Consider the following 72,089-nt stretch of genomic DNA (forward strand, 5'->3'; position numbering starts at 1 on the left):
GGGTCATCTTCTAATATTGATAAAGCAGATAACTGCACTAGATTACTGTAACCAGTGGTGCATTTAGAGATATATGGCCCCTATTGGGACCTCTCTCAATTTCCCTTCCCTTGCCCCTTATGGGTAGAAGCATGCTATTCTGTGTTGTTATTTTCCTCAAAGTGTCCAATTATAATTATGGAAGTCCCATCAAGTAAAATTACCTCTCTCTCTCTCTCTCCTCTCTCCCTCTCTCTCTTTCTCTCTCTCTCTCTCTCTCTCTCTCTCTCTCTCTCTCTCTCTCTGTATGTATACATATATTTGTGTTTTTATCACAGTGAATGTCCCTGTATTTATTTTTAAGCCAACAAAGGAAAGATTTAGTTGGAGTATATGAACTTTGGATATATTTGGATTGATAATAATTCATACTTAAATTGTCTTATTCCATGGAAATCTTTTCTACCCAGAACCAACACTATATAGTAACTTTTCTCTTGGCCAGGTTTTCCTTACTGTCTTTGCTAAGTCAATCTCTCTGGTATCAGTTACCTCCATATAAAAATGAAGGGGAAATTCTAAATAATCTTATGCCATCATGTAAAACGTTTCCATGTTAATCACAATTGTGAAAGAATAAACAGATTTGTAAAACAGGGGAAAGCATAAGAAAGAATAAAATAAATGAGAAAAAATGCTTCCACCTGCATTCTAAGTCCATCAGTTATTCATCTGGTTTTGGATAGTGTTTTCCCTCATGACTCCTTTGCACTTGTCTTACATCATAATGTTATTGAGAAAAGCTGAATCAATCATCACAAAATATTCCAGACATTGTGTACAATGTTTTCCAGATCTTGTTCATTTCACTTAATTTCAGTCTTTCCATTTTTTTCTGAAATCTATCTATTCATCATTTCTTAGAGAACAATACTATTTGACTTCATTGTTACATCACATTTTGTATAGCCATTTCTCAGTTGATTGCATTCTCAATATTCTACCACCATAGAAAAAACTATCATTAATATTTTTTGCACAAGTAGAGCCTTTTCCTTTTTTAAGATATCTTTGGCATATAGATACAGTAGTGGGATTGCTAGATCAAAGAGCATGTTCAATACGTTCAGTTGCCATTTGGATGTAGTTCCAAGTTGTTCTTCTGAATGGTTGAATGAGTTCACAATCCATAAACAATTCATTAATGTCCCAATTTTCCCACATCCTCTCCAAGATCTATCCCTTTTTTGTCATATTGGCCAATCTAATGGGTGTGAGGTAGTGTCTCAGAGTTATTTTAATTTGCATTTCTGTAATCAAATGTGATTTAAAACACTTCTTTATATAATTATACATTGTTTTGATTTTTTCATCAGAAAGTGATTTACTTTTTTAAAATAGGTTAATTTAGGGGTTTTATTTCTTGAACTATTAATCAAGTTATGTTTTTTAAAGAAATTCATCAATTTTACTCAAGCTGTCTGATTTATTCAAATATAATTGCACAAAATAAGTCACAATATTTGCTTTATTTTTTTTCTTAGTGGGGATTTCACCTTTTTTATTTTTGATACTGGATATTTGGTTTTCTTGTTTTTAAATCAAATTAATGAATGCCTTCATTACCTTACTTTTACCATGAAATCAGCTCCTATATTTATTTAGCAGATAATTTTTAAAAAATTTTCCCAAAATTATTTTATTTGAAGAAACAGAATAAGAAGGAAAGAAAAGCAGAAAAACAATATAAACCACAATGAAACAAAAGAAAATAGAATATTATTATGTGGCTAGCATAATATTGGGGAGGATTCAAGATATATAACAACAAATGCCAATTTAAGAAAATGTGTGTGTGTATTGTGTGTGTATGTATATATATATATATATATATATATATATATATATATATATATAAACATACATATTCTACATATATACATATATATGTAGAAAAAAGTGTAGCTATGATGTCCATTTTTTCTTCCTTGTAAACTGTTCTTTGGTTCTCTGATGCAGACCTTTTTTACTTTATTTTTTGTTCCCCCTTTCATCCCTCCAACCAACCACAAGCAGGCCATAGAAAAACAACACACCCACTCTTTTCTGTCTTGATAAAAAAAAGGGGGGCACTATCTACCCCAACCCTATATTCCCCTGACTCTTCCTTATATTATAATCTTCTGCTTCTTCCATTTTATTATGAACATGATTTCCTTTATCTCAGACCTCTTCTCCCATTCTTTCTATCATTTGTACTCATGGTGACCTGACTTCTTCCAGAAGATATTGCCTTCTTGATTCCCTTCTTTAATGAACAATTTTTCTTTTACTACTGCACCACTCTCCCACCACCCAACCCTTATCTAATGCGCCATTACCACTTTTACTTCACTTCATTCTGACCCTTGTTATCATCTCCATTCTCAAAGTCATTCCTTGTTTATGAAGTTTAGTCCTGACTCATAGTCCTATTCAATGCCCATCTTTACATTGTGTCTATTGCTAATCCCATGAATATTCAGGCTTTCTGATTCTTCAAGATCTTCAACACTTATGGCCTACATTTTTACTTCAACTTACTTCAACTTAACTACATATCCAAGAAATGGTAAAATCTTCATGGAATAGCAATATATAAGAATTGAACAAGGAACTTCAATAGTTACCTAAGTCCAACTTATGCTCCAAAGAAACTCCCACCATACCATATCTCTGAACAAATAGCTATGTAGCCTCTTCTTGGAGAAATCCCATAACTGGAAAGAGGTAGTTGATTCTATTTTTAAGAGCTCTTATGAAAGGATTTCCCTCCAAAAAAATCAAGCCTATTTTAGGGGGTAACTTTTACCCATTTCCCTGAATCTACACTAACAGACCAAACAGAATAAGTCTAATTCCTAGAATCTAATTCCTAATATCCTAATTTATTCCTAAAAATAGGAATCATAATTCCTAATTTCAAATTTGTTTATGCAGTTATAACACCTTGAGCCCCAAATTCTTATAATCCATCCTCATATAACATGTAATCAAGGTCATCCCTATCATGGTTGAATTCCTTTGAATGTTCTCTAGCCTTATACTTATTCCTTGCTAATAGTATAGTGTGAGCATTATCTTGAGGCATTACCAGTGATAATTTAAGTGTATTATCCAATTATATATTTTTTTTCAGTTCCCTCCATATTTCTCTATATATAGTTGTTTTTTTTTTTACATTATCAAACAGCATCACCTGTTGACAAATAACTGCTTCTTACATAGGTCATATCACATCTATCTTTCCTGGTTTTGCTCCTTCCTGCTCAGTCTTCAGAATTCTTGGTTGGGTCATCATAAACATTTTATCCATTAAGTTTTAATCACTATATATTAAAATACAGTTTGGGATTAAAATTCCAAAAGAATAATCACTATTCATGCATTTCTTTGACCATCTTTATCAAAAAATAGTTAAGAGTCATTTCCTTATGTTCAATGCTGGAAATCCATTCTAAATGGAGAAGAGCAGGAAATAATGTGCTTGTTCCTTGGGATATGGAAAACAATATTTTTAATGAAATGAGATCTTCTGTATCCAAAACTTAGTTTCCACACATATTTTTGCATAAGTTAGAATTTTAAATTTTTATGAACTTTTTTTTTGGTTATACATGTATATTATTTTTAATACACATTTCTTTACAAATCAAATTGGGAGAGAAAAATCAGAACAAAAGGGAAAAACACAAGAGAGGAAAAATAAACAGAAAAAGAAGAGAATATAGCATGTTTTAATTTACATTCAGTGTTTATGGTTCTCTTTCTAGATGTAGATGGTGTTTTCTATCAAAAGTTTTTTGGTATTGCTTTGGATCACTGTCTTTCTGGTTCTTGTTTCACACAGCATCAGTTATGTAAATCTTTCCAGGCCTTTCTAAAATTAGATTGTTCATTTTTTAGTAGAATAATAACATTACATTGTCTTCCTCAATTGATGGGCATCTGCTCATTTTCCAATTCTTTGCCACTACAAAAAAAAAAAAGAAGGAAAAAAAAAGCTGCTACAAACATTTTTTGCACATGCAGATCTTTAATCTCCTTAAAGATTTCCCTGGGATACAGACCCTGAAGTAGCATTGTTGAGTCAAAGTTATTACCAGTTTGATAGTCTTTCAGCATTGGTTCCAAATTGCTTTGCATGATGGCTGAATCTTTGCATTAACTCCACCAACAATCCATTAATGTCCCATATCATCATTATCTTTTCCTGTCATCTTAACCAATCTGACAGGTGTGAAATAGTGCCTCAGAATTGTTTAAATTTGCATTTCAGTAATCAATACTGATTTTAGAGACTTTTTTTTCTTATTATTATACATGGCTTTAATGTTGTCATCTGAAAATTGTTCATATATCTTGAACATTTATCATTTGGGAAATGACTTGTATTCTTATAAATTTTACACTTTTCTTTATATATTTTAGAAAGGAGACTTTATCAGAAATACTGGTTATTTAAAAACTTCATTTTAATCTTTTTTTGTTGATTCTGTTTCTGCAAAACATTTTTATTTAATATAATAAAAGCTTTCAATTTTGCCTTTAATATTGTTCTACAATTCTCTTTCATCATGAATTCCTACCTTCTCCAAAGATCTGATAGGTAAATTATCCCTTGCTCTCTTAACTTGCTTATGGTAACACCCTTTACAACCAAATCATGTACCCATTTTGACCTTATTCTGGTATGTAGAATGACATATGAGTCCATGCCTAGTTTCTGACATATTTTCTAGTTTTCCCAGCAATATTGTGAAATAATTATTTCTTATCCCAGAAACTGGAGTTTAGGGGTTTATCAAATACTAGATTACTATAGTCATTGATTATTGTGTCATGTGTATCTAATCTATTCCACTTATCTACTACTCTACTTCTTAGCCAGTAGCAAATGGCTTTGATGACTGATGCTTTATAATAGGATTTTAGGACTAGTAGGTAGTGCTAAGCCACTATCCTTTGTATTTTTTAAATTAATTTCCTTGATATTAGCTCTTTTGTTCTTCCTGATGAATTTTGTTATTTTTTTCTGCCTCTAAAATAATTTTTGGCAGTTTGATAAGCATGACACTGAACAAATAGATCAATTTAGATAAAAGTGTCCTTTTTATTTTATTAGCTTATTAATAATTCTGGAGCATTGCAACAATGTTCCTTCGGTATTCCTTGTGGGATCTTTTCCCAGAGGGATCGATGGATTGTTTCAATGATTATTGCCCTCTCTGGTTCTAATTTATCAATGTAGTTTCCCTTGATGATCTCTTCAAGAATGCTATCCAGGCTCTTTATTTTTGGTCATGATCTTCAGGTAGATCAATAATTTTAAAATTGTTTCTCCTGGACCTATTTTCCAGGTGAGCGGTTTTTCCAATGAGATATTTTACATTGTCTTCCATTTTCTTTTTTATTCTTTTTAATTTGATTGATCCTTCATGTCTCAAAAAGCCATTAGCTTCCATTTGTCCCATTCTAGTTTTTAATATGATTTTCTCCAGTTGACTTTGGTAGCTCCCTTTCAATTTGATTAATGCTACTTTTCAAGACATTTTCTTCCGCAAATTATTTATTATTTATATTATGCATTTGGCCTATTGTGTTTTTAAGGAAGATTTCTTCAGGGGATTTTTTTTTTTTTTGCATTTGACCAAATCATATTTTTTAAGGGGTTGAATTTCTTTTCCAAACTCTTCTCTCTCACATACCTCTCATTTCTTTTCTCATTTTTTTCTTCGATTTCTCTTGTCTTTTAAAGTAATTTATAAGCACTTTGAAGAAACCTCTTTGGGCTTATGTCCAATTCATATCACTCTGAGAATTCCTCTGTGGACATTTTGTCCTCATCTGAGTGGGTGTCATCATAGTAGCTTTCTAATGTTAAAGTTCTTTTCTTTCCTTCTCTTTTTTTTTACTTCTGTGACTTTTATGGCTGAGCTCTGCTCCTGGGGTAAAGTGGGTGCTGTCCCAAGCTTTCTATAAAGCTCTGAGCCTTGGCTTTGAGCACATGGGTCTCTTATGTCTGGTGTCTTGCTCACAGTAGCAGGTAGCTTTACCAGCTCTTTTCAGAATTTGCCTTCTAAGCTGCTACTGGAGACTACCCTGCTTGTCTTTTCTGCTACAGAACCATGACCAACCCAAGGGTCTCAGGTGCTGATCTGCTGTGTTTAAGACCCTCTCATCAGCTTTCCCAGATTCCATCTGACCCCAACTGAACACTCCTTTCACCCTAATTAGACTGACCTTTCTTGAAGTTTTTCAGTCTCCCTTGAGCTGAAGAATGGTTTCATTCCATCAGACTCTGTTCAGAGGCTTGGTTTCATGTGTTCAAGGGAAACTGGGAAAACTTGAGCAGCTTCCTGACTTTACTCTGTTATTTTGCATCTGCCTAATAAAATGACAAATCTGCAAAGAGTCTCTAGACAAAAATATTCCTTCTTAATATTGCTAAAGAAATCAAAAGGACATTTTAAAAATGTTTCCATACATCATTAACTTGAGACCAGTGGGGAGCTATCAATTTATCCCTTATCTACTCTTGTATTTTGCCTTGGTCTCATCTTGGGAATGCTCATCTCTGCAATGAAAGAACTAGGCTCCCCAGTGTCTCAGATCTGCTTTCTTTTCAGATGTTGAGCAAACCTGCTATATTTGATTCAATTCTCACACATTCTCCCCCGAAGAGAGGAGAAATGTTAAATAGGCAGGAGAAGAGAATAAGACAGATGTAAAAATCTTATCTATCTATCTATCTATATTTATGTGTGTATATACATACATACACACACACACACACACACACACACATATATATATATATATATATATATATATATATATATGAATATACATTCAGATACAGAGAAGACAAACATTTATCAGGTATGAGATAGTTTTATTACCAAACAAAGAAAATGGATTCTAAATATTTTAAATGCTTATTACTCAATCATTTTTTTTAAATAGTGCTTTAAGTGCAAAACCAAATTCAATGAAGAGCAAAAATAAGATTCCTTATAAAAGAATCTAGCTAAAAATTTTATTAAAGCTTTAACTACAGAACTGTATCCAGGACTTATAAACTGCCAATGTTCTAGAAAGTGTTATTCACTCAGAGGAATGTATGCATGACTTAGTCATTCAGAGATGTTAGTTCCTTTTTTTTATTGTAATGTGAGCAAAGCTTCTAATTATAAAACTGAGGCATATAAAAGGGCCAATTCCTCTTTACTGTTTTAATACTCTTCAAAATCGAGGCTAATCTTGCTTAAAGGAACTTTTTCAGAGTGTTTGGAATGAAGCTATGAGAAGCTAACAGCCAATCAAATAAATTCAAGGTCTAAATTGGGAAATTATTACTGGATTTCTTGTATTTCTATCAGGCAAAAATGAGGCAAATATATGTAAAGCTATTATTTCTTCCATCATGAATGATGTTTAGAAGAAATGTTGGGATACAGAAAGAAAAATTCTGTAGGAATGGAAACACTGTCTAAAAGCCTCTACTATATTTATTTGAAGTCCTAAATAGTTCCTAGATCCTCTTTTGACTTCCGTACTCAAGCTATATCAAGCTGTTTCAGAATGGAAATTAAAAAAAAAAAGTTTTCATCTCTAAACAAAGCCCCTTAAAGCTTAAGTAAAATCTAAGAATCTGTTCAAATTATTCATCCTATATGGATCTCAAGTTTCATTTTCCATGAATCTCCCATACCACTACCCTTTTATTTACTTAAAAAAAAAAAAAAGTAGATAAGAAAAACAGAAAAGGAATACAAAACAAAATGAAACAAAAGAGAACATTTTCATGTATCAGTAGAACATCAGTGAGGATTGATATTATATAACAACAAATTCCAGATCAAGAAAGTGTATATGTTAGTAGAAGAAATTATGTGCAGGAGTGTCCATCTTTTCGTTATTTCCTTGTAAATTGTTCTTTTATTCTATGCTGTTCAACTTATTCACTTTATACTTCCCCCCTTTTATTACCCCCATTTTTCCCAAGCAGGTTATAGTTTAAAAGAATATATTTATGTATACATATGTAGATATATACATACACATACACATAAAAAAATCCACACACACTGAAATGATCAATTGAATTTCTATTTGTAATACATTTGGCAGAATAACACTGGCAAGCTAATGATTACAGTTAGATATCTATTGTACTCCCCTGGGGCTATTTTTTTGCACAAGTACACAGCTGATTAAGAAATGATATAAATATGGCCATTAATACTGAGAGCAAAATAAAATAAACAGTTGACTTATAAACCGTAGATTGAATCCTATCTTACATAATTAATTGCAAATTCTCAGAAGCTTAGTTTGTTCATCTATCAATTTGAACTAATATTATTTCCATTCTGATTCAAAGGGCTGTTTTTTTGAAAATGTTTTTCGAATGAGAAGGTGTTATGTAAATTAGAGCAATTATTATTCCATTATCTCTCCTCTAATCTGAAGGCATCACTCAATGGGACCATTAATAGTACAGAAAAAAGGGCAGCAGGAAATTTGGTGAAAGCTAACTAAATGGAGGTAAAATATTCAGTCAAACTGAGTCATTACAAATTAGGAAGAAAAAGAAGCAGCAAGAAAATTAACCATAGGAAAAGGGATAATGAAACCAAGAGGTTTGTATAACATTCTGATGCCCCTGCACTCCACAACTGAAAGTATTAAAACACCATTCAAGATTTCAGAGTTCCAAACGGGAGTCCAAAGAGTCATTAACAGGAAAAATTAAAATCATTTAGAATTTACAATCTTGCATGGATATAAGTCCTAATAGAGGAAATCTAAAATTGCTTCCAACTCTTAATCCTATGAAAGAATATAATGTAATAGATGGTCCCAGTGATTATTATTTAAACTGCTAACTCCTATCATAAACCAGGAATATTGTTCTTGTAGTTGCTATTTTTGCTTTTTTTTTTTTTTTTTTTAAATCAACAATCTGCAAAAGATCTATGGCAAATAACTCTTAGGGCTAATCCAGGTGTTATGATTTAAACCAAAGAGAGTCAGGAAATTGTTAGTTATGGGCGTCCAGACTACATCACAATAGACCTCATTACCTTCACAAAGACTAGGAGTATTTGTTTCTTGAATGGACTAATACTAGAAGCCAGAGGCATTAATGACTCTTTCTTTTTAAAGTGTCTCTTCTGCTACTTGTCTTACTTAGAAGTGTTGTCCTTGAGATAAGTGTCAGTTTTAGATCACTATTTTTTAAAAAGATGTGGAAGACAACAGAAAGGATCCATGAATATTATTGTTCTGTAAGAAATGACCAGCAGGATGAATACAGAGAGGCTTGGAGAGACTTACATGAACTGATGCTGAGTGAAATGAGCAGAACCAAGAGATCCTTATATAGGTCAACAAAGATACTGTATGAGGATGTATTCTGATGGAAGTGGATTTCTTTGACAAAGAGACCTAATTCAGTTTCAGTTGATCAATGATGGACAGAAGCAGCTACACCCAAAGAAAAAAAACACTGGGAAATGAATGTTAACTGTTTGCATTTTTTGTTTTTCTTCCCGGGTTATTTTTACCTTCTGAATCCAATTCTCCCTGAGCAACAAAAAAAACTGTTTAGTTCTGCGCACATATATTGTATCTAGGATATACTACAACATATGCAACAGATATAGGACTGCTTGCCATCTAGGGGATAGGATGGAGGGAGGGAGGGGAAAAATCAGAGCAGAAGTGAGTACAAGGGATAATGTTGTAAAACAATTACCCTGGCATGGATTCTGTCAATAAAAAGTTATTATAATAAAAAAAAAGAAAGGATCCATGCATATAGCTGTGTGTAATATATATATATATATATATATATATATCATATGTATGTGTGCTAAATGTTAAGAATAACTGATCTTTACTCTCATTTTATTTCTATTAAATTATTTTCTTAAATCTGTCTATGGGACAGAAAGTAATCTGGAAGAATAATATACTATTCCTGGCAAGGCCACTTACATTCTAGTAATGTTTACAAATCATGTTCCAACATTTTTGGTTTCTAGCAACTTTTTTCTTGATTCTCTGACAGATAAAACCATCAAATTAATCCCAGATCTATCTACATCATTTTCAAGTGAAGCATCTGTCTTTATGAGATCTTTTCCTAAAACTAAGCAGCGTCAAATGATTTTCAGAATTTCTCTTGGATTTGGTTCTCAAATTTTCATTTTATTCTTATTCATTTATTCCCTCTCATATTTTCTACTTTTTGCATTCTCTCACCCAAGTTCAATATTTGTGGCATTTTATTAATATAGAATTAAGCTTTTAATGATAATGTTAATAGAGCATGTTAAGGTTTACAAAGTGTATATATCTCATTTAATCTCATTTGTATTTCATTTAATCATCATACAATCTTAAGTGATATTTCATTCGGCTTTTACAAATGAGAAAACTTCAACTAAAAGTTTAAGTGAATTGGTAAGAGTCACATTGCTAGAAAATATGTAAGGCAAAATTCAAACTCACAGTTTTCTAATTCCACTTTAGACTTTATTTATTACATAAGTTTAAGTGAGTTATTTGTGATTTAGTTGAATTTATTCATTCAACTCATTCATTTTCACTCATTTCACAAACATCTATTTAGTACCTAATGCATTCAGTATATTGTTACAGGTATTAGAAAAATTATAAAAATAAATCAGGAAGTGTCTTTGCCCTAAAGGATCTTTTAATTCAGCAATACTTTCTTTTTTTTCATTATTACGTCTCTAAAGGAAGTCTAATTTTAGGCTATTAACAAAATAGCCACCTCTATTCTCTGGGTAGTAGCTACCCAAAATATAAGCCCATGTTTTCCAGTGCCATGAAATGCTTCATCCATTTTTGCAAGCCTATTCATTGCAACTCAACTCTTTGGAAATTCTAACAACTTTTATCCTAAAATTAGAAAGAAGAAGAAATAAGTAATGATAAGAATGGACTACATAGCCTTTTAAAGCTGCTTTTTGAATATATATTAACTTTACATACAGACAAAACCTGAAAATTAACAATTTATATAAACTTTTTAAGGATGTTCAGAAGGTTTGTCTTGATTTTATTCAAGAAATAGTCTAGCTTTGCTTTTCTTTCTTTATTTATTGTGGTAAAATTTTTAGCAAACTTTTTTTTAATGAAAGGCATAAATAATAATTAAACATTGTTACACCAAAGGGCTAAGAATTCTAGAAAAAATCAATTATCCTTCAATCTCCAAATGCCCATTATATATAATTTCTTGCTTGGGTCTTTTCACTTTAGTCTGTATACAATAGAATTTATTCTGGTAATGAGGCTTTCAAAGGACATTTTATTTGACAGAAGGGTTATACTTAAAAGCTTTTTATCAAAATAAGTAGAGATGTATTTTTAAATAGTTCTCATCAGTACAGCTGTCTTTAAAACCAAAGTATAAATACTGATAAATGAGGATTATTTTTCTATTTGCTTTGCTGTTGGTAAAACAAAGTAAGCATTTTAATGGACCTGCTAAGTGGTTGATAGACAAGCAATGGGTATTTTCAAATATGATAATGAGCTATCTATATGGATGCATGACTAGATTTTTCACCATGTGTATACACAAGAAAGCACTTGGAATTTATAAGAGAATCAGAATTCTATTTACATGGCCACTGGGATGAAATTTAAATTACCTTATGCATTTAAATATCCCTATTTTCGCCCCCATACAGCCATTATTTAGTTTGCAAACTCATTAAACTACATAACATGTTGTTATTAACTGCCAAAGAAATCATGTCAAATTAGGTGTGGATTTTTATTACTGAGAAAATCATAAGACAACATTCTTCAAATGTTTGAAATCCCAAAGTGAGTGAAGGAGAAAAAGTTTGGTTAAATGTCTTCATTTCATTCTTCAGATAAAGGTATTTAATTTTAATGGTTTCTACTTACAAATTATTATTCCCCATTTTTTTTTAGCACCAGCTTGATGTTTATCCCCTAGTTTCTGAAACCCCATGATTGTCTCCAACCAAAATTAATGAAGTAGATTACTTTGCATAGAAATTGGACATTTTCTTATAAAAAAGAGCACAAGATTCAGTCGCAAAGAAACAAAAAGAAATAAACCAAAACCAACAAGAACAACCCCAACTATCTCAAAATGTCACAGTCCTGATTTTCTTCATAACAATTACATGGCATTTTTAAAACATGCCTTTATTGAAAGAAAGAATAATGTCATAGATAGGACTATGGACTAGTAGTGATTTGGATTTCATACCCAGAGCAACTATGCATTACCCATTTGAATTTTATGACATATTACTCATCTTGAACTATTATCTTCATCAGAAAAAGTGATAATAATACCTACTTTATAAGCTTATTGTAAAGAAAGTAGTTCAGAATTCTAAAAGAGATTATTATTTAAGAATAAGATAATTCAAAAAAATTTCTAGTAAATGTGGTTTAAAAAATATTTCTAATATATAATCAAACTTGCCTTTCCTGTATGTACTGTAAGTAAATATTAATACATTTCTTTTCTTAAGAACATTAACATCATTGTTAGAGAAAGCTGAAATTAAAAAAAAAAAAGGTTGTTTTTCATTCATTATTTCAGTCATGTCAGACTCTTTGTGAAACCACTGTTTTTGTTGTTGTTGTTGTTGTTGTTGTTTTGCACAGATACTGGAATATATTAATACCTAAATCAGGAAGAGCAAAAAACAGAGAAAGAAAACTATTAAAAAAAAAAAAGGTTTTTTTTCATTCATTATTTCAGTCATGTCAGACTCTTTGTGAAACCACTGTTTTTGTTGTTGTTGTTGTTGTTTTGAACAGATAATGGAATATATTAATACCTAAACCAGGAAGAGCAAAAACAGAGAAAGAAAACTATCGATCTCCCTAACTGAATATTGATGGAAAAATTATACAGAAAATATTACCAAAGACATTACAACAAATCAGCAGGATAATATGAGATGACCAAGTAGAATTTATACCATGAATGCAGGACTGATTCAGTATTAGAAAATAGCCATTATTGACCATATCAATTAAAAAAACTAACTGAAATCTTATGTTAATCTTAATAGAGGCAGAAAAATAGAGCAATCATTCCTACTAAAAATAGAGAACATAGTAATAAATAGGAGTTTTATCTTTTTTTGTAGCAATCGTGTAATTTATTAAAATGATGTGACAGTTTTTCCTCATGTTTTTATTTATTTTCAAAATATTTGCATGGATAATTTTCAACATTCACCCTTTTAAAACCTTGTGTTCCAAATTTTTCTCTCCTTTTCCCTTATCCTCATTGTAGATGGCAAGTAATCTAATAATGGTAAATATGTATAATTCTTCTATACATATTTCCACAAATACTGTGCTGCCAAAGAGAAATCAGATCAAAAAGAAAAAAAATGATAGAGAAAACAAAATGCAAACAAAAAAACAACAAAAAGAGTGAAAATACTATGTTGTGATCCACACTCAGTTCCCAGAGTCTTCTCTCTGAATGCAAATGGCTTTCTTCATCACAAGATCATTGGAACTGGCCTGAATCATCTCACTATTGAAGAGAACAATGTCCAGCAGAATTTATCTTCTTATAATTGTGTTGCCATGTATAATGATCTCCTAGTTTTGTTCAATTTACTTAGCATCAATTCATATAAGTCTCTTCAAGATTCTCTGAAATCATCCTGCTGGTCATTTCCTACAGAACAATAAAATTCCATAGCATTCATATACCATAACCTATTCAGCCATTCCCCAATTGATGGTCATCCACACAGTTTCCAGTTTTTAGCCACTACAGAAAGGGCTGCCGCAAACATTTTTGCACATATGGGTCCCTTTCCCTCCTTTAGGATCTCTTTGTAACACAAGCCCAGTAAAAACACTGCTGAATCAACGGGTATGCACAGTTTGATAACTTTTTGAGCATAGTCCCAAATTGCTTTCCAGAATTGTTGAAATCAGTTCACAACTCCACCAATAATGTATTAGTGTCCTAGTTTTCCCAGATCCCCTCCAACATTGGTCATTATCTTTTCCTGCTATCTTAGCCAATATGAGAGCTGTGTAGTGGTACCTCAGAGTTTCTTAATTTGCATTTCTCTGATCAATAGTGAATTTGAGCACCTTCTCATATGACTAGAAATAGTTTTAATTTCTTCATCTGAAAATTGCCTGTTCATATCCTATGATCAATCATCCATTGAAGAATGGCTTAAATTCTTATAAATTTGAGTCAATTCTGTATATATTTTTAAAATGATGCCCTTATCAGAACCCTTGAATGTAAAACATTTTTTCCAGTTTATTGATTCACTTATAAACTTGTCTGCATTGGTTTTGTTTGTACAAAAAAAATTCAACTTAATGTAATCAAAAAAATTGTCCATTTTGTACTCAATAATGTACTCCAATTCTTTTTTCTCCACAAATCCCTTCCTTCTCCACAAATCTAAGAGATAAGCTATCCTTTATTGTTCTAATTTGCTTATAATATTACTCTTTATGTCTAAATCATGAACCTATTTTATCCTTATCTTGGTATGTGGTGTTAGATGCCTGTCAATGCCTAGTTTCAGCCACACTAATTTCCATTTATTTTCCAGCAATTTTTGTCGAATAGTGAGTTCTTATCCCAAAAGTTGGGTTGTTTGGGTTTGGCAAATATTAGATTACTATAATCATTTACTATTTTGCACTGTGAATCTAACCTATTCCACTGTTCAATTACTCATTTTTTAGCCAATACCAAATGGCTTTTGATGATTGCTGCTTTATAATATATTGTTTTATATCTGGTACAACTAGACCACCTTTGTTTGCATTTTGTTTCATTAATTCCCTTCAAATTCTTGACATTTTGTTCTTCAAAATGAACTTTGTTATTTTGTCTGGCTCTGTGTGGTGATTTCTTATGAGATTTATTGGTATGGCACTGAATAATTAGATTAATTTAAGCAGAATTGCCATTTTTATTATATTATTATTATATTGGCTCATTCTCCCCATGAACACTTGACATTTTTCTAATTGATTAGAACTGATTTTATTTGTGTGGAAAGTGTTTTGTAATTGTGTTCATATACTTTCTGACTTTGCTTTAGCAGGTAGACTCCCAAATATTTTAAAATATCTACAGTTATTTTACATAGAATCTCTCTTTGTATCTCTTACTGCTGGACTTTGTTGGTAATATATAAAAATGCTGATGATTTCTGTGGTCTTATTTTGTATCCTGCAATTTGTGAAAGTTGTGGTCTGCTTCTAGTAGTTGCTTAGTTGATTTTCTGGGATTCTCTAAGTGTATTATTATATCATCTGCAAAGAGTAATTATTTAGTTTCCTCATTACCTATTCTAGCTTCTTTAATGTCTTTTTCTTCTCTTTTTGCCAAAGCTAACATTTCTAATACAATATTGACTAGAAATGGTGGTAGTGGGAAACTTTATTTTACCTATTAGGAATGGTTCTAATCCCCATTAGATCTGATTCTTGCTGATGGCTTTACATAAATACTAGTGATCCACTTAATCCTATACTTTCTAGTGTTTTTAATAGGAATGGCTCTTGAACTTTGTCAAATGATTTTTCTGTAATATGATTTTTGCTAGTTTGGTTATTCAGATAGTCAATTATTCTAATGCTGTTTCTAGTATTGAATCAGCTTGGCATTCCTGTTATAAATTCTATGTAATCATGGTGTATTATCCTGTAAACAACGTGCTGTTACCTCTTTATTAAAATTTATTTAAGATTTTTGCCTTAATATTCATTAGAGAATTTGGTATATATATATATATAGTTTTGGCTCTACCTGGGTTAGGTATCAGTATCTAATGGCATAAATGACATAAAAGAAATTTGGTAGGAGTACTCCTTTTCCTATTTTTTCCAATAGTTTGTATAATATTGGAATTAATTGTTCTTTAAATATTTGGTAGAATTCACATGTAAATCCATTTGGACCTGCAAATTTTTTCTCAGGAAGTTAATAGCTTGTTCAATTTCTTTTTTCTAAAATGGAGTATTAAAGTAACTTATTTCCTCTTCTGTTAATCTGGGCAATATATATTTTTATGAGTACTCTTCCATTTCATTTAGATTATTAGACTTATTGCCATATAGTTGGGCAAAATAATTCCTAATTATTAGTCCAATTTCCTCTTCATTGGTGGAAAGTTCTCTTGTTTTATTTTGATACTAACAATTTGATTTTCTTCTTTACTTTTTCAAGTTAACTAAAGGTTTATGTATTTATTTTCCCATAAAATTGTTACTATTACTCATTAATTAAATAGTTTGACCAAAATTGAACTTTTAAATAAGGTGTTTTTTTTATTCAATTTTTTTCCATTTCACAAACTCTGTTTCACAAAGACTTGTTTTATTTTTCGTTTGTCAAATCTATTATGAAAGAAAAGAGAAAAGTATAACTTGTGGTAAATGAGATGGCAGGAAATACAGAATTAGTCATTTTAACTGTGAATATGAATAAGATGAATTCTCCCATAAAACACATACAATTAGCAGATTGGATTAAAAGCCAGAATTCTACAATATGTTGCTTACAACAATTGTTGTAAGCAGAGTGATACACACACAGTAAAGGAAAAAAGGCTGTAGCAGAATCTATTATGTGTCAGGTAAAGGAAAAAAATCATGGATAGTGATCCTGATCTCAGATCAAGTAAAAGCAAAAAATAGATCTAATTAAAAGAGATAAGGAAGAAAAATGTATTTTGCTAAAGGGTACCATAGATAATGGAGTAATATCAATACTAAATATATATACATTAAGTAGTGTAGCACCTAAATGCTTAGAAAAGTTAAGTGAGCTGCAAGAAGAAATACACACCAAAACTATACTAATGGTGGATCTCAACCTTGCTCCCTCTGAACTAGATAAATTGAACCACAAAATGAATAAGAAATAAAATAAGGAAGTAAATAGAATTTTAGAAAAGTTAGCTATAATAGATCTTTGGAGCAAATTAAATGGAGACAGAAAAGAGTATACTTTTTTCCCCCTTGGGCCTTTTATGGCACAGCTGTAGTGGTGATACCTAAACCAGGTAGTGTGAAGACAGAAAGAAAATTATGGAACAATTTCTCTAATTAATATTGATGCAAAAATCTTAGGTAAAATATTAGCAAAGAGATTAGAAAAAGTCATCTCCAGGATAAAACACTATGACCAAGTAGAATTTATAACAGGAATGCAGGGCTGGTTCAATATAAGGAAAACTATTAGCACAATTGACTATATCAATAACCAAAGTAACAAAAATCATATGATTATCTCAACAGCTGCACAAAAGGCATTTGCCAAAATCCAACATCCATTCCTATTAACGTTCCTACAAGAATAAATTGAGCTTTCCTTAAAATTATCAGTAGCATTTATCTAAAACCATCAGCAAGCCTAATATGTAATGGAACAAACTAGAACCCTTTACAATAAGATGAGGGGTGAAATTATATTAGAAATGTTAGCTTTCCCAATAAAAGAAGAAAAAAAAAAACTTTAAAGAAATTAGAGTAGGAAATGAATTTATCATTCTATACAGATGATATAATGGTATAGAAAACCCTAGAAAATCAACTAAAAAAAACTACTAGAAGTAATTCACAAGTTTAATAAAGTTGCAGGATAGAAAATAAATCCATAAAAATCATCAGGATTTTTACATATTATCTACAAAGTCCAACACCAAAGGTTACAAAGAAAAACCCATTTAAAATGATTGTTGATAATATAAAATATATCAGAGACTACCTGCCAAGTCAAAGTCAGGAAGAATATGAACACAATTACAAAACATTTTTCACACAAATAAAGTCAGATCTAATCAATTGGAAAAAAACATCAAGTGCTGATATGACTATAATAAAAATGACAATACTACCTAAAGGAGATGAATTTAGTGCCATACTAATAAAATTCTTAAGAAATTATTTTAAAGGTCTAGAAAAAATAATAACAAAGTTCATCTGGAAGAACAAAAGGGAATTAATGAATTAATGAAAAAAAATGCTAATAAAGATGGCCTAGCTTATTCAGACTTAAAACTATATTATAAAGGAGCCATAATCAGAATCCCTTGACAAATGATCAAAGGACATGAAAAGACAATTTTTAGATGGAGAAACTGAAACCATCTCTAGCCATATGAAAAAGTGTTCTAAATCACTATTGACCCAAGAAATGAAAATGAAGATATCTCTGAGGTCCCACTATATACTAATCATATTGGCTAAGATGACAGGATAAGATAATGATGAATGCTGGAGGAGATGTGAGAAAACTGGCATTTCTCTAATACATTGTTGGTGGAAGTGTGAATGGATCCAACCATTCTGGAAAGCAATTTGGAACAATGCTCCAAAAGTTATCAAACTGTGCATATCTTTTGACACAGCAGTGTTTCTATCTTGTATCCCAAAGATATCTTAAAGAAGGGAAAGGGACCTGTATGTGCAAAAATGTTTGTAGCAGCCCTGTTTGTAGTGGCCAGAAATTGGAAACTGAGTGGATGCCCATCAGTTGGAGAATGGCTGAATAAGTTGTGGTATATGAATATTATGGAATAATATCGTTCTGTAAGAAATGACCAGCAGGATGATTTCAGAGAGGTCTGGGGAGACTTACATGAACTAATGCTAAGTGAAATGAGCAGAACCAGGATATCATTATACATGGCAACAAGATTATATGATGATCAGTTCTGATGGACTTGGCCATCTTCAACAATGAAATGTTTCAAACCAGTTCCAATTGTGCAGTGAAGAAAAGAGCCATCTACACCCAGAGAGAGGCCTGTGGCAACTGAATGTGGTTCACAGCATAGCATTTTCACTCCTTTTGTTGTTGCTTGCTTGCATTTTGTTTTCTTTCTCATTTTTCTTCCTTTTTGATCAGATTTTTCTCGTGCAGCATGATGATTGTATAAATATGTATGACTATATTCAATTTATATGTATATGTATGTATATATATATATATATATATATATATACATTACCATTTTAAATACATATTGGATTACTTGCCATCTAGGGGAGAGGAGGGTGAAGGAAAGGGGGGGATTGGAACATAAGATTTTGCAAGGGATAATGTTGAAAAATTATTATTGCACATTTTGAAAATTAAAAAAAAATCTATTATGGTGGTGGAGGTAAGGTGGCAGACAGGACAGATGTTTCTTACTGATCTTCTGCTAAGACCCTCAACTAAATAGCAAATTCAGACTCAGAATTAGTGCTGGATTGGCAGAATTCCTAAATATTGGAAGTGCAAGAAAATTACCAGCAGAAGATAATTTCAAAGATCCTCAGAAAAGGTCTGTTTTGTTCAGGCACAGAGGGAGGCTAGGCACAGGCAATAAGGCAGAGCACAGAGCCCTGTGAACACTGAGCAGACCCAGGGCAGGTTGGCGACTCTGTGGGGTGGTGCAGACTCAGCACAGGAGAGAATCTTCAGGGAGGAATCTACATCAGTGTTGGCTATGCTGCCCTGGTTTCAAGGCAGTGGATCAGCAGGGAAGTTGTAAAACATCAAACACAATCACAAAAGGTAAATAGTGTGTCCCAAAGCATTGGAGACTCATGGGATCTGCCACGCCCACCCAGCACCAGGAGTGAGTCAGCAAGCAGTACAGAGGCTTCTAATTCACAGCTGCTTGTAGAAGAATCTTGGAAAACCTCCCGCACCCTAAAGGTGGACATGAAAATTTGAAAAATTAATAAAAAAGTAAAAAGAACTCTGATGATACACAACTTTTATCATGAAAGAGAACAGATTTCAAACACTGAGGAGACTAAAAGTGAATTGTCTCCAGATGAAACCTGGATATAATTTGGTCCCCATCACACAAGGCTCTCCTAGAAGAAATTAAAAAGGATCTCAAAAGAGAGCTAGAAGAAAAATGGGGAAAGGAAAGGAAAACTTTGAAAGAGGGTTTGGAAAAGGCATATAACTCATTAAAAGATAGATTTGACAAAATGGAAAAAGAAAGCAATTGCAAGAAAATCAGAATTTCTGAAATAGAAAACGTAAATAACTCCCAAGAAAATAGAATTTGTTAAATGGAAAAAGAAAATAAATCCTTAAAAAACAGAATTTGTGAAATGGAAAAAAAAAATCCATACACCAAAACAACTCATTTAAAATTCAGTTAGACAAATACAAAAAGTAAAAAAAAAAAAAGTAAAAGAAGAAAATAATTCACTAAAAATCAGAACTGAACAAATGGAAATGAATGACTCGATGAGACATCAACGATGAGTCAAGCAAAACCAAAAAAAATGAAAAAATAGGAAAAAAAAATGTAAAATACCTACTGGGGAAAACAACTGACCTGGAAAATAGATCTCCAGGAGACAATCTAAAGATTTTGGAACTCCCTGAAAACTATCATTAAAAAAAAGAGCTTAAACACTATTTTTCAGGAAATCATCAAAGAGAACTGCCCTAATGTCATAGAATCAGAAGGTAAATAGCCATTGAAAGAATTAATCGAACAACTCCTAAAAGAGACCCCAAAATTAAAACTCCAAGGAATATCATGGCTAAATTTTAGAACAATTAGACCAAGGAAAAAAATATTGCAAGCAGCCAGGAAAAAAAAAAAAAAAAACAATTCAACTAGCAAGGAGTTACAATAAGGATTACCCAGCATCTAGCAGCTTTCACCTCAAAGGATCAAAGGGCCTGGAATCTGATATTTCAAAAGGCAAAGGAACTTGGAATGCAGCCAAGAATAAATTACCCAACTAAATTGAGCATTTTCTTCCAGGAAGAAGATGGGCATTCAATGAAACAGGTGAATTCCATTTATATCTGATGAGAAGACCAAAACTAAAAAAAAAAATTAACTTCCAAATATATGACTCAAGAGTAGAATAAAATGGTAAAAAGAAAAGAATACTTGAAAACGGTAATTCTGTTATGGGTATAGATAGACAGTGCATGTATAATTTGATTTTACTGTTATAAAAAAAGGAACTTGAGGTGGAAAGGAAATGGATCCAGAAAAAAGGGAAAAGTGGAGGTAAAATGAGGGAAATTACATCTCATGAAGAGGCAAAGGAAGCTTATTATATTTGAAGGAAAAAAGGGAGGGGGATGAATATTGTGTGAATCTTACTCTCATCAGATTTGACTACAAGAGAAAATATTAGACATATTTGGCTTACAGAGAAACTTCCCCTCACCTATTGAAAAGTGGAGAGGAAAGGTGAAAAGGGAATGGATAGGCTAAACAGAAAACAGAAATAGTAAGGGGAAGATATAAAAAGGGGGGAGGGACTCTAAAGGGGAAGGGCAGCTTGAGGTAAGTGGTGCTCATAAGGAAAATGCTGGGGAGGAGGAAAAGGGGGAAAAAAGGGAGAAAGGTATAATCTGGGGATAATAAGATAGCAGTAAATATAGAATTAGTCATTTTAACCATAAATGTGAATGAGGTAGACTCTCCCACAGAGCAGAATCAGGATTAAAAGTGATAATCCTACAATTTGTTGTTTACAAGAAACACATTTAAAGCAGAATGATACATACAGAGTAAAGGTAAAAGGCTGGAGCAGAATCTATTATGCTTCAGGTGAAAGCAAAAAAGCAGGGGGATAGCCATCCTGATCTCAAATCAAGCAAAAGCAAAAATTGATCTAATTAAAAGAGATAAGGAAGGAAACTATATTTTGCTAAAAGGTACCATAGATAATGAGGCAATATCAATACTAAATATATATGCACCAAGTGGTATAGCATGAAAATTCCTAAAGGAGAAGTTAAGAGAACTGCAAGAAAAAAATAGACAGAAAAACTCTAATAGTGGAAGATCTCAACCTTGCTCTCTCAGAACTAGATAATTCAAATCACAAAATACATAAGAAAGACATTAAAGAGATAAGTATAATACTAGAAAAGTTATGTTTGATAGATCTTTGGAGAAAATTGAATGGAGACAGAAAGCAGTACATAAGATAAGGTAGTGGGTGGAGTGGCTTAAAAAACATTACTAAGAGAAAGGGATGGGGTGATAGGAAATAAGGTAGTAGAAGGGGTGGGTAAAAAACAAAACAAAACAAGATTAAGGATAGGGTAGAAAGAGAGAATATAGGTATATATAGGGAGCAAATTGGATGGAGGAAAATACAGAGATGGTAAACATAACTGTTAATTTGAATGGGATGAACTCTTCTGTAAAATGGAAGCAAATAGCAGAGTAGCTTGAAAAACAGAATCCTACAATATGTTGTTTACAAGACAGACACTTAACAAAGAGAGTCATGTACAGAGTAAAGGCAAAAGGCTGGAACAGAATTTATTATGCTTCAGCTAAAGTATATATAAAAAAAAAGGCAGGGGTAGCAATTCTGATCCCAAGATAAAGCAAAAGTAAACATAGATCTTATTAAAAGACATAAGGAGTGAAAATACATCCTGATAAAGGGTACCATAAAAAATAAAGTAGTGAAGACTCTAAATGTGTATGCACCAAGTGATAGAGCATCCAAATTCCTAGAGAAGATTTTAAGCCAGTTACAGAAAAAAACAGACAATAAAACTACTCTAGTGGGGGACCTCAAATTTCTTCTCTCAGAATCAAATAAATCTAATCCCCAAATAAATAAGAAAGAAATTAGGGAGGCTAGTAGGTTCCTAGAAATCCTAGATATGATAGACCTTTGGAGAAAATTCAAGAGCAACAGAAATGAATACATCTTTTTATTATTTCAGAAATATTGCTAAGGAAACTGGAAAATAATATCAGAAACTTGACATACATGTACATCTCTCAACTCATGCCAAAACAAAGGTCAAAATAAGTATATGATTTAGGCATAAAGGGTGATCCTATAAGTAAATTAGGAGAATATAGGACAATTTATCTATCATCTTTGGAGAAGGGAGCAATTCAGGGTCAAAGAAAAACTAGAGAACATTATAAAAATGCAAAATGTACAGTTTTGATTACATTAAATTAAAAATGTTCTGCTCATACACACACACACAAACACACAATACAGCCAATATTATAAGGGAAGCAGGCTGAGAAAAAAATTTTACAATCAGTTTTTCAGATAAATGTTTCATTTTTAAAATATATAAAAAATTGTGTCAAAGTCACTCCTCAATTAACAACTGATCAAAGGATATGAACAGATACTTTTTTATAAAAGAAATCAATATTACCTATCACATCATATGAAAAAAAGTTCTAATTACTATTCATTAGAGGAATTAAAACAACTCTGAGGTACTACTTCAAATTTCTCAGATTAGCTTAGATGAAAGGAAAAGATAATGATAAATGCTGGAGGGAAAGTGGGAAACCGGGATGTTAATGCATTGTTGTTGGAGTTGTGAACTTATCCAACCATTCTGGAGAGCAATTTGGAACTATGCCCAAAGAGTTATAAAAGTGTGTATACCCTTTGATCCAGCAGTGACACTAACTGGACCTGTATACCAAAGAAATCATAAAAGAGGTAAAAGGGCCCACATGTTCAAAAATGTTTGAATCAACTCTTTCTGTGGTGGCAAAGAATTAGAAAATGAGAAATGCTCATCTACCGGGGAACAGCAGAATAAGATATGGTATATGGAATTAGTGGAATATTACTGTTCTATAAAAATGAAGAACAAGATGATTTTATAAAGGCCTGGAAAAATTTACCCAAACTGATGATGAGTAAACTAAGCAGAATCAAAAATACATTATTTACAGTAACAGCAAGATTGTGGGATGATTAACTATGAAAGAATATATTCTTCTTAATAGTTTAGTAATCCAAGGCAATCCCAACAAACTTTGGATAGAAAACGCCATTCACATCCAGTCAGAGAGATATAGGGCATGACTATAAATCAGCATATACTGTGTTCACTTTTTTTTCCCCTTTTTCTTCTGTATTTTTTTTCTCTTGTAGATTTTCCCTTTTGTTCTGATTTTTCTCTACCAACATGCTTTGTAAGGAAATATGTAAAAAAAATGAATTTACATATGTAACCAAAAAATATTGCTTTTACATGTAACTGGGCAAAATTAAAAATAAAAAATATACTGGAGTAATTCATCATTTCCTGCTCCAATTCATTTTATAGATGAGAAAACTAATGCAAACCAAATTAATGATGTTCACAGAGTTGCACTGTTAATAAGTGTCTAAGGTCAGATTTGAATTCAGGAAGCTGAGTCTTTCTGATTCCAGGCTGTCATTCTTATCCACTGAGCCATCCAGTTTTCCCCAATTTAGCTGTAGATAATTGAGTAGAAACTGTATGCACATGGAAAATGAAGAGGTGGATGACGGAATACTGGACTACATTAAATATAGTCACATTATTAATTCTGAAAACACAAATATTTGATGGGAGGAAAGAAGAAAGCAAAAACAAACAAAACCTTATAGATAGATTGTTGTTGTTTTTCTTATATGAAATTGAAGTACATGAAATTGTGAATTGGCAAAGCAAATAAATTAAGGGGTAGTTTTTTTATCCAAAATCTCATAATGGGACAAAGCTTCAATGATAATTTAGACTGTTTCCTTTCTGACTACGAATATCATTTGCAATATTCCTGAAAAATTGTTAACTTTGTAAATATGTTAATGTGAATTTCAGTGCAAGAGAGATTTCCAGAGAAGTTCCTTACTCTCAGACAGTTTTAATTTAGGGGAAATTTATTCCTTAAATAAGCTATTGGTGTCCTTGTTTGTTTTTTAACCTCTCCAACTTCCACATGCTTCTCCTTATTCTGTCCTGTAAGTCCAGGAAAAACAAGTTTATTTCACCTTTCACATACATCCTTTCAAATACATGAAAATAATGAGCATAATTCAAAATGTATCTTTTCTTCTTTTGGTCTATACCCTCCCAAGTTGCTTTAACTGATCTTCATATATTGCATTAGTCTCATCTTCTCACTATCGTGGAGATTTTCCTATTCAGAGTATTCCTTACTAAAATGTGATTCTGTGAAATGAACATGAATTTCAAATATGGTTTGAACAGACCATGATATTCTAGATATAGTCTGTTTTTCCTTGGAAAGGAACATGTCAAAATATTTATTTATATAACTATTTATACTCGTACATTTATTGTGGTTGAATAGAACAACTTTGCATAAAAAAGATCTATTACATAAAATGGACCCCACCTGTTTTCCAACAGCATCTACGTATTTTTCAAATGACTTTAAAAATAGATGTAACAACAAAAGAAATAGCTTAGCAACTAGGGATTTAAACTAAAATTTATATTAGTATTTAAATAGAAATTACAATATACTATCACACTAAGTATGGAACAGACAGAATTACGTTAATAGCTCATTCACATAAAGTATAACAAAACTTTCAATTTGTTTTAAGATCAAAATTTTTCATACCTTAATTATACTATGCAAATACCTATCAAATTTTATGTTCAGGGAGGGAAGCTATTGGGTTTGTAAATTACTTTTTGCCAGTAGATGCTACTTGTCATAAAATGCATCTAAATTAAAGTTATATTTCATATGTTTGCTGACTGGAGGAAAGATTCTTTTCAACATATAAATTATTTCCTCTGGCTCTTGGTGAATCCTGCTAGAAATTGCCCTCACAAATTCAGAGGAATTCCTTTGTATAGATAGATTATACTACTAAGGCCATATTAAATGTGTTCTATGAAAGGATTTTATAACTGGTATCATATGGCTTAAAATTTTTAACACTAAAATATTTTTTACCTCACAGTATATGGCAAATTCTTGGCATCTCAATTAATTTGTAATGTTAGAAAAGGAAAACCTCAAATTTATTTCCCAATTAATCCACAAACATTTTTTTCAATTTATCTTCTTTTCTCCATTTCCACATTCTCTTTTCAGTCCTCTTTTCTCTATCTCTCCTTTGTGCTTGTCTCATTGTCTCTGTCTCTTTCTTTGTGTTCTGTTTCTGTCTCTCTATGTCTCTGTGGCTCCATCTTTCTATGTTTCTCTGTCACTCTGCCTCTGTCTCTCTGTTTCTGTCTATTGTCTATGTCCCTGTATCTCTTAATCTGTTTTTGGCTCTCTCTCTCTCTCTCTCTCTCTCTCTCTCTCTTTCTCTTTCTCTCTCTCTTTTTCTTTCTCTCTCTTTCTCTCTCTTTTTCTCTCTCTTTCTCTTTCTCTCTCTTTTTCTTTCTCTCTTTCTCTCTCTCTCTTTTTCTTTCTCTCTCTCTCTCTCTCTTTTTACATATTCAATATGATTCATCAAGCAAAAAGCTTAAGCACTAACTATGTTAAAAAGCCTATGTTAGGAGATGGTGAAAAAAAGCACCCTAACCTCAAGTAGTTAATTTTCTTTTCTTTCTTTCTCTTTTTATTACAGCTTTTTGTTTTTCAGAACACGAGTGGACAATTCTTCAGCATTAGCCCTTCCAAAACCGTGTGTTCCAATTTTCTCAGACCCTCTCCTAGATGACAAGAAGTTTAATACATGTTAAACATGATTAAAACAGGTAAAAAAAAAAAAGGAGAGAGAGAAGCAAAACAAAATGTAAGCAAACAATAGCAAAAAGAAGTGAAAATACTGCATTGTGATCCACCCTCAGTTCCCGTTGTCCTCTCTCTGGGTATAGATGGCTCCCTTCATCACAAGATCATTGGAATTGGCCTCAATCAGCTCATTGTTGAAGAGAGCCACGTTCATCAGAATTGACTATATGACAATATGTTGTTGCCACATATAATGATCTCCTGGTTCTGCTCATTTCACTCAGCATCAGTTCATGTAAATCTTTCCAGGCCTTTCTGAAAACATCCTGCTAGTCATTTTTTACAGAACAATAATATGAGCAGCAGCAACATACATTTGACACGTAGTAGGGCTATTTTTCATTCCCTGTGGCAAAACTGTCAATTCATATCTTTTATAAAGCTCAGCTAAATTGACGCTGGTCCCTTTTCCCTTCTTTAGTATCTCTTTGGGATATAAATGCAGTAGAAACACTGCTGGATCAAAGGATATGCACAATTTAATAACTTTTTGAGCATAGTTCCAAATTGCTCTCCACAATGTTTGAATCCATTCACAGTTCCACCAACAACATATCAGTGTTTCCGTTTTCCCACATCCCCTCCAACATTCGTCATTATATTTTCCTGTCATCTTAGCCAATTTGACAGGTGTATATTGATATCTCAGAGCTGTCTTAATTTGTATTTCTCTGATCAATAGTGATTTGGAGCAACTTTTCATATCACTAGAAATAGTTTTAATTTCTTCACCTGAAAATTGTCTGTTCGTATCTTTTGACTATCAGTTGGAGAATGGCTTGAATTCTTATAAATTTGAGTCAATTCTTTGTATATTTTAGAAATGAGGCCTTTATCAGAACCATTAAATGTTAAAATATTTTCCCAGTTTTTTGCTTACTTTTTAATCTTGTCTATATTAGTTGCTGTTTTTTTCTTTTGTTTTGTTTTGTTTTTTATTACAAAAAAATTTTTTAACTTAATCAAAATTATCTATTTTGTGATCAGTAATGATTTTCAGTTCTTCTTTGGTCTCAAATTCCTTCCTCTTTCACAGATCTGAGACGTAAACTATCATATTTTTCTAATTTGTTTATATCATTCTTTATGTCTAGATCATGAACCAATTTTGACCTTATCTTAGTATTCAGTATCAGTTGTGGTTCAATGCCTAGTTTCTGTCATGCTAGTTTCTAATTTTCCAAGCAATTTTTGTCAAATAGTGAATTCTTGTCCCAAAAGCTGGGATCTTTGGGTTTGTCAAACACTAGATTGCTATAGTCGTTGACTATATTGTTCTGTGAATCTAATCTATTCCACTGATCAACAAATCTATTTCTTAGACAGTACCAAACGGTTTTAATGATTGCTGCTTTATAATACAGTTTTCTACCTGGTACAGCTAGGTCCCCTACATTTCCTTTTTTTTTTTTTTTTTCCATTAATTCCCTTGCAATTCTTGACCTTTTGTTCTTCCATATGAAATTTGTTATTTTTTTCTAGATTAGTAAAATAGTTTCTTGGAAGTTTGATTGATATAGCACTAAATAAATAGAATAGTTTAGGTAGTATAGTCATCTTTATTATGTTTGCTCAACCTATCCAAGAGCTCTTGATATTTTTCCGACTGTTTTCATCTGATTCATTTGTGTGGAAAGTGTTTTGTAGTTTTGCTCATGTAGTTCCTGACTTTCCCTTGGCAAATATATTCCTAAATATTGTATATTATCATTGTTATTTTAAATGGAATTTCTCTTTATAACTCTTGCTGTTGGATTTTGTTAGTGATATATAAGAATATTTATAATTTATGTGGATTTATTTTGTATCCTGCAATCTTGCTAAAGTGGTGGATTATTTCTTAACAGTTTTTTAGTGGATTATCTAGGGTTCTCTAACTATACCATCATATCATCTGCTGAGTGATAATTTGGTTTCCTTGTTACCTACTTTATTTACTTTAATCTCTTTTTCTTTTCTTTTTGCCATTTAATACAATATTGAATAGTAATGGTGATAGTGGGCAATCTTGTTCACCCCTGATCTTCTTGGGAATGGTTCCAGTTTATCCCCATTACACATGATGCTTGCTGATAGTTTTAAATAGATGCTACTATTTTAAGAGAAAGTCCATTTATTCCTTTATTCTCTAGTGTTTTTAATAGGAATGGATGCTGGGTTTTATCAAATAAGATATCAAATTGAGATAATCATGTGGTTTTTGTTAGTTTCATTATTTATATAGTCAATTATGCAAATAGTATTCCTAATATTGAACCAGCCCTGCATTCCTAGTATAAATCCTACTTGATTATGGTGTATTATCCTAGGGATGACTTTGAGTTTATTTTCTTTTGCAGGAAATGATATATAAACACAAATTTGAGGATATATGTGTGTGTGTGTGTGTGTGTGTGTGTGTGTGTGTGTGTGTATACATACACATAAATAAATAAATATTTTAGGTAATAGCGAAAAGAAAAACTCATCAAATTATGGAAGTGGTATGGGAATTGTATAAATATTTTTTTATCAGAAATGATAATTGGACTCGGACTTGAAAGGAAACTGAAATATTTGAATTCCAAAAATTGCAAGAAAAATATTTTTTTCAAAATGGGATGGAGTTTGGGCAAATTTACAGACAGAAGTATTGAGTTTGGCAAATAGGCACACATACTAAGAAGGATATAAAATATAAGGCAGTTGAATGTACACAAAATAACTTTTATCTGAGTTTAGAGAGTCAAGAAATTCTTATACCTATCCTTTGTAAGCATTTGTATCACTCATTTTCCCCACCCAGAAGTGAAAAAATTCCTCTGATTTGCAATGCTTTCCTACATGGAATCCCAGTTACTTACTCTTCATGTTTTGTTTTTTTCCAACTGTATCTCATTGAATTAGCTTTCACCTCTCTGCTCTTAGAATGTGTTTTGAACCCTTCTCTTCGCTGATGGATTTTCTCCTTTGATCCTGGCACGTATTCAATGTTGTTCTTGCCATTCATTTTGTCCTCAGTTCTGTTTTGCTTCTGCCTTACATAGGAGTATCCTTCAAACAGTCAGCAGCATTGCTTCCTATGAGTCTGACTTTGTGGTAGGCCCTGATAATATTAAGAAAAATAATCAAACATTCCTTATTTACAAAAAGAAATAGAATAAAACATATATTAAATAATAAAATATTATATCATATATGATATTTAATATAGAATAAATATATGCATATATGACCATGCATATATATAAGAACACTCACAAATACATGGCTATATATGTATGTATATATATATATATATATATATATATATGTGTGTGTGTGTGTGTGTGTGTGTGTGTATATATATTTATGTGTACAATATATAATATAAATGTGTTGCAGTATCTATACAGCTAATATATTGTGGTGTGTGTGTGTATATGTATGTATGTATAGATAGATAGATAGAAAGATACATTACACACAAATATACATACAAAGAATATATTGTATGTATGTACATATACACACATATGTGTGTGTCTATTTAGGCTTTTCTTTGTTGTTTCCTTCTGTTTGACTCTCTTCCAGAAGGTGACTTAGTTAATTGCATATATTATCTCTTCATGAGACAAAAGTGAAAGTCTTTCTTTCCTCTAAAGTACACATTTATCTACTTTAATATTATATCTGCTCTTTCACTCCTGGTCCTATAGTCCTACCTGCCACAAAAAGTGGATCATGCAAGATGAGTTGATTGATTCTGACTTTTGGGAGCAAGGATGTTGTAGATTAATGATCACTCTGAGTATGCCTATAAAATGGAACTGAAAGATAAGTTCTGTCTTTTTTAGCTTTGCCTTTTGATTTCCGTCCTTTTTCCAAAAAGGTCCTGAAAGTATAGCAAATAGAAGGACCCCCCCACTCCCACCCCAGACAATGCTGCCTAATTTAAATAAAAATATGGTCAGTGGGAGTTGGCACCAAGAAGACTGATGAAGGCAGAACTCGCCCAACTTTTCCCCCAAAATTGTTCCGAATCCCTTTAAATAAAGATTCTAAATAAATTTTAGAGCATCATAACACTCCAAAAGAAGCAAGAAACATTTTTCTACTAAAGGCAACTTGGAAGATCAACAGGAAAGCCTGTGAAAACAGAGTGGGAATACAGCATGTAGTCCCAATGCAGACCAGCCTCAGCCCCAGCATCAGCATGCTAAGCAGGACTTCATTGCTTTAGCACACCAGATCTTACAGCTAAGATGATGCAAGCACACTCCTAACAATTCCAAGACAAAAATGAGTGCTTGTGGTTCAGGTTCCAAGGAGAATTTCTTAAAACAACTGCACAGATCCCTGAAGCTTGGGACAGTGGACGCTTCCCCATAGAAATAGAGCCCTACTTTAACCAAGAGTTAAAAGCTAAGTGATAGAGTAGGAAAATGAGCAGACAAGGAAAAAAAAAGTTCTAACCATTAAAAGTTATTATGGGAAAAAGGAAAATCAAAATGTACACTCAGAAGATGAAAATAAAATAAAAGCTCCTACATCCAAAGTCTCCAAGAATAAGAATTGGTTTCAGGCCATGAAAGAACTCAGAAAGGATTTTATAAATCAAATAAGAGAGATAGAGGAAAAACTGGGGAAAGAATCAAGAGTGGTACAAAAGAAAATGCAAAAAGTTAATGAGGAGAATGCATTACAGAAGCAAAGAAGGTCAACTGGGAAAAGAGGTACAAAAGTTTATTGAGAAAAATAATCCCTTAAAATAGAACTGAGTAAAGAGAAGCTAATAACTCTGTGAGAAATTAAAAAAAACACACAATAAAACAAAATCAAAAAATGGGAAAAAAGTGAATTATCTCATTGGAAAAACAACTGACCTGGAAAATAGATTCAGGAGAGATAGTTTAAAATGATTGGTATATTTGAAAGTTGTAATCAAAAAAAGAGCCTGGATATCATATTTTAAGAAATTATCAAGGAAAACTGTCCTGATATTTTAGATCCAGAGGGTAAAACAGAACTTGAAAAAAATCATTGATGAATTCCTGAGAGAGATCCCAAAATTAAAACTCCTGGGAATGTTATAGCCAAACTTCAGAGGTCAAGGAGAAAATGTTTCAAGCATTCAGAAAGAAATAATTCAAGTATAATGGAGTCACAATCAGAATAACAAAGATTTAACAGCTTCTACATTAAAGGACTAGAGAGTTTGGAATGAGATATTCCAGAAAGCAGTGGAGCCAGGATTATAACCAAGAATTACGTAGCTAACAAAACCGAGTATAATTCTTCAGAGGAAAAGATGTACTATCAGTGTCATATATGATTTTCAAACATTCATGATGAAAAAGCCAGAGCTGATTGGAAAACTTGATTTTCAAATACAGGACTATGGAGAAGCATTACTTCCTGATAAGTAATCAGGAAAGTGATACCATTAGAGACTTAATAAGATTTATCTGTTTGCATTCCTACACAGGAGGATGATACTAGGAACTCATTAAAACTTTTTCATTATTATGGCAGTTTGAAGGAGTACATATGGACAGAAGGCACAAGTGTGAGTTGAATAGAAGAGATAAAATGTTTTTAAAAAATAAATGATGGGGTCAGGTAGGTGGTGCAGTGGATAAAACACCAGCCCTGAAGTCAAGAGGACCTGAGTTCAAATTTGGACTTAGACACTTAACACACTTCCTTAGCTGTGTGAACCTGGGCAAGTCACTTAATCCCAATTGCCTCAGCAAAAAATAATGATGAAATTAAGGCTTAAGAGAGAATAATATTGAAAGGAAAAGGGAGAAGTGGAATGATACAAATTATCTATCATAAAAAGAAGCAAGAAAAAGCTTTTTACAGTTGAGGGGAAGAGAGAGAAGAGAGGGCAAGTGAGTGAACCTCCTGTTGATCTGAACTGGCACAAATAAGAAATGACATACATACTGTATGTCAGTATGGGTATAGAAATCTATCTTATCCTGCAGGAAAATAGAATAGGAATGGGATATGGGAAGAGAGAAGGTGATGAAAGAGATTTCATATTTGGGGAGGGAGTGTTTAGTACCAAAACACTTTTGAGGAAGGACAGGATGAAAGGAGAGAGAATAAATGAAGGGAAATATAATTAGCAATAGTAAGTTCAAAAAGAATTTTGAAGCAAATTTCTATGATAAGGCCTGATTTCTCAAATATAGAGGGAATTGAGTCAAGTTTATAAAAAATAAAAGCCATGCTCCAATTGATAAATGATCAAAAGTTATGATCTGTGCCCATAGAACTACAAATTCATGCATATCTTTTGACCTAATATTGTCAGACATGAATACCAAAAGAGATTCAGAAGAAAATAACACACACACATATACATACATAGAAATGTATGTGTTTATATATATATATATATATATATATATATATATATTCAGAGCATTTTTCTTCTCAGGTGAAAAATGGGAATTTAGGGAATTTATATCATTTGGGAATGATTCAATAAATGTGTTATGTGTTTGCGATGAAATATTGTTGCTCTATGAGAAATGAGCAATATGCTCTTAGAAAAAACATCCTGAATTCAAGAAAAGTGAAATTTATTGTAAACAATGTAATAGCTATGTTCTAGGATGACCAAATGTAAATGACTTGGGTATTCTCAGTAATGTTATCATTCACTATTACTCTGAAGGACTTATGATGAAAAATACTATCCATACCTAGAGAACAATCTGATTGTGTCTGAATACAGATTGAAGCATTCTTTTTTTTCTCTTTTAATTTCTTTTTTTCTAACTTAATTTTTCTTGAGGGTTTTGCTTTTCATTAGGAAGGGAGATCTGTATTTCACAACTTGACATATATATATATATATATATATATATATATATATGTATATATATATATAGAGAGAGAGAGTTTATATATATTTGTTAGATATATATGTTTTGCATAACTTCATATGTGATTTCTCAATCATGAGTATAGGGGAGAGAACCTAGAACTCAAAAATTTAAAAATAAATGTAAAAAAGTTTATTTTGAAATGTAACTGGGAAAAATATTAAATAAAGAAATCAAACACAAAAAAAAAAATGTGATCGGTAATTGCCTATGAGAGCCTACCTATGGCATATTGACTTAGCAAAATGTCTTGCTTTATTTTAAATTATTTGTTCAAATATTTCCCAATTATATTTTTGACTGTTTCTTGTTTCTAATATATTTCCCAATTACATTTTAATCTATTCCAGAGTGTTGCTGGCATTTACCTGTGGCTACCCTGATTGACACCTCTGCTTTAAGAAACAGTTAAGGCTTTATAAGAGGAAAGAGACAAGCTTATTCACTCATGTGACCTGAGAAGTAAATTGATATACAATGTTGTTCACAAACCCTAGCATTCTTGTTAAAGGAAGAGGTTTTTCTAAGCAGTATGATTTCCCTATATCCCCATATTGGAAGACATTTGTCTGAATAATAGGAAAAAATAGAAGAACAGTTGTATGATTTCTAGGAATTGTAGTCAAGATAGAGATAGCTCTTCTATCCAGTAATTAAAAAAAAAAAACCCACAAAACAAAACAAAACTAATTAACCAAAAGAAAAAAAAACAGGAGAGAACTAGAGATGTTGGACTTTGTTTTCAGATAACATGCTGCTTACACAAAGCAATTTTTATTGGGTATGTTAAGGAACTGCAGCTCAAGGCAGCATGATGGGGATTAAAACAGTGATGGGGTTGCGATTGGCAGATGGTGAGATGGACCAAGTGTGGGTCATGTAGCCATTGGCCATAGCTTTCCTGCTGGGACCCTGATGAGTAAAGCTGCTAATAATAAATGGTTGGTTCCTCTATTGCTATTCCATCCCTACCCAGGAATCTGAAGAGGGAAGCTGCTGGCTTTTGTTCTTCTGTGATTGCTGTGAAAAGTTGAATTCCTATTCCCCTCTACTTCCTTTCCCAAAAGTTACCTACATTTCCCTTTTGTTCTGAGGTGTTTATGAGTTATATTTCTAATGATTCTTTTGGTGATTTAACATTTTAACATAAAATTATACCTGGTCTTAAAGCCCTTGTAATATGTGTCTATGATTAATTATGAACAGAGAAAGGGAAAGAGAAACAGAATTTATATTGGTATGTAGAAAGAAACCTTTGTCTGCAATACTAGGATTTTATATTATAAGAGGGCCTCCCAAACACAGAAGAAAATCATGTAAATTTTATTTTTAATTAAACTTTTGATAAAATTCTCAAAGGCACAATTAAACATAAATCCTTTTCCCTCAATCCCTTAGGCTGATAAAAACCTTAAATTAACTTTCAGAGTGATCTGGTTGGAAATCATGTTATCTTTGCCCCATTAGTTTCTTTTCAAGAAAAACCCATAGAAAAAAAATGGAGGCTGAGGAATAACTCTGCCCAGTGGGAAAAGAAAGATTTTATATCACAAATATGGTCAAAAGAAAGAATATCCCTTACTTTTTACTTCCTTACAAACCTTTAACCACTAAGCCAAGAGTTCTTAACCTGGAGTCAATGAAAGTTCTGTAATAGTTTGTTGTACCATGTTGATAAATATGTTTTAGTATTAGTTTACTTACTAATCATGTGTTTTTATTATGTACATTTTAAAACATTTTTTTTAGGAACAGGTCCATCCATGAAGCTTCCCCACACTGCCAAAGGACACACACACACACACACACACACACACACACACACATACACACACACACAGAGCTCTATACCTTAACAAATACTGATGGAAGTAGAATTTAATCTTTTAAACAAAGAAGGGATAATTGAGAAGCAACTCCAATTTGGATGATTACATAAAGAATAAGGCCTGAATTTAGAGTTCAAAGATCTGGCTTTTATTAAAAGAAGGGTAATTTTCTTAGCATCATCTCTTTTGGGGAGAGATGAGAAATATTCAACTAGTTTTCAATATTAGAAGGATTAAGACAGCACCTTAAATCATGGAGAACTAAAGGAACTGGATTTTATACTCTGCTGTTATACTAAGCTATTCCAGCACTATTCACACAAAGAGAAAGGGGTACCTTGTCTGTCACTCCCAAATGTATTTTTCCTTAGTACATCCTGAACCATTGGAATCCTTTTCTAAAAGTGAATATATAGCTCTGATGGGAATGAAGTGAAATGTGACTCTATCCTACCTAAATTTCATTTCTACTGGGAGGTGACAGGAAAGTCCATAATAAAAGGAGGCACTCCAAGTTGTTGGACAGGGAATGGAGTTGAATAAAACAATTCATGAAGGAGAGACTCAACAAGTTGATGACAAAATTTAACTCCACCAAAATTCAAAGTTCAGTTGACTTTCAAAGGCAGAACAAGATTTATTGTGGTATAGAGAACCCTGTGGGAAAATGAGACCTAATGTAAAGAAAGAGAATTGATTTTAGAGTACATATTTTCCTGTGATTTTTCTTACATATTTTCTGAATTGCTTATGACCTTTACTGAGCAACTTGATCTTATTATTTTCCTTTGGAATAATATTGATTCTTTTCTCAATTAACTCATTAAGATGAAAACCTATCTGACAACCCCTGTTTATATCATCTATGAGAAAAGGAATTATATTCTTAGTTTTTCAAAAGCAAATTCTGTAGAGAATCATTAATGAGTCAAAAATTAAATATTTGCAGAATGCCCTGAAACTAACGGTCTGAGCCCAAAACTTGGGTAGACCATGGAATCCAGTCTTAAATGTTTGTTTACACTCTATTTTAATTTATAAATATAGTAGTGCAGTGGTGGAAGAAAAATTTTACCTGGTAGCAAGAATTCAAAAATAAATTATCTGATACGACTGAACATTAAATCTATCTGAAGCTCATTTTCCTTATTTATAAAAACTGCCTAATAATATGTATACTAAGCACATTCAAAATTTGTTTTGAGGAAATTGCTACTAAAATGATAACATATTAAATAATATATGCACATTTAAGTCACTACAACTCCTTCTGCAGGAAGACATGATACAAATCCTGAAGATTCCTTCAGGACCTCCTGAATAAAATTTGAAAAAGGGTACTGTAAATAACTTTCAAAGAAAAAGTACAGTTAAAGTCTATCACATCAAGTCCCCAATTTGTTACTAACCTTCCAAATGGCATCACCAAACAATGAGCAAATGTGACCTAGAATGGCAGTTAAACCTGCTCTTTGTTTAAAAAAATTTTCTTTTGGAATATCAGTCAAAATTGGCCCACTTTAAAAAGTGCAGTGGCCATTTCAGATCCAAGGTGAGAAGAATTATTGAGCTCAGCAGACTTTGAGTAATGTTTTTCAGTTATGTAAAAGCCTAAATGTCCATTCTACTCTAAGACTTCATAACTATATTTATATGTTAAATGTGAAGACTAATATTCTATGTGGTTTGGTAACAGTGTCTTCAAAAAATTCTAATGTATAATGATTTTTATGAAAATTCACAAGACTAAATGAAGGAGGATTTATTTGCTTTTTCTCTTGGGGGAAAGGACAGAGAAGGAAGTCCAATATTATTCATACTTAGTGAGAGAATATTGTACATGTATGCAATCACAAAATCTAATAATCAAAGAATATGGAAACCAATCAAAAGCGTTCCAACTGATTTCAATGAACAACTTATTTGTTTGTTCTACCAGGATTCAACAAGATAATTGAGTAAGTACCTTTGATTTTCAGTCCATTAATCCCTTTGCAATCCAAGAGGCTTTGGAAAATGTTTTCTTTATTTCTATTTTTAAGCCATGAAAAAACCCTCACCAGAATGAAATTGGAAATTGATTTGATTTTGAGAAAATAATAGTGAGATGTATTCTTTTAATTCAATATCAAATAAGAACTTTCAGGAGCCTAGATGCTGTAGTAAGCAATAAATCACTGTAACCCTCTTGTTTATATGCAAGTAACCAATAGCATCCCAAGAAAAAACCTCAATCTTCAAAATGAGAAAGGAAGACAGAATGAAACAATCTTTTGCCATTTCAGGATTGGCAGGAGGGGCCCCTATCATTTGGGTAAAGGTTGGGGGAGTATGTTCCAAGACAGGAATTCTCCCCAGGTAATTGGCAGCAAACCCCACCTTAGCAAATCAGCAAGACACTGAGTTGTAGGCTGGTGGAGCACTCTAATAGCAGGACCCCTCACACATGCCTTAGCAAAATTAGGGAAGTCCATAGATGCCAGATCCAGGAATTATCTTGTGTTCTTGTAAAGCCCTGAACAAACAGGCATTCTCCAACTGGCAGACCTCCACCAGCCTCAGCACAGCAAGCAGGTATCCTCCAGCCCAGACCTCCATTTACTTTGTTGTAGCACGGGAAACACAGAAGCACCTTGCCTAACCTCAACACATACAGATACCATGACTAGGACCCCATCTCAGTATCAGATAACTTGCCAGAGCCCTACAACCTACAGCAGCACCAGCTACCCCTCACCTCACTCTTAAACCATCACAAGACACAAAGATCTCCCAGGAGTTCAGGGCAACATTGGCGCAACATCAGGTAAATAGAGTGTATAAAGCCACTGGCACAAGTACCCTGAGACAGAATTCCTTCTACCCAGAGAACAGAAATCAAATTTCAAAAAAGAAAAAAAAAGATGTAGGGAGATAGAGAGGGAGGGAGACATGACAGAGACAGAGAGAAAGAGAGAGAGAAAGAGAGAGGGAGAGAGGGAGGGAGGGAAGCAGGGAGGCAGAAATATGAGCAGACAATAGCAATAATATTAAAAGAATGTGACTATAAAAAGTTATGGGGGACGGGAAAGACCCAGACATTAACTAAGAAGAGATCAGCAAAGTCAAAACCCCCAAATGGATAAAATCCCCAGTAGAAACAGGAAGAAATTTCCAGCCCAGAAAGAATTCATAGAAGAATTCAAAAAAGAAACTTTAAAAGTATTTAAGGGAGATAGAAGAAAGATCAGCAAAATAAGTATGAGTGATACAAGAGAAATATGAAAAAATACTCAACAGCTTGGAAAACTGCCTAAAAAGTAGAATTGACCAAATGGAAAAAAAAAAGAAATATGAAAATTCTCTGAAGAAAACAGCTCATATTATTTGAAGTAGTTCATAAGGAAAATGGTATTGAAACACCTCTGATTTATAGGGTCACTCTCTGGAAGTTACTGAATGAGCTTATAGGATCATTAAAGGCTCTTCACTTTTTTATTGTTGACTATAATAACATTTCGAACTACATTTATCATAGAATTCAAGAAACTTGGCTTAACAAGTTTACAATATACATTTTAAGGCAAGAACTATACAATATAATAACTAAAAGCAGAAAAGTAGAAGAATATCTTAAATTCATTGATAGAGCTGAGGGTGTTTAGGTGTGTAAAATAATTAAATAGGATATAATTGCCTTCAGTTACATGAAAGACTATAATATGCAGGTGGAATTAATCTTGTTATATTTTTTCCTGAGAATAGAAGTAGTAATTATGAGTGAAAGTTGAGGAAAGGAATATTTTGACTCAAAAAATTAAAAATCCTAATGATTATAGAGCTGTCCTGAACATCTCAACATCATTCTTTCATCATTCACTTGTGCTGCATACTGATTTGTTCCTTGATGAAAAACAAAAATGTACCTCATTAGAATTTAGTCTGTTCTCCCTTACTAGAGACATTGAAGAGAAGATATGATGAAGTGATAGCATCTGTTGGAGAAGATATTGTAGTAAGTTAAACATGCAGTGATTGTGGTCTTACTGCATTGTGTGTGTGTATGATGATTGGAGTTAAGTAACTTGCCCAGGATCACACAGCTAGGAAATGTTAAGTGTCTGAAAACAGATTTGCCAGTGCTCTATCCACTGTGCCATCTAGTTGACCCAGTGTATGATTGTATGAAAATAGAAACAACATGCAAGTTAAAGATTATTTCAAGTGGAGGCTTTTGTAAAGTGAGGTTTCATAAAGCTTTGGTATATGTCTTACTAGAAATCATATAAAATATGCAATTAAATTAATTACCAAGGAAAATGGGCAATTAATACATTGTTGGTGGAGTTGTGAACTGATCCAAGCATTCGGGAGAACAATTTGGAAATATTCCCAAAGGACTATCAAACTTTACTTATCCCTTGATCCAAGGGATCCCAGATCCCTTGATCCCAAAGAGATCATGAAAATGAGAAAAGGACTCGTATATTTAAAAATGTCTGTAACCACCCTTTTTGGAGTGGTAAGGAACTGGAAACTGAATGAATGTGCATCAGTTAGGGAATGGTTGAATATGTTATGGTATGTGTATGTTATGGAATATTTTTTTCTCTAAGAAATGGTCAGCAGGATTTCAGAGACTTACATGAACTGATGCTGAGTGAAATGAGCAGAACCAGGAGATCACTGATACAGCAACAATAAGATTATGTGATGATCAAATGTGATAGACAGGACTCTTTTCAGCAATGAGATGATTTAGAGCAATTCCAATAGACTTGTGATGGAGAGACCCATCTTCATCTAGAGGGGAGTATGAGGACTGAATGTGGATCACAACCTTTTTTATTGTTTTTTACTTGATTTGTTTCTCTCTTTTTTTTCCTTTTTGATCTGATTTCTCTTGTGCAGTATGATGAATATGGAAATATATTTAGATTTGCATATTTTTAACCTATTGATAAAATCAGTATAAGCTACTTGCTGTCTAAGGAAAGGGGGAAGAAACGGAGGGAAGGAGAAAAATTTGCAACACAAGGTTTAGCAAGGGTGAATGTTGATATTTTGAAAAATAAAAGTTATTAAAAAAAAAAAAAGAAAGTACAATCAAGTCACTTCCATGCTTTATCCAATAAACTCCCAATTACCAAGAAGAAAAAAATTTCCAAGGAAGAAAGAAGTGTTTTGACATTTAAGGAACAAGACACTGTTCAAATTGTTTCTTAGAAATATGTCTTTTTTTCTATCCAATTATTTTCAGTATTTTTCCCTCTTCCTTCTTTCTCATTTACGATATATTAAAACACTTGTTTTTTCCTTTTGTTAATTCCTTTTGATGTTATCAATACAATATTTTTCATATTCACTTCTTTCCCAACAATCCTGTAGTCATTTTTAATTGGAGCCAGCCCTCATCTGGATTATTAATAATAACTTTTTAAACCATTACATTGAATTCCCAATCCCTAAATTTATTCCCACCTGCATTTTTGATTTCCTTCACAGGCTAATTGTACAATATTTCAGAGTCTGATTCTTTTTGTACAGCAAAATAACGGTTTGGTCATGTATACTTATTGTGTATCTAATTTATATTTTAATATATTTAACATCTACAGGTCATCCTGCCATCTGGGGGAGGGAGTGGGAGGTAAGAGGTGAAAAATTGGAACAAGAGGTTTGGCAATTGTTAATGCTGTTAAGTTACCCATACATATAACCTGTAAATAAAAGGCTATTAAATAAAAAAAAATAATAACTTTTTAGTTGTTTTCTCCCTTCCCCGTTCTATCATTCACATAGTCACAAAATATTTTAGCTAAGATATATGCCTGACAATATCCCTCAATTGTTCATAAAATCATCAGTAAAAGACAAATTACTCACTTTGCCATTTCAGATTGTCACACTGGCTCCAGCTCAACTTCTAGGCTTACTTCACTCTCCTCTTTTTCAGGCACTCTTCATTCATGCTAACCTGCAGCATTAATTGTCCACTGATTTAATATTGCATTCTAATTCTTTATTGTCTATATATGAAAAAGTATTCCCTCTTCATCTCTACATACTGAAATCCTCTGAGGTATTCTTGGAAATACAAATGCTGGCCTTACAACTGAATGTGATCTTCTTCCTTACTTTGGCCCTCTATATTCTGCTTCATAACATATTATGCTAATATTGATCTGGAGCCAGAAAGCTTTACTTACCCCTATCTGATCTTACTTCTAACATTAAGTAGATGACAATAAGTAAATAAATTCCCCTTGTAGAGAAAATGCAAATAATAATACCTATAATGCCTCGTATAATTCTTGTGAGACTCAAAAGCTAAGATGAATAAAGTTTGTACAATTCAAAAACAAAATTCATGTCAGTTATATCACATCAAGTATGTTAGAAACCTAAAAACCCTATATAAATCAAACTATTCTGGCGAACTATATATTTGGGTTTGTCTTGAAAGTTTGATTTTAACTTGCTTAAGTTTGAGAGTCCTTAGCAATATCTGTCTGGACATGATTTCAATGAACAGAGAGGTTTATTCAATCTGCATTTGGTTTATCTGCAAAATCTGTGACTACTTGCCAGGAATGGACTTGAGGCTATCCCTGTTAAGGTATGACCTGAAGTAGATGAATTCTGTAAGTCTTCCTAACTCTACAATTCTGTTAATCTGTGATTTATTGATTTACTTTTACTTTGTAGTTTGAGCAAACATTTGATTTCCATGTATCCACTTTACTTTCTTCAGGAAGCTCAAGTGACAATTCGGAATGCATATGCTATATAGATGGCCCTAAGGAAAACAATATAGTTTTGTTTTGGAAATATCTGTCAAATTATCTCAACTTTAAGACCCTCCAATTATTGGTCTCTGATGATTTTCATAGGGTTTTCTTATCCACATTATAACCAAATTGTCACATGAATGAGAGGGGTATGGTTGAAATGTATGCTTAGTAATAGCAAAAAAAAAAAAAAATATTCTATTAGAAACTAAGTTCAATTTTGTGGGGGGAAAAGGGAATTGAGACAATGATTTTATCATATCCCTCACGTAGTAATAAAATCTGAGGGAATAAAGGTGACCAGAATTTGAGTTTTCTTTTCAAAATAGATTTATTATCTCTACCCTGTGGTACAAACTACTGTACTCAAATACTTAGTATATTAAACAAATATTTTTTATATATATTATGATGCTTTCTAGGAAAATGCCCTAGGAGAAAACCAGACCATATCATTAATGGAATCACAAGAATGTTCCAGTTAGAAGAGACTTCAGAGGTCAATAGGCTCAACTATCTTATCTTATGAGGAAAAACAAAGCAAACTAAATGGCTAAAATAATTTGCCCAAGATCATATAAGTAATTAATATCAAAGTATGGATTATAATCTGGATATCAAGATTTATAATTCAAAAACTCTTCCATTTCATCTTATTTCTTATATTTTACAGAACTATGACTGACTTTGTTATGACTTGTTAAAAACTCTTTTTTCCTTCTTTCTTAAAGCTGGTCATTATGATGCAGTACACTAGCTTTAATGACTTCCCAAGGGACACTACTGTGAGAACTTTTCTCCATGAGCTGCTATATACTTGGCAGGGAATTCTTAAGTTCTGTTGCATGGGAAATGAAGCAATTTTCCATCTCATTTGTCAAGGGGCATTATACCCTTACTTTTCCCTATAGAAATCTTTCTTTAAGCCTATGTGTTCACTAGGAAAGTTCTCTGATAGGTAAAGAAATCAAACAGATGACAAATATAAAAAACAAATTATCTACTTGTACTATATTTAATTTTAGAAAGAAAAGTATGTGCTAATTTAGGGGACACTGCCAGTATCTATCTTTTTTTGAAAAATATATGACTTCCCCAAATTTAAACAGCACAGAATTTTCTAATAGTTTTTCTGTGAATATGGGTCAAACACTTACCCTGGAATCTCTAGCTTCTATGAAAAAGAAAGAAAAGTAAATTTTTAAAAATCCATTTACAATTCAATTTCACAAATATTTCTTCAAGAGACAACTATAGGAAGAGTACTGCTCTAGACATAGGAAGAAAATTACAGCCACCAAACACCAGAATTGGAATGAATGTGAAAGTTCATCTAGTTCAACCTACACAAGAACAAGAATCTTCTCTACATCATAATCAGCAAATGCTCATCCAGTGCATTTTAAATTATCCATTGAAAAATAACTTATTACTTCCTGAAGTAACCCATTCTATGAGATCCAATTAGTAAGGACCACCACCCCCCAATACAAGCCATCTTTTTGGAGTCTACTCATTGTTCCTGTTCATAATTATCTATAGCCAAGCAAAAAAAGACAATTCTTTTCACACATGAGAATGCATTTATGGGGAAAGCTATTAATTTCCTTCTGCTTCTTTTATCCTTGTTGAGATCTCAGAGTTGTATTATGCTCTTCAATTATTATAAAGTGATAGAAAAATTAATTCAAGTAGGGCTCTTACACCATGGGAAAAGTCTAGTAGGGAATATCAGTGCAGTAATAAAAGCCAAACATTGCTTTCTTCTTTAGAATGAAAAGAAAAGAAAAACTATTGGTCCATAAAGACAAGATTTAGAGATGCCTTTCCTTCTTTGATTCATTGAAATATATTGATTACAAATATGTTTAAAGTTATTAATAGCAAGTTTCCTCTATTATATAAGCTCATCATGTGTGGGAATGTTTCATTTAATTACTAGAACAATAGCTCCTAGAACAATATCTTTACATAGTAAATGCACAACAATACCTGTACATAGATGCACAATAAATATTTTCAAACTTATTAGCTATAATATGAATCTTTGTTTGACTAATTCTTGATATCTCATAGACTCACTATCTTCTATTTGCCCAGTTTTACTTTTTAATATATGATTTTATTCAGTAGCTTTTGTATTTCCTTTTCCATTTTCCTGGTTCTACTTTTAAAGAAGAAAAGAAGAATTATTAAAGTGGAATTGCTTTCTTCTGTTTTTCTTTTTTTCTTGTGGCCAAATGTATTTTTAAGGAAATGTTTCCTTCAATCATTTTTTTTTCCTTTTTTCAAGTTGCTCATCTCTTTTGCATCTCTCATTTCTTTTCTTAATTTTTCATCTACCTCTATTATTTGCCTTTTCAAATCCTTTATGAAGTTCTGGGGGTGGAGTCAAAATGACAGAATAAAGCCAGGAAGTTGCGTGAGCTCTCCCTGTTTCCCTTAAAATCCACATGAAATCAAGCCTCTAAAGAGAATCTGATGGAATGAAGCCCCCTCTCCAGCTCAAGACAGACTGAAAAAACTACAATAAAGGTCATTCTCACTGGGATGAAAGGTGTATTCAGCCTGGGTCAGACAGATTCTGGGTCTTAATCACAGCAAATCAGCATCTAAGACCCTAAGTCCTGATTCAGCAGAGGAGCAAATCAGGAGGGCAGCTTCCAGTCCTGGCTCAGAGGGCAAACTGTGGGAAAGCAGGATGTTTTGTGAAAAGAGCAGGCAGAGTTGCCCCCCTCCAAACACAAGGTGTGCTCAAAGCCAAGGCTCAGAGCTGCACAGGAAGCTTTGTGCTTCCTTTATAGCAGGAGCAGAGCTTGTTATAAAAGTTAAAAAAAAAAAGAGGAAATACAAAAAAAATGAATGGAAAGGAGCAAGAAAAAGAAAAGAATCTTGACTATAGAAAGCTTCTATGGTAACAGGGCAGATCAAAACACACACTCAGACAAGGGCAGAATGTCCACAGAAGAAATCTCAAAAAGTGAGATAAATTGGTCCCAATCCCAAAGACTCTTCTTGGAGATGCTATTAAAAGATTGTAAGAAGCAAAAGAGGTGGAGGAAAAAAATAAGAAAAGAAATGAGAGGTATTCACTAGAGAGTCAACAATTTGAAAAGGGAAAGAAAAATATTGTCTGAATAAAACCACTCCTTAAAAAGTAGAATTAACCAAATGGAAAAAGAGATACAAAGGATAACTGAAAAAATAACATTAAAAACTGAAATAGGGCAAATAGAAGCTAATGACTGTATGGGGCATCAAGAATCAGTTAAGCAAACTAAAGAATAAAAATATGAAAGAAAACGTGAAATATTTCATTGGAAATAGCCCACCTGCAAAATACATTCAGAAGAGACAATTTAAAAATTATTGGCTTACCTGAAGAAGATGGCAAAAAAAGCCTGGATAGCATTCTACAAGAGATCATTAAGGAAAACTACCCCACTATTCTAGAAACAAAAAGAGAAATATTCATTGAAAGAATCCATCATTCACCACTAGAAAGAGATCCCACAAGGAAAACCCCAAGGAACACTGTTGTAAAATCCCAAAATCTAAAAGGAAAAAATACTGCAAACTGTCAGATAAAAACAATTCAAATATCAAGCAGCAATAGTCAGGATTACCCAGGATCAAGCAGCTGTACCCGGGCAGCTGCTACAATAAATGATAGAGTGTCTGAAATACCATATTCTGGAAGCAAAGGACCTAGGGTTAAAACCAAGAGTTAATTACTCAAAAGACTCAGCTTATCTTTCAGGTAAATTGATGGAGCTTCACTGAAGTAAGAGACATTCAATCATTTCTACTGAAAAAAAAAAACAGAACTAAAACAAAATTTAATCTACAAACAGGATTCAAGAGAAGCATAAAAAAGGTAAACAGAGAAAACATATTTAAAGATTAAAATATTTACATTCATAGATGGGAAAATAATATCTATAATTCTTAAGAACTGTATCTGACACTGGGGTACAAAGAGGGGATCATCACTTTGACTGAGGATGTGGTTGTGAATGGTCCCTGATGTGATCACATCAAAGAAAAAGAGATTAAAGGATGATAAAGGGTCTGTACTGGAAAGGGAAGGTGTAATGGGATAACTAACTCACATTATGAGGTGCAAAAGATGTATTATAATGGAGGGAAAAGAAAGAGGATGATGAACATTGTCTGAAGTTGATCTCATAAATTTTGGCTCTAAGAAGGAATAATTTAATCATTCAGTTGGGTACAAAATTTATCTAACCCTATAAAGAACTAAGGAGTAAGATGAAAGAAAAGGAAAGGACAGGATAGAAGAGAGGGCAGAAATTGGAGGCAAAAAGGGAAGGGAAGGCTTGATAGAAGATAAGGTAGTGGGTGGGGTGTGTAGAAAAATCCTCATCACTAAGTACAAGATGAAAAGAGAGAAGAAAAGTATATACAGGGGAGAAAATAGAATGGGAGCAAATACAGAGTTAGTGATCATAACTGTTAATGTAAATGGGATGAATTTTCTCATTAAACTGAAGCAAATATTAGAATGGATTAAAAAACAGAATCAACAATATGTTGTTTAGAAGAAACACATTTGACACAGACATGTAGAAAGAAAAGGTAAAAGGCTGGAACAGAATTTATTTCGTTTCAGGTGAAGTATAAAAAGTAGGGGTAGCAATTCTAATTTCAGATAAAGCAAAAGTAAAAATAGATCTTATTAAAAGAGATAAAGAGGGAAAGTGCATAATGATAAAGATTACAGTAAATAATGAAGTAGTAACAATATTAAATGTTTATGCACCAAGTGGAAGAGAATCCAAATTCCTAGAGAAGATTTTAAAGCAATTACGGGAAGAAATAGACAGCAAAACTATTCTAGGTTGGACTTCAATCTTCCCCTCTCAGAATCAGAGAAATCAAACTACAAAATAAAGAAGAAATAAATTAGGGAAGTTATTAGGATCTTAGAAAACCAAGATATGATAAACCTCTGGAGAAAACTGAATAGGGACAGAAGGGAATACACCTTTTTCTCTGCAATGCATGGCACATACACAAAATTGACTGTGTATTAGGGCATAGAAACTTCACAATCAAATGAAAAAAAATATATATATGTGTGTGTATATATATATGTACATATATATATATATATATATATATGTAAAGAGAGAGAGAGAGAGAGAGAGAGAGAGAGAGAGAGAGAGATTCAACAAAGGGCCAGGGAAATGTAGATTAAAATCAATTTGAAACTAAATATACAATTCTAAAAATTTAGGGGGTCAAACAACAAATTACTGAAACAATCCATAATCTATAGAAATAATCCATCTAAGAATATGACAATAATGAGGCAACATACCAAAACATATGGGATGCAGATAAAACAGTTATTAGGGGAAATTTTATATCTCTAAATAACTATAAATAGATATATAAATAATTATAAATAGAAAATAGGTATTCTCTATCTATAAATAAATAAAATAGAGAAAGAGGACATGAATTGGGCATGCAAATAAATAGTTAGAAAAAGAACAAACCCCCAAGTAAATATCAAATTAGAAATTATGAAACTCAAAGGAAACATTAATAAAATCGAGACTAAGAAAACTATTTAATTAATAAACAAAACTAAGAGTTGGTTTTATAAAAAGAAAATAGATAAACCTTTGGTTAATTTGATCAGAAAAGGAAAGAATATAAACCAAATCACCAGCATAAAAAATGAAAGTTGTGAATTTACCACCATTGAAAAATAAAGCAAGAAATCACAGGAATGAATGATTCTTTATCACAAAATGACAATTAGTATTTATATCAAACCATCAATAAGCATTGTTTGATATCCAGTACTACATGTCTGAAAGGCAATTGGAGTTGTAAAATTCAAGGACAACAAAAGATGGAGCAGAAAATATAGATTTGGGAATTATCATAGAGATTCCTCAATCTTTTGCCCTCTTTCCCATACCCAAGCTATTGTAAAGGCCTGTCCATATTACTTTTGCAATATTTCTTGAACATTCCCTTCTCACTTGATTATTGCAATAGCTGGATGATGGGTTTGCTTGACTCAGTATTTCACTTCTCCATTTCATTAGTGTACTTGACTGTAGTATATAAATATTTCTTTAGAAAAATACATGGAGTTGAATATACTTTTCTTTTGAGACATTTATGATCATTAATTTCCAATAAAATTTAAATATACTTATGGCACTCCTTAATACAACATAGAGATAATAAACACTTTTTTTCTTTTACATTTGAGGATTTTCGTAAAATTCTGAAAATTCTAAAATAAGAGAATTTTTTTGCAATTCTTGAAAATTAAATCTGAGCACCTCATTCAGGTTTATAATCATAGTGGTGATTTCAGCTTCAACTTTGAAATTCCTGACAACAAATCCAATATTCTGTGCTTAAAAGTTTTTATCAAACTTTACAGATAGATTTATCTCAAAATTGAAATATTAGGAGATATGATCCATAGAAAGTCATTGCTCATATGAATGTAAGTCTTTATTAAAACTCTGCAAGACACCAGAATTTGATTCTTACATCAAAATAAAGTAGTAGATTTTTCTATAATTTGCCTCAATTAAGAGTTTCCAAGTAAGACACTTTAAACTTATTTCATAATGCAATTATTTGCATGGGCTAACATCCTTATTCATTATTGAAGTTAATGTTCTCATTTTTACAAAGTCATTTAAAGCTCTTTTCCTGATTAAAAATTTTACTTCTTTTCCCCCTAATGATTACGCAGTGTTGAGGAACTTGAGAGTAACTGTTGCATCATTCAATACAAAATCTGATTGATGCAGTAGATAAAAATGTAAAACTAATATCCTTGCAATATTTATTTGATGCTGAATTTCTTAATTTTTGAACACATTTAACAAAAACTATGAAAAAGCAGATAAATCGTTTCTAGGAATAGTAGTAAATAATTGTACACTACATAGAACCATGTTGAATATATCAGAGAGGACTGACATATAAAGAATTAGATTCTCTTTAAAAGTGGAATGGATACAAAGAATCATAGTCCGAGACTTTAGTAGGCAAATGTGTTATAATATTTTGCCTAAAATATTTTACACTTTGTCTTACATGGCTTCACTACTTCAGAGAAAGCATTAAGGAAATACAAGACTTGAAGTTGAACCATGGATAGCCAAACATCAGAATGTAAGGAATAATTGCTTAAAATTCAGCACATTTTTCTCCCTGTTTTATTAAATATCCATGATTTACCTAGTCTGTGTAGTTACAATAATCAAGGAGGTCACTAAAAGCTAGCATGTGCTCATTAAAAATAATTCATGAAAATTATTTCTTTTTATATACCTTACAAGTTGGTAGATGAGTTAAATTCCATTATGCATTAGTATATGCATATAGTATATCTGATCTTCAGAAGAAAACTTAGCAAAGTTTCTCATTGCTTTGAGAATAAGGAATAATGAGAAATACAGGAAAAAAAGATTCAGAACTGATTGACTGAGTATGCCTAAGAATAGTCCTTGATGGTTCAGTGCCAAATCGGAAGTATCTATTGAACTGCCCCAGATACTATCCTTTGGATCATTTTTGGCTTGATTCTTTTACCAGTGATATGGAAATACATAATATTTGATGGTACATAGATGGCATGTTTAATAATTCTGTGTATTATATAGAACTGAGCAGGATAAATAGCATATTGCATGATACAACTGGAATTGAAATATGTTCTCAAAAACCTATAATGATTGGAATCATTAGCCAAATAATGTATCTATATCTATATCTTTGTCTTTCTATCTAATTTTATAAGGATAAATTTGAAGTTCTGAGTATAATTTCAAAATATCAAATAATGATTTGAAAATAGAACCATTTAGCATGCATTGCTCCCCAATTTATAAATGATTAAGGATATGAATAGAAACTTCTCCAGTGATGAAATTAAAGTCATCTATAGGTATATGAGAAAATGCTCTAATTCACTTTGGATGAGAGAAATGTAAATTAAAACAGTTTCAAGGTAGCAGCACTTCACTTCTCTTAGATTGGCTAAGATGACAGGCAAAGACAAACATAAACTCTGAAGGGAATGTGGGAAAACTGGGACACTAATGCATTATTGAAGAAATTGTGAAATGACCCAACCATTCTGTAGAGAAATCCAGAACTATGCCCACAGGGTTATAAAACTTTGACCCAGCAGTGCCATTATTGGGTCTGTATCACAAGGAAATCATAAAAGAGGGAAAAAGATCCACATGTGCAAAAATGTTTGTAGCAGCTCTTTTTGTGGTAGCAAGGAATTGGAAAATGAGTAGATGTTCTTCAGTTGGGGAATGGCTAAACAATTTGTGGTACATGAAAGTAATGGAATATTATTTGTTCTAGCATGTATTATATTTCAGAACAGGAGACAATAAGATTATAAATGTATAAACACGAATGAGGTACTACATGTCCTCACTGAACTTACACTCTTGTAGAGGAAGACAATGCATATGGGGAGCGGTGACCATAGCAAAGAGTTTATCTGTGGTAGTTTGACAAGATGTTTACTGAAGCCATGAGTCAATTAATTATTGCTGTTAATAGAATTGATTTAATTACTATTCTTAATGTAAGAGATAGAGGATATTATATATGCATGTATACATGCGTGCATATATGTATGTATCTATACATTGTGCATATATATCCATTGGGTATGTGGAGGATGAACCTTATGGCAAGGAATTTGAATGGCTCAGATAAGATGTGAAGTACACTCTGGCACTGACTAGGTAGTGGATTAGGAAAACTTGCACTTATTCATTCACCAATGAAAATAGGTTTGCCTCTGCCAGACTTTCAAAGCTAAAAGGATTAACCCTCCCAGGAAGGGGTAACATGATCTCTACAGGTATAGATGGTGATATTCCAAGTAGGGCAGAAAACGAACTATAGTAGAGGAGATGGAAAATTGTCCTAGAAAAAATTTGAATGGAAGGTTCAGGAAAGGGCATATCAGAGGAAAAAATAATTGATGTGGAAAATCTAAGCTGGTTAGTGTAATGCTAGCTCAATCTGTAAATATTTTTTAATGTGGAAGCCAAAAAATTAATATGTTTTGGACTGTTTTCACAAAATTAAGAGTTGAGTGCAAGTGCTACATTTGGCATGATTTATTATGATGGGTATTTTGCTCACCTCTCACTGCTCCCTGGCAATCTTTTAACAGTATAAACAACAGAGTAGTTACAGACTTTCAATAGTAGAAATACTTTTAATATAAGAAGTTCTCATACTGAATAAATCACAGATTTAGATTTTGTCAAGAAACATTTATACACATACACAAATACATATGAAAAAACAACAAAAACCTGAACAGAACAAGTTATTACAATGACATGGAAAAGCAAGATTCAAACCAAAAACAATAAAACGAATTTTTAAAGGACAAATTTAAAATCCCTAATTAAACAAAATATTGGAATTGCTGAAATCAAAAGAGAGTTAATAAAACTGAAAATAAGAAAACCATTGAATTAATAAAATGAGGAGGGAATTTTATGAAGGTTTTATGGAGGGAATGAAAAAATTGGTTATGAAATGAAATATTAGGTAATTTAATTAAAACAGAAGAAAAATAAATTACTAGTATCAAAAATGAAAAGGATGAATTCATCACTAATGAAGATGAAATTAACTCATTATAAAAGCTATTTTGCTTTATTATATGCCAGTAAATCTGATGATTTAAGTGAAATGAATGAATATTTGCTAAAATAGAAATTGACAATATTAACAAAAAAGAAAATAAAATGTTTAAATCCTGTGTTAGAAAAAATAATTTGAACAGGCATCAATGAGTTCCATAATAGAAAAATCCCCAGGAACAAATGATTTCAGAAGTGAATTAAATCAAACATTTAAAGAAAAATTAATTCCAATACTATATAAATTATTTGGAAAATTAGAGAAAGAAGTTATATTAAACTTTTTACAATACAAATATGGTGCTGATAGCCAAAATAGGATGATCAAAAATGGAAAAAGAAAAAATAAAGACAAATTTCCTCAATTAATATTAATGAAAATAGACTACAACAATATAATGCACAGGCATACATACAAACATGTGTATTTATATGTATCTTTGTGTGTATACATATGTACATATTTCTATGTATGTATGTGTACATATCCATGTGTGAATACCTGAGCACACATATGTATATAATCATGATGTCACTATGATTACAAAGAGTACTATATCCAGAATATAGGGCTGGTTCAATATTGCAAAACTATCTGCATAACTGAACATATCCAAAACAAAATCAACCAAAACAATACAATTATATATGTACAAAAAGATTTTGATGAAATATCAAACTAATTCCCATTTAAAGCACTAGAAATCATAGGATTGAATGACTCTGTTTCTCAAAATGATAATTAGTATTTGTATCAAACCATCAACAAGCCTTGTTTATAATGAAAATAAGCTAGGAGTTTTTTTGGTAATGTCAGAAATGAAGCAAGGATATCCATTATCACCACTATTATTCAATATTGTTTTAGAAATACTACCTATAGTCATAAGAGAAGAAAAGGAAACTGAAAGAATTAAAATAGGCTTCAAGGAAACAAAACTGTTCATCAGTCTTTGCTTATGATAGTACATACAGATATTTGAGAATCCTAGTGAATAAACTTTTTTAAAAAGGTGAAATAATAAACTGCATCAGCAAAATTGCAGACTGTAAAATAGGACCACATACACTATCAGCATTTTTATATATTACCAACAAAATCCAGTGGAAGGAAATAGAAAAGTAAATTCAATTAAAATAACTGTAGAGAAGGTGGAGCCCAGATTACAATGCAAAGGCAAGGATTTGCATAAGGTCTCTGAAATTTGAAATAATGCTGCAAAATGAACTTTGGAGCAGTGGAAACATCACTAGAATGGGAAGAAGAAACTTTCCAGGCAAAGACTACTTCCAAATGTAGCAGGGAAAGGTGTGTCTCATTGGATTCAGAGTGGAGAACACAGTGATTTGCATTCCACCAGCAAAGACTATCTGTCAAGCCAGCAACAACCCTGGAAAATAACTGAATCAGCAGTGAAAGTGTTTTCCTGAGCTTTCAGTCCACAGAAGGTAAAAGGGTCAGAAAATTGATCAAACCTTTGCTAGCAATGGGCCCAAGACTGTTGAATTATTTTTCATGGTTTCAGGTAAAGAATGAGCATTAGCAGAAACAGGGACTATGATCTCAGTTCCAATGCAGAAAAAAGTACTCGATTCACAGCAGAGATGTAACCATACCTCATCTTGCATCATACCATCTTGGAAGAACTGAGTCTGCAGTTGCACAGAGCTACCTCCCAAAGTAGCTGCACAAAACGTGTAGAAACTTGAAACATTGCCCTTTCCACTCAGGGAGCAGAACTCAACTTTAACCTGCTTAAAGTTAGGAAATCAGATGAAAAAACAAACAAAAAAGAACTATAGAGTTTCTATCAAATTAAGGGAGTTAAATAAAACACAAACTGAGAAGACAACAGAATCAAAAGGCCTACATACAAAGTCTCCAAGACCCTTTGTACTCAGTACTTGGAAGAGCTTTTTAAAAAAATTTGAAACCATATAAGAAAGGTAGAAAAAAATTGGAAAAACAAACGAGAATTATGCAAGAAAACTATGAGGGAAAAAAAGTTAACAGTTTGGCAAAACAAACACAAAAGAACTAAAGAAAATTAGATCACCAAAAAAATGGGCCAAATGGCAAAAGAGACACAAAAATTCACTGATGAGAATAACTTCTTTAAAAGCAAAATTGACCCAATAGAAATTGTGTGTGTATTTTAAAAAGTTCATTGAAGAAAAGAACTCCTTAAAAATAGAAATGATGAAGTGAGGTGCAAAAGATCATTGACTAAAAGAATTTGTTAAAAATTTGAATTGGACAAGTGGAAGATAATGATTCCATGAAACAGAAAGAAACAATAAAACATAATCAAAAGAAAGAAAAATTAAAAGAAATTGTGAAATACCACATCAGAAATACAACTGATATGGAAAATAATTTAAAGAAAGATAATGAGATAATGAATAGACTCTTGAAAACCATGATAACAACAACAACAATAATAAAGGAGCATACACATCATATTTCTAGAAATTATCAAAGAAAATTAGAACAACTAGGTGACACAGTAGATAGATGGATGGGGCCTGTCATCAGGAGAACCTGGATTGAAATCTGGCCTCAAATATTTCCTAGCTGAGTGACCCTGAGTAAGTCATTTAACCCTCTTTGCCCCAGTGTCCTTAAGAGCAGGGACTGTCTTTTATTTATCTGACAGTAGTCAATTAATAAATGTTTATTGATTGAAAAAAATAAAATTTCCTTGATTTTCTAGAAGCAGAGAACAAAATATAAATTGAAAAAATCTACTAATCACTAAATAAAAATGATAACAAAATTGAAACTCCCAGGAATATGATAGTCAGATTCCAGAGCTTCCAAAAGAAAATATTGAAAACAGCATAAAGGAGCCATTCAAGTACCACAGAAATATAATCAGGATAAAATGTGATTTAGCAGTTCCTATGTTTAAGAATAGGAGGGCTTGGAACATAATATTCCATAAGGCAAAGGAAGTAGAATTACAAATAATAATCATCTACCCAGCAAAAGTGAATAGAATATTTCAGGGGAAAACATGGCTATTTAATGAATTTGAGGACTTTCAGGTATTCTTGATAAAAAAAGACCAGATCTAAACAGAAAAATTAGAATTTCAAATATGAGACTCAAGAGAAGGATAAAATATATATAGGAAAAAGAAATCATAAAAGATTCAATAAGGTTAAACTGCTTACATGGAAATTATGACACTTGTAACTTCTAAAACTTTACTCGTAAGGGAAGTTAAAAGGAGTATATATAGATTGAGGGTATAGGCATGTCAATTATTTTGGGATGATATCTAAAAATGAGATTAAGGTGTGAGAAAAAATGCATTGGGAGATTGGTAGAGGTAGAATGGGATGAATTGGTTCACCAAAAGAAGTGAGTAATAGTGTTTATAGTGAAGACATGAAATTGACTCTCATATGAAATGTCTGTAAGTGAATAATATATACACATTCAGATGGCACAAAAATCTATCTTAATTTACAGGATAGAGAGAGAATAAGTATAAGGAGATAGTATTTAGGCAGGAAGTACATTATTTTCAGATCATAATGCAAAAAAGTGCATTATATAAGGGCAGTGGAGACACTGATTAAAATTAAGTGGAAACTAAGTAATCTAATCCTAAAGGAAGTGTATGTCAAAGAACAAATCAGAGATTCTATCAATAACTTCATTAAAACAAATAATAACAATGAAACCATGCCAAAATTTGTGGGATACAACTAAAGAAGGGCTTTGGGAAAAATTATATCTCTAAATGCTTACTTAAATGAATATCCTACAGAAAGAATAGATGAAATGAGCATGAAATTAAAATTAATACAAAAAATTAACTCCCCAATTAAAAAAACAAATTGAAAATCCTAAAAATCAATTAAGACATTAATAAAACTGAAAATTAAGAAACCATTGAACTAATAAAACCAGGAGCTTTTTAAAAAGAAAAATAATATTTAAAATGCCTAATTAGATTTTTTAAAAGAGGAAAACCAAATTACAAAAATCACAAAATAAAAAAGATGAATTTACCATGAATGAAGAGAAAATTAATAAATTATTAGGAAATACTTAGTCCAATTAGATACCAAATAAATGTAAAAATCTAAGGGAAATTGATGGATATTTTCATACTTCATTTTGCACCACATATAATTATCTTCCCAATTTTTCCTCTATTTCTCTTACTTAATTTTCAAAATCCTTTTTGAACTCTTCCATGGCCTTAGCCCAATTCATATTTTCCTGGGAGGCATTGCAGGTAGGAGCTATTACTTTGCTATCTTCTTCTCAGTGAGCATTTTGATTGTCTTTGTTACCATAGTAACTTTCTATGGGCAGAATCTTTTTCTGTTGTTTGCTGTTTGCCCAGCCCATTACTCAAGTTTTAATTCTTTGTTAAAGTAGAACTTTGTTTCCAGGATGTCTCTGGGTTGAAATGGTATAGAAACGGTATAGTGCTGCCACTAATTTCAGAGGCCTCAAAGGTCTGGGCCTGCTTTGTTGGTACCTAAGATGGGTCAGCATTGGGCTTGTGTGGCCTGAGCCAGGACTACATGCTGGACTCCAATCCTGCTGCAACACACTTTTCCTAAGATTGTCTTCAGCTGGAAAATTGTTCCACTCTATTTTTGGTGTGTTCTGACTCTGTAAAATTTGTTTAGAGTAACTATTTAAAGGAATTTAGAAGTGTTTGGGGAAGAGCTCAGCAAGTCCCTAACTTTATTCCATCATCTTGGCTCTGCATCTGAAATTAATGTATATTTTCAAAAATAAATTGCCTTGATTAACAGAAAAAGAAGTAGAAATACCATAGGAAAAAAAAAAAAAAACTATTTGAACTTGCTATCAATGAACCTCTCAAGAAAATATCTTCAATACCAGATGGATTCACTAGTAATTTTTCCCAAAATATTTAAAGAACCATCAAGTTAATACTATATAAACTATTTGGAAAAATAAGTTAAAAAAAGAGTTCTACAAAAATTTAAACCGGGAAGAATAAAAACATAGAAGAAAATATAAACAAATTTCCATAGTGTGTTTTAATGCCAAAATTTAAGTAAAGTACCATCAAGAAAATTACAGCAATACACCACAAAAATGATAAACTATGAACAAGTAATACTTTGTTCCCAAAATGTAATGTAATACCTTGTTCTTAAAAGAGAGAAGCTGTAAATATTTGTGTATGTATACATAATGTCCAGGCTAGCTCTCTGAAGGGCCTCCGTCAGAGATCAGTCAGAGTTAGGATCAATCAAAGTCCTTGGTCTTTAGGAGGAGACATGAAGGAAACAGGCAAACTGCAGCTTGCCAAAGATGAATCCTGGTATTATGGGCCAGAAGGTGCTAAGTCACTGGAATTGATAGAGACAATGATTATGTACTTAGTACTTATTAGAGTTCACACCTTTAAGAGAGCATATATAAGCTAGGAGCATCAACCAGGATGCACTTTGGGAGATTCAGAGCCAGGATGCAGTCAAAGAGATTCACAAGTCACAGAAGCCCATAGGTCCACTCTTGGAGGCAGAGTCAGATTCATTCCAACTTCCACCTTTGTGCTGGCTGGAGATTCGGAGGGAGCTAGAGGCTGAAGCTGGAAGAGACAAAGGACTAGCAGCAAGAGCTCTCAGAACCAAGGAGAGAGATAGGCCTCTATTAAAGCTAACCATGCTCCAGGAAAAGAATCAAGACTTTGAAGGAAAAAATAAAGGATTTGGACTTTAACTCTTGGCTGCATTCAGGGTGATTACTTTCAGCTGAAACTAAGGCTGCTCCCAGAAGCCCCCAAGAAACATGCTCACAGAGAACATTATATTTAAGACAAGAACATTACATTCTGGACTCTGGAGTCTGGAGCATCAAGCCTCTCTCCTCCTTGTGCTGGGGCAGAATGACTCTGACCCTCTTCCTCAGCCCTCGAATCCTTGCCTACAATTACCTCACCACCACACATTCAGCAAGCACTAATGGTGAGGAGAGCCATCACATCACTATCTTATCTAAATATATGTAATCATTATCTCACATGGAATAGGTAATTAGCCTTAAGTGCACTGCTGTCTGATTCAAATGCAGCTTTTCAGAGTTTCAGTCTTCTACATCTCTGCTTTCTTTTGTTTTAGAACACAGGTAATCGCACACCCCCCTGACTTTTCAGGAAGGGAGGTGAAAACACCAAAAAGGAGGTGATCACCCCCCCCCCCGACTTCTCAGGTGAAAGCACTAAAAAGGAGATGATTTCCGCCCCCCCCTCCCGTTGTGACTTTTCAGGAAAGGGGGGAAAAACACCAAAAATGATGTGATCATGCCCTCCCTGACTTCTCAGGAAGAGAGATGAAAAACAATAAAGGGAAGTGGGGAGTCAAGCCAGATATTGCTAGCAGGTTTCTGTGTTGAAGGGTCTTATTAGAGACAGGTATGCACAAACCCATCAGCATGGGAGGTATTACACAAGCACATAGCAATAACACAGAGGCTATCAGTGATGATTCTCCCCATATTCGGTGCGGGCTAAACGTGGGGTAATACACATAAATTGTACATACAAGTAGTGATATAACAAACAATATGAATCAACATGGTGTTGTAAAAGATTTCCAGAAATCTAAAAGGAGGGTATGTAAATAATTATCACACATAGGCTTCTGTCAGCAGCCAAGAGACAGTCCAAACCCAATTTATTATCCATTACTTCATGTGTCAGGGAATCCAATGATCCTCATAAGTTTTTGAAGTCCTGCAACAATCTTTTTATGTGTTAGGGAATCCAATTATTCCAGCAGATTTTGAACTTCAAATTTTTGATGTCCATGAGTCAATCACATGGCACAAGCACTGCCATGCTCTTTCAGTGGTGGACACAGTCAGCGATGGAACCACCTAATGTTTCTTGGGTCTTCTTCATTTCAAGGGTCTGCTCCGTTTCTCTCCGATGGACAAAGCACATACGGCTGACTGTAACAGTCAACATCCTCCATTTTCCAGATTTCTTTCTTACAACAAATTCAGGGGAATCCAAAGATTAAAGAAGGTTGTAAGTGTCCCTGGTCAAGTTGCTCCTGTACTATATCTAATAAGGCTGAATTTAACACTTGCTAAGGGCCACTGTTCTATCCACACTGGTGTATCAGGTTTCCATTGGATAGGAACAGGTGAGAGTGCAGGCAAGCCTTCAACAGCAGCCCTGTCTAAAAAAACTGAAGTACTCATTTGTAATCCTAAGTATTGTAAAATGTCTCTTCCCCAGAGATTGAAGGGATCTTTTCAACTACAAAAGGATTTAAAACTCCTGTTTCACCTTCAAAAGTCTATCTCAAAGGGGTAGCACTAACTTCAGCAGCTATTGATCCTCCTGAGCCAGACATGTAAGGGTCTGCCTTAATCTTTGGCCAGTGGCTGGGTCAGTTGGCACCTTTAATGAATGTACAATCTGCACCAGTGTCTACCAATCCTTCCAATGGTATGCCATTTATATAGATAGTGAGCATAGGTCGGTCAGTTGTTACAGCTGCTGTCCAGTATATTCCTGGATTCTGTTGCTTGGAGTCAGAATCTGGGCAACTATCACCAGATTGCTTATTAGGAGTCTATATCAGTAAACCTAATGCTACTACTTCTCTTGGGTGATAAATCACACATTGTTGGCCTGTATTAGTCACTAGGATATTATCTACACATTGCCCAGTTTCCCACATCAGTGTATGGATTAACACTGTTTTGTACACACTTTCAGGAGGTGAAATGGTCAAGCCTTCTGTGCCTCAAGGCAAGGGATCAATAGGCTTGAGAGTAACAGATTTCACCTCTCCAGGGAGTATCTCAGTAGTCCCAATACAATTCTATTCTCCCCAATTGTAATCCCTTTCTCCCATCAGGTTGCTTCCTGGTTGATTGGTTATGTCTTCTAAATGCTCTCTGAGTGTAGCATCAACTGCCATTATGTCTCAAGTATTTTTTTTTTGGTTTGGGCACTGGAGCTGGGCCCCTCATCTCATTTCTCTGAATCAATCTACATTCTGATGCCCAATGGAAGCCTCTGTTGCATTTTGGACATAAGGTTTTGGATCTTGTTCTCCCACCCTATTTTCTCCCTCTGTCTCTATGCCAACATTGAGCTTTCAGATGCCCTACTTTACCACATTGAAAGCATTGACGAGTCTCTCTGGAAATCCCTGTTTTCCCATGTTTGGATCTTGGGAAGTTTGCATCATAGCTTGGGTATAAAAGGTATTTGTGCCCAGTGTGGCACAACATCTTATGATCTCCTCTAAAGGAGCATCCTTTGTGAAGTCCTAGTATATTTCTCTACAAACCTCATTAGCATTTTCTTTAGCAAGTTGTCTTATCCTAATTTCTGTTGCTGCATTTTCACCATTAGTTCGTATGATAGCTGTCTGCAAACGTTCCATGAAATCAGCAAAGGGTTCATTTGGAACTTGCTCTGTTTTCATGAAGGCTTCCCCTCTATCTTGACTTCCTGGGAGGGTGCCCCATGCTTTGATAGCAGCAGCAATTTGCTCATATGCTGCTAAGCATTAAAGTATCTGCATAAGGACCTACACTTGTTAGTTGGTCAGAAGTGATTGGCATATTAACTCCAGGTTGCCTATTTCATTGGGTTTGTATTCTACAAAATTCACTATGCTCAGAAAGCCACAACAAGTTTTGTACAGATTCTAAACATGTCCTTGCTATAGATTTCCAATAATTAAGGGTTAAAATTCCAAACGCCAAATTTTCTAATAACATCTTAATATTGTATGATATAGACCAATAAAGGGTGCAAGCCTTTTTCAGATCTTTTCTAGATAATTTCTAGATTAAATTTCTAAATTAATTTCTAGATTTCTAGATAATTTCTAGGTTAAAAGGAGTATATCTTCCTTTTTCTTGACCTGAAGAGTTAAGCTCTTCAATCACAGGGTATGCTTCTGTTTTTAAATCAGCTGTATTCTGTCCTTCTTCTTTGGCTTTAAGTAGTGCCTTTTTGCAATGGAGTAATGGGGGGTGCGTTGCTGAGGGGCAGGTGCTGGTGATATCACTGTGTAGAGTACGGGCTAGCTCTCTGAAGGGCTTCAGGGTCAGCCAGAGTCAGGATAAATCCAAGTCCTTAGTCTTTAGGGGGAGAAGTGAAAGAGCTATCCAAGCATAATCCTGGATTCGGGAATCCAGAGTAACCAACTTCTCTCCTCCTCCTCCAAGGGTATGCCCTCCTGGGCACAAATACCTTTTATACCCAAGCTATAATGCAGACTTCCCAAGATCTGAACATGGGAAGACAGGGTCCCTTTTTGGCAAGGGACTTCCAGAGAGATTCATCAATGCTTTCAGTGTGGTAAAAAGTAGGGCATCTGAAAGCTCAATGTTGACATAGAGACAGAGGGAGAAAACAAGGTGGAAGAAGAAGACCCAAAACCTTATGTCCAAAATGCAACAGAGGCTTTGGTCTCTGTCCCTCTGCACTCCAAGCCTTGCCTCTGATTATCTTAACACCAAAGATTCAGCAAGCACCAACAGTGAGAAGAGCCATTTATTCAAACATATGCTAATAGAGTCATTGTCTCACAACACATAGGTAATTAGCCTTAAGTGCTTGATTGTCTGATTCAAGCATACTTTTTTGGATTTTTAGCCTTCTACATCACTACCCTTTCCACTCTTTCTCCTCCTTCCACCCAGAAAGGTGAAGTTGATGGGGGAGAGTCAAGAGCCTACTCCGATGTAGGCAGGGATAAAGCTGACCTATGAAAGTGAGAATTACCATACTTTTTAAGTTCACTCAGCTCCCCATGCCTTTTGGCTATTTCATCAGTACCATCTCCCTTCTCTTCATCTTTCTCCTCACACTTCCTTGTCTGGCTGTTCTCCTTAAAACTTTTATTTTCTTTTAGAATTTGTGGGATTCTTTAAGGTCAATTGTATTATAGTGTATATATAGAATATTCCCTTAGAAATTGATCAGGAGGAGGGCGGAGCCAAGATGGCGGAGAAGACACACGCGACTTTCTAAGCTCTTCTCTTACCCTCGTTACCAATATTATATCGAGCCTCAAAAATAGTCTTGACTGCTACAATTCGGAAAGATAAGAAGTAGAACAACTCACCTGCCAAAGAAAATCTGCAGTCTCGCCAAAAAAGGTTGGTTACGGGGCCAGGGGGGAGATCGGCGCAGACAGGGAGAGAAATTAGGTTCCGTGGAGAGCCTCAAACCGAAAGTGAAAGCACAGATCTCAGCACAAGCGCGCAGCCCCAACCCGCAGTACAGGGCTTTTCCTTGGGGCAGTTGTGATCCTGCACGGCAGGAGGACGCAGCCCGGGTTAGCCTCCAATCTGCACAGTGGGGAGCTCGGCTTGGGGCCATAGAGCTTTTCCAGGGCCGATTTGCATTGGGCAGAGACACTGGGGCAGAGTTCCGGGCGGTCTGCGGTCTGGGCTCAGCTGCTAATACTCACAGTCCCACAAGAAGCTCCGGCCTGGGGCAGTGACACTTTCACCACTTAGTCTCTAGCCTAGGGCAATCGATAATCCACTCAGCCCTACTAAGCCCTTTGATAGCTCGGCCAGTGCTGAATCCACTTCCTGTTGGGGGAAGGGAAAACTCTCACCCAGAGCACTCCCATACCTCGGAGCCGGAAATCGCTTTAAATCTTTCCCTGCTCTGCAGAGGAAGCTGGTAACCCCCTTGCCTAGGAGACCTACCCTAAAGGCTTTAAACATGAATAAAAAGATGAAAAGAACAATCGACAGCTTCTATGCAGAAAAAGAGCAGGTCAGCAAACCTGAAGAGACCTCAAACAGCAAAAATGCATCAGACTGTCCTCCTTTACATAATGCTCTCATAGAAGAGACCATTAAAAGTCTCAAAAGAGAGTTAGAAGATAAATGGGGAAAGGAAAGAGAAGCCTTATAAGAGAGCAACAACTTCCTGAAATACGAATTGAAAAAGTTAAAAATTCAGGAAGTGCAAATTGGTGAATTGGAAAAATAAAAAATCACAGGAAAGTAAGAATTGTGAATTGAAAAATAAAGAATTCACTAGAAAGTAGGATCCGTGGAATTGGAAAAGACAAAGAACACGCAAGAAAGTAGGATCGGTGAATTGGAAAAAGAAAATAATTCACTAAAAAAAAAATTAGTGAAATGGAAAAAATTCCACAGACCAAAACAATACATTCAAAAACTCAATTGGACATATACAGAAAGAAGTAAAAAAAGCTAATGAAGAAAATAATTTTAAAAATTAGAACTGAACAAATTGAAACTAATGATGCATTGAGACAGCAAGAATCAGTCAAGCAAAACCAAAAAATGACAAACTGAAAAACCATGAATTATCGACTTGCGAAATGACAGACTTGGAAAATAGATCTAGGAGAGATAATCTGAGGATTATTGGACTTTCCGAAAACTATGATGAAAAAAAAGAGCCTAGATACTATTTTACAAGAAATCATCAAAGAGAACTGCCCAGATGTAATAGAATCAGAAGCTAAAATAGGCATTGAAAGAATTCATCTAACACCTTATGAGAGAAACCCTAAAATAAAAACCCCAGTGGAATATTGTGGCCAAATTTCAGAACTATCAGATAAAGGAAAAATTTTACAAGCAGCCAAAACCATTTAAATACCTGAGGTGCCACAATAAGGATCACCCAGGATCTGGCTGCCTCTACATTAAAGGAAAGAAGGGCCTGGAATATGATATCTCGAAAGGCACAAGAACTTGGGATGCAGCCAAGAATAAACTACCCAGCTAAGTTGAGCATTTCTTCCAGGGAAGAAGATGGACATTTAATGAAACAAATGAATTCCATTTGTTTCTGAAGAAAACCAGAATTAAACAAAAATTTGATCTCCAAGAATAGAACTCAAGAGATGCAGAAAAGGTAAAAATAACTCTTGAGAAGTGTATTTCTGTTGTGGATATACAAAAAAAATACATGTAAAATTTGATAGTACTGATATAACATAAAAAAGGGAAGTAGATATGGAAAAGGGATGATGGCAGAATAAGGTGGGAAGGAGGGATAAAAAGAGGGAAACCACATCCCACAAAGAGGCTAAGGAAAATTATCATATCTGAGGGAATGTAGAGAGGGGGAGGAACATTGTGTGAATCTTACTCTCATCAGAGTTGGCTCAAAGGAAAAATAATTGACATTTGTTTTAGAGAAAATTCTCTCGCCTCATTAAAAACGGGGAGAGGAAAAGGGAAAAGAAAAAGAGTAATAAGGGAAGGAAGGGGGAAAGACTCAAAGGGGGGAGGGAGGGATTATAAAGAGGATAAGTATCGTGATACAAGAGGGGACATAAGTTTAAAGGGGGAAAGAGGGTTGGGAGGCAAGAATAAGTAAAGCACAATCTGGGGTTATTAGGATGGCAGGAAATACAGATTTAGTAATTAACCGAAATGGAATGGGATGAACCCCATAAAGAGGAGGCAGATAGCAGACTGGATCAAAGTCAAACCCTACAATATGTGTTTACAAGAAACACATTTAAAGCAGGGGATACATATAGAGTAAAGGTAAAAGGCTGGAGCAAAATCTATTATGCTTCAGGTGAAGTCAAAAAGTAGGGTAGCCATCCTTATCTCAGATCAAGCAAAAGTAAAATGATCTAATTAAAAGAGATAAGGAAGGAAACTACATCCTGCTAAAGGGTAGCATAAACAACGAAGCAATATCAATATTAAACATATATGCACCAAGTGGTATGGCACTCAGCTTCCTAAAGGAGAAGTTAAGAGAGTTGCAAGAAGAAATAGACAACAAAACTGTAATAGTAGGAGATCTCAACCTTGCACTCTCAGAATTAGACAAATCAAACCACAAAACAAATAAGAAAGAAATTAAAGAAGTAAACAGAATATTAGAAAAATTAGGTATGTTGGATCTTTGGAGAAAATTGAATGGAGATAGAAGGGAATATACTTTCTTCTCAGCAGTTCATGGAACCTATTCAAAAATTGACCATATATTAGGACATAAAGACTAAAATTAAATGCAAGAAAGCAGAAATAGTAAATGCTTTCTTGCAGATCATGATGCAATAAAAACTACATTCAACAAAAAATTAGGGGGAAATAGACCAAAAAGTAATTGGAAACTAAACAATCTCATCTTAAAGAATGATTGGGTGAAGCAGCAAATTATAGATACAATTAATAATTTCACTCAAGATAATGACAATGATGAGACATCATACCAAAATTTGTGGGATGCAGCCAAAGCGGTAATAAGAGGGAATTTTATATCCTTAGAGGCTTACTTGAATAAAACAGAGAAAGAAAAGATTAATGAATTGGGCTTGCAACTAAAAAAAGACCAAATTAAAACCCCCAATCAAATACTAAATTGGAAATTCTAAAATTAAAAGGAGAAATTAAAAATATTGAAAGTAAAAAAACTATGGAACTAATTCATAAAACTAAGAGTTGGTTCTATGAAAAAGCCAATAAAATAGATAAGCCTTTGGTAAATCTGATTAGAAAAAGGAGGGAGGAAAATGAAATTAGTAGTCTTAAAAATGAAAAGGGAGAACTTTCCACCAAGGAAGAGGAAATTAGAGAAATAATAAGGAGTTATTTTGCTCAACTTTATGCCAATAAATTTGATAACCTAAGTGAAATGGATGACTACCTCCAAAAATATAGACTTCCCAGACTAACAGAGGAGGAAGTAAATTGCTTGAATAGTCCCATTTCAGAAAAAGAAATAGAACAGGCAATTAAACAACTCCCTAAGAAAAAATCCCCAGGACCAGATGGATTTACATGTGAATTTTACCAAACATTTAAAGAACAATTGGCCCCAATGCTATATAAATTATTTGATAAAATAGGGAATGAAGGAGTCCTACCAAATTCCTTCTATGACACAGACATGGTACTGATACCTAAACCAGGTAGGCTGAAACAGAGAAAGAAAATTATAGACCAATCTCCCTAATGAATATTGATGCTAAAATCTTAAATAAGATATTAGCAAAAAGACTACAGAAAATCATCTCCAAGATAATACACTATGATCAAGTAGGATTTATACCAGGAATGCAGGGCTGGTTCAATATTAGGAAAACTATCAATATAATTGGCCATGTTAATAACCAAATTAACAAAACCATATGATCATCTCAATAGATGCAGAAAAAGCATTTGATAAAATCCAACATCCATTCCTATTAAAAACACTTGAGAGTATAGGAATAAATGGACTTTTCCTTAAAATAATCAGCAGCATCTATTTAAAACCATCAGTAAGCATCATATGTAATGGAGACAAACTGAAACCATTCCCAATAAGATCTGAGTGAAACAAGGTTGCCCACTATCACCGTTACTATTTAATATTGTATTAGAAACGCTAGCTATAGCAATAAGAGCTGAGAAAGAGATTAAAGGAATAAGAATAGGCAATGAGGAAGCCAAATTATCACTCTTTGCCGATGACATGATGGTATACTTAGAGAACCCCAGAGATTCTGCTAAAAGTTATTAGAAATAATCCACAACTTTAGCAAAGTTGCTGGTTATAAAATAAACCCACATAAGTCATCAGCATTCTTATATATCACTAACAAAATCCAACAGTCAGAGTTACAAAGAGAAATTCCATTTAAAGTAACTACTGATAATATAAAATATTTAGGAATCTATCTGCCAAGGGAAAATCAGAAACTTTATGAGCAAAATTACAGACCACTTTTCACACAAATTAAGTCTGATCTAACCAATTGGAAAAATATTAAATGCTCTTGGATAGGGCGAGCAAATATAATATAGATGACAATATTACCTAAACTAATCTATTTATTTAGCCTATACCAATCAGACTCCCAAAAACTATTTTAATGACCTAGAAAAATAACAACAAAGTTCATATGGAAAACAAAAGGTCAAGAATTTCAAGGGAATTAATGAAAAAAAATCAAATGATGGTGGCTTAGCTGTACCAGATCTAAAATTATATTATAGAGCAGCAGTTACCAAAACTATTTGGTATTGGCTAAGGAATAGATTAGTTGATCAGTGGAATAGAGTAGGTTCAAGGGATAAAAAATTCAACAAATATAGCAACCTAGTCTTTGACAAACCCAAAGATCCCAGCTTTTGGGATAAGAACTTACTGTTTGATAAAAATTGCTGGGAAAATTGGAAACTAATATGGCAGAAACTAGGCATTGATCCATACTAACGCGCATCACCAAGATAAGGTCAAAATGGGTTCATGACCTAGGCATAAAGAATGAAATCATTAATAAATTAGAGGAACATAGGATAGTTTACATCTCAGACCTGTGGAAGGGGAAGGTCTTTATGACCAAAGCAGAACTAGAGATCATTACTGACCACAAAATAGAAAATTTTGATTATACCAAACTGAAAAGTTTTTGTACAAACAAATCTAATGCAGACAAGATTAGAAGGGAAGCAATAAACTGGGAAAATATTTTTACAGTCAAAGGTTCTGATAAAGGCCTCATTTCCAAAATATATAGAGAATTAACTCTAATTTATAAAAATCAAGCCATTCTCCAATTGAAAAATGGTCAAAGGATATGAACAGACAATTCTCAGATGAAGAAATTGAAACTATTTCTAGTCATATGAAAAGATGCTCCAAGTCATTATTAATCAGAGAAATGCAAATTAAGACAACTCTAAGATACTACTCACACACCTGTCAGATTGGCTAAAATGACAGGAAAAAATAATGATGATTGTTGAGGGGATGTGGGAAAACTGGGACATTGATTCATTGTTGGTGGAGTTGTGAACGAATCCAACCATTTTGGAGAGTAGTTTGGAACTATGCTCAAAAAGTTATCAAACTGTGCATACCCTTGATCCAGCAGTGTTACTACTGGGATTATATCCCAAAGAGATTATAAAGAAGGAAAGGGACCTGTATGTGCACGAATGTTTGTGGCAGCCCTTTTGTAGTGGCTAGAAACTGGAAACTGAATGGATGTCCATCAGTTGGAGAATGGCTGAATAAATTGTGGTATATGAAAATTATGGAATATTACTGTTCTGTAAGAAATGACCAACAGGATGATTTCAGAAAGGCCTGAGAGACTTACATCTAACTGATGCGGAGTGAAATGAGCAGGACCAGGAGATCATTATATACTTCAACAACAATACTAGATGATGACCAGTTCTGATGGATCAGGCCATCCTCAGCAACAAGATCAACCAAATCATTTCTAATGGAGCAGTAATGAACTGAACCAGCTATACCCAGAAAAAGGACTCTGGGGATGACTAAAACCATTACATTGAATTCCCTAATCCCTATATTTATGCACACCTGCATTTTTGATTTCCTTCACAAGCTAAATGTACAATAATTCAGAGTCTGATTCTTTTGTACAGCACAATAATGTTTTGGTCATGTATACTTATTATGTATCTAAGTTATATTTTAATATATTTAACATCTACGGTCATCCTGCCATTTAGGGAGGGGTGGGGGTAAGAGGTGAAAATTGGAAGAAGAGGTTTGGCAATTGTTAATGTTGTAAAGTTACCCATGTATATATCCTGTAAATAAAAGGCTATTAAATTAAAAAAAAAAATAAATAAAATAAAATAAAATAAAATAAAATAAAATAAAATACCTGGAAAAAAAAAAAAAAAAAAAAAAAAAAAAGAAATTGATCAGGACTAAAAACCATTACATTGAATTCCCAATCCCTATATTTATGCACACCTGCATTTTTGATTTCCTTCACAAGCTAATTGTACAATATTTCAGAGTCTGATTCTTTTTGTACGGCAAAATAACGTTTTGGTTAGGTATACTTATTGTGTATCTAATTTATATTTTAATATATTTAACATCTACTGGTCATCCTACCATCTAGGGGAGGGGGTGGGGGGTAAGAGGTGAAAAATTGGAACAAGAGGTTTGGCAATTGTTAATGCTGTAAAGTTACCCATGTATATATCCTGTAAATAAAAGGCTATTAAATAAAAATAAAAAAAAAAAGAAATTGATCAGGACCATTATCATTGTAATATTCACTTAATTGCTTTCCTACAAGTTTCCATATATCTGCCTCTATTTCATCTTCCTTGGAAAACTAAGGGGACAGGCATTCTAAGGTTTCTAAGAGTCCATCAATCTGCTCCCAAGTTACCAGCAAACTTTGTCTCTTTATTAACCTAAGTATGCTTTCTATATACCTCCCTCAGGGTGGAGGTGGGGGAGACTCTTTTCCTAGTATCTGCCCCATTTCAGCCCTTAATAAAGTTTCCTAATTGTCTATTTTAACACTCAGCATTTTTCCTGATCACAGGGACTTCTTCACTGAAATTTGTGCAGGTCCTTAGTCCATTTGGGGTGCCAATATATAAGGTCCGGGCTAGCTTTCTGGAGGGCCTCAGAATCAGTCAGAGTCAAGATCAATCAAAGTCTTTGGGCTTGCCAAAGATGAATCCTGAACTCTGTAGTCCGGAGTCTTCAGCTTCTTTCCTCCTTGTCCTGCAGCCCAGTAACTCTGACCTCTCTCCCTCAGCCCTCCAATCCTTGCCTACGATTACCACACCACCACACATTCAGCATGCATGCACCAATGGTGAGGAGAGCCATCACATCTCCATCTCATCTAAATATATGTATATAGAACCATTATCCCACGTCAAATAGGTAATTAGTTTTAAGTGCTCTGCGGTCTCAGATTCAAGTACACCTTTTCAGAGTTTCAGCTCACTACACATATAGATCCCCTTTCTTTGTTTTGCTCTTTTGTTATAATGATAATGGTATTGTTAAGTATGGTTTTTATATCTCTTTGGGCATAATTCCAAATTGCTCTATAAAAGGATGAAATCTGTTCACAACTCCACCTATATTACATCAATGCCTCATTTTCCCCAAATACCCTACATCATTTATTATTTTTCCTTTATGTTCTATTAACCAATCTATTAATACTTCAGAATTGTTTTGATTTGGATTCTTCAATAGATGGTGACTTAGAACATTTTTTCATAAGAATATGGATGGCTTTAGTTACTTCATCTGAAAACTTTTCATATCTTTTTATCATTCACCAATTAGGGAATGACTCTTATTTATATAATTTTGACTTAGTTTTCTTTATATTTGAAAAATGAGGTTTTTAAAAGAGAAACTTGCTTCATTTTTACCTTGAATTACTTTTGCTAACTGTATTTCTTTCAATCCTATTCTCTTTCCTTTCACCCTGCCCATCCTCAACTATCCATATGACTACACCTTTTAGCAATCAGATCTCTCTTATTGAGTGCTCGCTCCACACACACTTTGCTCCCTACTATCATGAAGTATAAGATTTCTTTTTTTTTTTTTTTTTTTTTTTTTTTATTTAATAGCCTTTTATTTACAGGATATATACATGGGTAACTTTACAGCATTAACAATTGCCAAACCTCTTGTTCCAATTTTTCACCTCTTACCCCCCCCCCCCTAAATGGCAGGATGACCAGTAGATGTTAAATATATTAAAATATAACTTAGATACACAATAAGTATACATGACAAAACATTATTTTGCTGTACAAAAAGAATCAGACTCTGAATTATTGTACAATTAGCTTGTGAAGGAAATCAAAAATGCAGGTGTGCATAAATATAGGGATTGGGAATTCAATGTAATGGTTTTTAGTCATCTCCCAGAGTTCTTTTTCTGGGTATAGCTAGTTCAGTTCATTACTGCTCCATTAGAAATGATTTGGTTGATCTCGTTGCTGAGGATGGCCTGATCCATCAGAACTGGTCATCATCTAGTATTGTTGTTGAAGTATATAATGATCTCCTGGTCCTGCTCATTTCACTCAGCATCAGTTCGTGTAAGTCTCTCCAGGCCTTTCTGAAATCATCCTGTTGGTCATTTCTTACAGAACAGTAATATTCCATAATTTTCATATACCACAATTTATTCAGCCATTCTCCAACTGATGGACATCCATTCAGTTTCCAGTTTCTAGTCACTACAAAAAGGGCTGCCACAAACATTCGTGGAAGTATAAGATTTCTATATCTAATTCAGTATCATGAAGTGTAAGATTTCTGTATCTAATTGCCTGTTATTCCATCTTTGAAGCATATCTGATAAAAGTAAGGTTCACTTACTTCTATACTTCTTACTTCACTTACTTATACTTATACTTCACTTGTTTACTATACTTCTAGGGAACTGTAAGATTTCAGTTTTTCCATAACATTTAGTAGAACATATCAAAGTACCAAATATTTTTAAATAAAGGAATAGTATGAAACAATATTTTAGCATTATTACCAGGGTATACAATCAAATGGTTCCATAGCTATTGTGAATAAGATATAGAGAGGAGTTATGGTGGCAGACAAAAAATGATATATTTTCATTACAATTGACTGAAAGCAAAGAGATGAGGTGTTTTAAGTGGCCTAGTGGTAGTGGAAATGACAAACAGAAGATAATTGCAAGAAGTGTGCTAGGTACATAGTTGGATGTGGAAGATAAGAAGTAATGAGCATACATTGTGATTATATATTCATAATGTGAATGATTATGACCCTGAGTAATCAGAAATATAATTGGGCCAGCTTAGGAAAAAGGTGGTTTCTGGGGAAAAAAAATAACACTGAGTTGAGCTTTGAATATATGGACTATCAGGGAGCAAGTCAGAGTAATGTTGAAAAAGATCTGAAAGGAATGTGTGCATACATACACATACACACACATATGTATATATAAAAGTTTTAGTGTCACTCATTTAAAGAGGAAAAAGTGTATGATTAGCTAATTGAAGAGCCACAAAAAGCATTATAGTAAAGATAAGAGTAAAAGTAAATTATTTCAATACAATGTGATATAAGACAAGGAAAAAGAGGAGAGGGTTTCAAGAAGATTAGTTAATAGTATTAATGCTTCAAAGAAACAAAAAATATGCAGATAAGATTTTTAAAAACTGCAACAGCTGTATTTGGCAATAAGGAAAACATTAGTAACTTCTGAAAGAATAATTTCTATAGAGTGGTAAGGACAAAAAACCAACAATAGAATTTCAAAGATTGGGCAGTGATGAGGGAGAAAATGTAGGCTAATCATACTAAAAAAATTAGCACTGAGTTGTAGAAATATATCTAGTTTTTTTGAGAGGATAGAAGAGTATAAATGCCCCCTGCCATCTCTCTCTGTCTTTCTCTGCCTGTCTCTGCTTCTTGTCTCTTTTCCTCTCTCTCTCTCTCTCTTTCTCTCTCTTTCTCTCTCTCTCTCTCCTCCCTCCTACCTCTACAGCCATTCCATTCACTGAGATCAGAAAAAGATGAACTTTGCAGGGGGAGGGGAAATTGGAGTTGAAAAAAGAGGAAGAAACCAGTAC

General features: G+C 33.3%; 1 long non-coding RNA gene across 4 annotated transcripts; it reads right to left on the reverse strand.

Moving 5' to 3' along the window:
• Positions 1–3,803: 3,803 nt before the first annotated feature.
• LOC116422571 lies at positions 3,804–56,127 on the reverse strand. 4 transcript variants are annotated; one of them, XR_004233227.1, is made up of 4 exons: positions 55,911–56,045; positions 41,131–41,221; positions 29,420–29,661; positions 3,804–3,991 (listed from the first exon to the last, which is right to left on the reverse strand). It is a non-coding gene; the product is annotated as an uncharacterized LOC116422571 (long non-coding RNA). The 4 variants fall into 4 exon arrangements; XR_004233226.1 differs by lacking the exon at positions 3,804–3,991 and adding an exon at positions 9,906–12,731; XR_004233224.1 differs by lacking the exon at positions 3,804–3,991 and adding an exon at positions 26,456–26,494.
• Positions 56,128–72,089: the final 15,962 nt, after the last annotated feature.

This window comes from Sarcophilus harrisii, chromosome 1 (genome assembly GCF_902635505.1).
Source record: "Sarcophilus harrisii chromosome 1, mSarHar1.11, whole genome shotgun sequence".
Classification (NCBI taxonomy): domain Eukaryota; kingdom Metazoa; phylum Chordata; class Mammalia; order Dasyuromorphia; family Dasyuridae; genus Sarcophilus; species Sarcophilus harrisii.